Genomic DNA, 58,974 nt, shown 5'->3' on the forward strand with positions numbered 1-58,974 from the left:
AGGGGTAGAGTTCTTCTTTGATGGGTGTTTTTAATTTATTCCCAAAACTAGTTCGACCTATAATATATTGGTCATCCAGTTGAGGTGGAAGTATTTATCTTTTAGCTGAATCATAACTAGTTGGCGGAGAATCAAAATTTAGATATGTTTGGAGGCTCAGGCTAGCGTGAGCAAGTAACATAGGTCTCTCACGGTGAAAACTGAATTATGTCCATCAGATATAAGATTATATTATGTAGTGGTCATGATGTTTTACTGGAAACCTTCTTCAACCGAGTAGAAACAGTGTCCATTTGTTTTTAAAAATTCAATGAACAGTATCTGAAATTAATATCAGATAAATGAGTCACTAAAATATTTTGGTTGCCACGCAGCGACTATGGGCTTTTTTATTCTGTTGGCTTTTTAATGGGCCTGTTCGGTAGCTGAGAGATAAGATTAGAAAGTTGCTACTCGCACCTTCATTAATTGCCTAATAGTTGAAAAATAATTGTGAGATTAAATCACGTTTGACTAGGCGTGTTTAAAACCGAACCAATAAAATAGAAAAACCGTAAACCAGATCAATCCAAATCGAAACCGCAAAAAATGTCACTTGGTTCAGATGTATTAGGATTATTTTTTTTACTCAACCGCATTGTTTAGTTTGGTTTCCGTTTTTGATTTTACCATCGAACCAAACCAAACCGCAATATAAAAAAAAATCAAAATGGAAGCTTTAAGAAAATAACATATTTTTTCTTCTTGTTAAGTTTCAGCTTTTTTTTTGTAAAAAATATATTTTTGCGGTACCTGAACTCTTAGAGAATGAAAAAAAATTTAGACTTTGTAATTTTTACAAAATTTAATTACTTTTTATCCAAGTTTAAATATGGTGTACATAGTTGGGTACATTGTTCGATGAAAATAAAATTGTAAAGTTGGATGAAATTTAAAATATTGCATAAAATATGTTGTGTTTTAGCTTTTTAATTTTATTTTAATGTTGAAAACAAAACAAAAATCGTATAAGTAAAACTGCAGTAACCAATCCAATCCAAATCGCATTTGTTTGATTTGGTTTTGTTTGATTCGGATTTTATTTTAAAAGTCAACCGAACCAAATCAAACCGCACACTTTTTCAGCTTACAGTTTGGGGAATGCAAGAAGCGCTACCAAACCGAGCCTCTAAAAACTACAGTCCTAAAAAAAAAATTATAATACCCATCTCCGTTGAAAGAATCGCAACAATAATTTTTTTCACATAAACCATTTGTTTTCCTCTTTCATACGATGTAGAAGTGACATTCCAAACGACACCGTTAGGTAAATTTCACCTCTCTTTTACTTAATTTTATTAAGCTTAGCTACACAAAAAAAATACGTTTTGATTTTACTGTTGCTTATTTTAAAAATATAATTGAGAACCCTATTTCTATAGGAACGGCCTTGATAAGATATATACATAGAATTGTCTATTTATGTATTTTTTTATAATTAGTAATATTTTTTTATAAAATTGAAACGTAAATGTATTGTCAATTTTTGAACTTTAGTTTTTTATTTTTTAAGAAAAGTCGTTCAAGAAAAGTCGTAAGAAAAAGGTTTTTTGATTTTGTAAATTGATAAAGTAATAATCAACTTTTTTTGGATTCTTTATTTTAAAAAAAACAGTAATTAGCATAACTGCCATGTTAATATGATATAAAATCTGTTGTTAATAGGATATGGTCTCATTAACAAAGGTCCTAAGATGAAGGTTTATATGATTTTGTATATTGCAATTATGAACATTTTTCTTTATTATGTTAATAATGAACCTTTTTTAAAATTTTAAATAAAAAAACAATAGTAACATTGGTAATGTTAATGGGAGATCAAATGAAAAGGATTCACAAGAGAAGAATTTGATGCTAAAATAGTCTGGTTTTATCTAATTAGCTGCACCCATTTATTTCAAAAAAAATACTGAAAAGGCAATTAAAAGTAAAAACACCATGAACATTTATATTTCAACACAACGGAAAAGGATTCGTTTACATTATGCAACGATCAGATCTGGGTGATAATCACGTCCAACAAGAGGCAAACGGCTAAACAAACACATCATAAAACAAGGATAATAAAACTAGTTTTCACAAACAAACAGCTTCAAACACCAAACACATGCTTCACGTAGGCGACAGAGTAGTAAATCAAACACATGATTCAGATCACCAACACAAAGACGAAGGCAGCAAACACGAAACACATTGTTATGAACATGAGCTTTGCCTGCTTAATCAAAGCTTTGATTTCCCCCACATCGACGGCGATCTCTTCCACCCTATCTTCAACAGGCACGATTCTTTCAACGACGGAGTCAATGACCTTGTTACCATCAATGATATCATCAATGACTCCAACGTTTTCAGCACTGTATGAATGATTACAATCACACCCTATTGGATGCGCCCAGTCCATGAAGCCGCACTTTCCATCCTTGCAAGAGTAGAACAGCTTGAGGGGATTGCGGGTAGTGTTTGCTATCTTAACCTCTGCGAACCTATTGCAGTTGCATTTCAACTTCAAGTACTGTAAATTACAGGAACGCGCGTACCCAGAGTAGCATGAGTTTGATGAAGTCATTTTTGCAGAAAAGATTGAGTTTTTGGACGATGAAAATAGACTGTGTGCAAGGTTGGAGTGGTAGAAGGTTTGTCTTATTATATAGAAAGAGAGTAGCAGAAGTGTGTTGTGTAAGTCTCAGTGGATTTAATATTAAAAAAAATTGCAGTAAGATACATTACAAAGTCTTGTTCCTTCCGGACCTTATTTTTCCACAAGATGAAAAATAAAATAAAAAGTTAAAAACTCTTTCAAAAAAAAATTAATAATTAAAAACAATGCTATTTTTAATTAGTTTAACAAAATTTTATATTGTGGCGAACAATTAAATATTGGAGAAAATATAACAGTTGGAAAAAAAAAGTTGGGAAACCATTTTGTTCCTATTTAAATATCTATTTTCTATTTAAAAAAAAAATATCTATTTTCAAAGTTCAATGTAACTATTGGAGAAATTATTTGTTTTTTACCAATAATATTATTAGTTATTTATTTATGGAAATAGAAATATATGAAATTAAATATTAAATGAGTAAGGTTATTATAGTAAAAGTAAATATTATCCCATTAAAAGTAGTAGCATTTAATAATTGTTTTGGTTAACATTAATTTTCAAAACGTGACAATTTGAAAAGGAACAGAGTTATCGGATCAAGATTCATAAGGTTTAATATAAGTATTTTGACTAGGAGAAGTTATCCGATCAAGATTCATAAGGTTTGCCTGAAGTATTTTGATTAGAATAAGTTATCGGATCAAGCTTCATAAGGTTTACCATAAGTATTTTGACTGGGAGAAGTTATCGGATCAAGATTCATAATTGATTGGGAGAAGTTATCGGATCAAGATTCATAATTGATTGGGAGAAGTTATCGGATCAAGATTCATAAGGTTTACCATAAGTATTTTGATTGGGAGAAGTTATCGGATCAAGATTCATAATTGATTGGGAGAAGTTATCGGATCAAGATTCATAATTGATTGGGAGAAGTTATCGGATCAAGATTCATAAGGTTTACCATAAGTATTTTGATTGGGAGAAGTTATCGGATCAAGATTCATAAGGTTTACCATAAGTATTTTGATTGGGAGAAGTTATCGGATCAAGATTCATAAGGTTTACCATAAGTATTTTGATTGGGAGAAGTTATCGGATCAAGATTCATAAGGCTTACCATAAGCATTTTGATTCGGAGAAGTTATCGGATCAAGATTCATAAGGTTTTCCATAAGTATTTTGATGAGAAGAAGTTATCGGATCAAGATTCATAAGGTTTACCATAAGTATTTTGACTGGGAGAAGTTATCGGATCAAGATTCATAATTGATTGGGAGAAGTTATCGGATCAAGATTCATAATTGATTGGGAGAAGTTATCGGATCAAGATTCATAAGGTTTACCATAAGTATTTTGATTGGGAGAAGTTATCGGATCAAGATTCATAAGGTAACCTTATGAAGCTTGATCCGATAACTTATTCTAATCAAAATACTTCAGGCAAACCTTATGAATCTTGATCCGATAACTTCTCCCAATCAAAATACTTATGGTAAACCTTATGAATCTTGATCCGATAACTTCTCCCAATCAAAATACTTATGGTAACCCTTATGAATCTTGATCCGATAAATTTATGAATTATTAAACAATTTGTTGTTGACCTCTTAAGAACATTACTAAAAGTCCCTATGCAAAATATTAACTGAAAATATAATCTCTACGTCCATATTTTTGTTACTCTTTTCTTGAACTGTCGTCATTTAAAAAAATTCATATTTAATTCTTCTCTTGTTTAAAAAATCTATTTTTTGGTAAATGGACATTTTGTAATGTTATAAACAAATTTAGTTTTTACAAGAACTAAAATTACATGTATTTTTCTTTTTATAATGACTAAAAATGTTATTAAAATTAAGTAATAACTTAACTTAGAAGTTCCCAATTTTATAAGGACCTAAAACATATTTAACCCTTTAATTAATGACCAATTAATTTCATGTTAATATTCTTTCAAAATATTACATAAGTTTAACAATAAATTATACTACTAAACTTTCAAAATACCCAATTTTATAGGGTAGCAAATACATGATTAATCCATTTCATAAATTAATTTGTTTTTTTTAAAAGACCATTTAATAAATTAAAATTAGCAAGAAGAAATTATTACCTACAAATTAAAATACGTAGTGATGAGTAGTAGATTTTAACCAAAATATTACTAACTAATGTAACGACCAAGTGACGAGAAGCATTCAACCAACTTGATCACGCTAGCCTGACCCCATTAACATAACAAGGACACGGCATGATCATATAGCCTGCTTTGTAGCCTGGTGACTGAAAACCGATGTGCATATAGTCTTCTCACGTGTACAGAGTAACGCAGTTTCCAAAACAACAATTTTAAATCGAACAATTTTGTGAGTAGTGATACTCTTTTCCCAAATCAAGTAAAAATAGTGTACAGAGTAACGCAGTTTCCAAAACAACAATTTTAAATCGAACAATTTTGTGAGTAGTGAAAATACCTTGCAGAGAAATGATATTTAAACATCCATTTTTGATCATTCTTGTGACAACTTTCTCTCTCATACTTATATTATTTTTTAGTTTATATCTCGATTACTTTGATTTTTGTGCAAATACTTACTTTTCCTTTGAAAATTATAGTTGTACCATAAATTATCAACCAAATAATTGTTCAAACAATACTCATCAAAATAATATTATATAAAAAAAAAAAGTTATTATAATATTACCATTCCTTCTCACCCACACACATGTGACCCATAAAAATGTTAATTTCCTTCTCTATAATAACATGAGAAATAAACAATTTATATTTTAAGGTGTCCAATCCAAATTTGAATTGAGCTTCTCTTTTCCCAAAAATTTGTCCAAAAGTTGGTCGTACACATCTTGTAACCTTAATAGTAATATTTTAGGGGGTACTCCCTCCATCCCGTGATAACTGAGCCATTTGTATAAAAATATTGTCTCAAAAAAGTGACCCATTTCACTTTTCAATACAATAATAATTATTTTTTCCCTTTATAACTCTAATTTATGTTAATTTTATCATTCTCAATTCAATATATTCCACTTTGTATTATGATAGTGGAGAATGCACCAATACCTATCAAAAACACTCAAAACTATTTTTCTCTCTGTTTCATTTATACACTTTTACTTCACACATGTGAAATGAAGAAAAGACTCAGTTAGTTAAAATGGGACGGGGGAAGTATTATTTCATGCTTACAAAACCAAATCAATTGTGTTTAGACACAAACATAAAAAAATAGTCCTTAAACTATCTAATCACTTCTTAATCAATTTCCTCTTTTCTATAACTATTCCTTTCGGTCTCAAAATCTCCTCTTAATTTTTTCATAACCTTTGTTTTATAAAACAATTAAATATTTTATAGATATATTATAAAAAAATTTTGTACCATATATTGTGTCTATTATAATCATTCATTAAAATTAAAAATTATGAAATTCGTTCAAAAATTAAGACACGTAATTATCTTGGCATATTGTGTCTTCATTTAGCATATATCATAAAGATTTAAATGGTAATTGGATAAAAAAATGGAATAATTCAAAATTGATCAAAATGGGTTGCGCTTTTCTCAAGTCTACACCATATATCATCATCACAATACCTAATGAACAGACATGCATTGAATGCAATTGATACAACCACTCAAATCGCCTCCTATCAGTCCCAACACAATCTAAAGACAACAGTACTCGTATTTTTTTAACAATATTATCTCTTTGCAAAATTTTGCATCGATTGGAAAACTACTACACCATATTAGTAGTATAAATAGGGTTGTACATATAAACTGATTTCTCATCACCTTCCTTCATTCATAGCTGATAAGAAAAAAAACTTAAGATGGAATCCCATACCAAGACGCAAAAAGATACAGGGTGAGTTGATTTTCATTGTTTTTGTTTAACAAATCTAGCTAACACTTAACAAAACTACACTTGTCTGAGCTTTTTTACCTTTGTAATCTGATTATTTTTTATACCCATGCATTTTGATGAATAACCAGGTTCAAGTATGATGAGAAAACTGTAGATGGCTATGAACTCGGTGACTTTGTTGACATAACTGCAGAACAAGTACGATTTTGGTTCCATGTTTTGTTCCTTCCTACATTTGTTCATACATTTAATTCCACTGCCATTATATCATCATTTTAACGAAAACTCCATTTTATACTCTTTGTAAACACAGGCTGAGCCTCAACCAACGGAAACTGACAGTGATTCTGCTTCGCTTTCTGATTCGCTTTCTGATTCGCCTTCTGCTTCGTTACCATCTGACAACAATATCCAGGATGTGGTAAACGAACTGAAGGTAATGTGTCTGACAAACTCGATCTAAAGCATAAAGTGTCTCATGCTATTTTTGTACAAAATGAGAAATGTGAACGAATGACAACTAACTTTGTTATTTGTTCCTCCATTTCCATGTAGCGCTTAACTCTCTCTGTTGAAGGGGTTGAAACTTCAAACCAAAGAATGCTAGAGATACTGGTTGGACTGGTAAAACTTGATATTAGGTCCCCTAACCCAACTGCTAGAGATGAGCCAACAAATATGACTACGTGCATGGCATCGAGTCAAAAAAGGAAAACCTTTGACAATCACAATTTTCTTACTGGAATCTCAACTGTCATCTTATCAGATGATGATCAAACTGTTAACACTTCTAAAATCCAGTTTGGTTCAGCTGATGAATTCCATGCCACTAAAATTGCTTCCAAGTCTAAAATGGATAAAGGGAAATCACCTATGGCTCACACCAGCACCAATGCAGAAAAAGATTGGACAAATGACAAGTTAATGCACAGTAACTTTAAGAGATCACCACATGCAAAGGTATTGAAGTACACAATACAACTTTCATGCACTCTTAAATTTTGTCAATATAACTAAAATTTTATTTGATCTTGTAGATACTTCTAAATGATGACGCTGTTGTTGCTAAAAAGCTCTCATTTACACCTTCACCCACTAATATTTCCTTCAAGAGACAGAAAAAGATGTCACCCTCTGATGTTGCTGCTGCAAAGAGTTGCTTAGCATCTCCAGGATCAACCTCCACCATGGCTACAAAGGGAAAGCTTCCTCCAAGACCATTTCGCCCACACATATTCAAGTCTAGCGGAGGAATCCTTCCAAAGGTAGTGATAAATGACTATCAATTTAATATCCCATATTTGAAGAATGTTTAATAACTTTTTTTTTCATGTCGTATATGCCTGTAGTATGTAAAATGCACATTCAGACCAACTGTCGACATGCGTCTGACGGCGGAGGAGGCCATCCTATGTGCATATATATTCCGAGATGACTTCCAATCGTACGTGCTTGTTGAACTATAAATCCTTTTTGATATAGTTACCCACTTAAGTTTATAAGAACATTTTTTTTCCATACATCATTTCCAGGAACATTATTAATCAAATGTTATATGTTATTGTAGGAAAAATGAGCTTGTGTTTTCAATGGGGAACAACGTTTTTATAAGATCAGAATTTCAATGTCTTGTCCCTGGAGGATATGTGGGAAGACAAGTAAGAAGTAGTATAGTTCTAGGGTTTTTGTTTACTTGTAAATAAAATAAAATTTATGCAATATGCAATGAACTTCTATTCTAATATATTTGGTAAAACATATAGATCGTATACATGATGGCTTTGAAAGTTACATGGGCTCAGAAGCATGCATTGACCCAAAACCTGTGGTGTTTACCTCATTCATTTGCGGTAATATGACTATATGTTGTATATCATACTATGTTAGAAGGTTATGATTTTGATTTTGATCATAATGTCTCTTTTTCAAATATATGCAGTCTGATGTGCAATCAGGTTATAGCGCTGAGAAGCTTGTGGTCATATACGGGCATGAGTGGATGCCAGCCTTTAAAAAACTGAAACTGGTATAGATTCAAACTACTGCGTATACTGGATAATATATATCTCTACATCTACATATTGGTTTATTTACAAATTAATCGAGTTGCTAGACACTTATAACCAATGAAATTCTGTTTTGTGCAGATATATGTCCCTATTGTGGATGAGGGAGGGCACTGGTGTTTGATGGTAGTACACATTGTGGAAAGAAAGATCTATCTGCTGGACTCCCATTTGGTTGCAGAGAAGGTTGAGGAAAGACACCGTATGCTAAAACAAATTGTAAGTGCTCATGTAATGTAACATTAGTAACTAATGTGCCATTTTAGGTAGTGCCTTCAGCCTTCTGTAATGCTGTTGTAGTGGTCTGTGAGTAACAGGTTTTTCTGCTATAAGGGCTGTTTTAGGGGTTTTGTTTTGTTGGTTGGTTGTGCGTTGGTTGCCTGCTAGTTACACTACTTTTACAATTGCAGCAATGCCTCTGTTTTATGTTTTCTGTTTTGCCGTTTTTGATGTCACCATATTGCGGTACCTCTCTTATTTGTTGGTGTTAATAATATATGATGTTTCAGAGATAACATAAACTAGTTCATAATGTCAATGAATTATAATTTAAATCATCCTTATCACTACATTGATGTAGGCTGCAGTTCTGTCCCAAATGGTTCTAACAATTTATGATTTTGAAGTGGACTTCTGTTTGTTTCCTGACTTTGAATTCTGGGATATAGAAGAACCAAGGGGTGTTCCCAATTGTGGCCACAGGTATAGATTAAAATAACTATAACCAAGCTTATATAACCCAATCCGTAATTATTGACCGTGTTTTCCATAATTTGAATCACAGCGAAAATGCTGGCCTTTGGGTAGCCGAGTGGATCAATATGCAGAACGCGTTCAATAATCAGATCGTGGGAGTGGTATGCAACTGATTGGCTAATATAATTAAAGTTATAATTTTCTTAATCTAATTGATCATACACTTATTTGAATATAATTGTCATGTCAACAAATAGATGGATGAAAAACAGGTTCGAATGAAGATTGCTATGCGTTTGTTGCTTGGTCCTCATAACGATTACAAGGAGATACTTGCACGGGATGCAAAGAAACACTGGGAGGAAGTTGAAGCTTTGAAGGCTAACGAGATGATTAATTTGGTGGGGGGTGCTGTTTAGTAATCTTATTATGGACTAGTACTTTTTGAAATCAACATATGGACTGTAATGTATGTTGTGTTTTGGGCTAGAACACTTGCATTTTGATGTTGGCCTTATCTCGTTTTGCTTATATTTGTGCTATTGTTGTTTTAACTCCATGGGGGGTGCTGTTAGGGTAATGAAAATTATGCATTTTGGAATCTTAATTATGCTTGATGATCCTATATTGGGTCCTAAACATTTGGTTATGTAATATTCCTACTCCCAGCCAGTATTAATGAAAGTTTTTAGTATTATATGTTCTCTTGCCTAGTACTTCACATTTTTTATCACGATTCATTAACACGTATGCTCACACCACACATATAATATAAATGTCTTGGTTCATAATTGAATAAAAAAAATATGGGCTGTTGTGCTCTTTAATGTGTTGTTGTTTGTGGCTGTTGTGTTAATCACAGGCAATGGGTTATGAACGACCACAAATGTGCAGTGGGGTCATACTTAAATGGTGAAGCATGGAGAGAGTAGGAATAGATTGATGGCTTAAAGGCTTTAATTATGCTGAACATTAATTTGATTCACTTTCATTCGAAAATGCTTTTCAATTTTGATAAACGATTTTGATCAGATTTGAAACACGATTTATATCAGCTTACACAAGAAAAGGTAACCATATAATTAAGTAGTAAAGTTCCAGGTTTTGGACTTGAATTCCTCATTGTGAAAGACAAAAGCAACTTGTACCAAGAGGACTTAATTTAGTATTAAAAGATGAACTGTAAAAGCCACCACCTGAGGGCCACTTCATACGAAACAAATGATCTTCATATTCGGCAATAATAAATGTAAAAAGGTTTTATTTTACTAATGGCTAAATGAATATTCTGGACTGATTAAGAATTTTCTGAACTCAATTAAAATAGGTGCCACCCTGCATGAAAAATTTGATATTTTCTTGTGCCTTTAGCTTCCAAATCCGACACCATTGCCTACCATTATTTAGCTCAAGTAAAATTCGTCTGGATCAACACCTTATAACCTGAACTCGAAATACAGCTGGATCTGAACATTCTTTATGTTTTCTTAATCTATTAGGAAGAATAATTAGGAAGGATAATAGTGGAAATAACCAATAGCTTTAGGGTGCCATTCATTATCAGTATACACGTCTTTGATCATGGGTTCAATGTCATGACAAGAATCAAAATTCACATTATTCTACAGGGGTCTTTGAGCAACCAAGGAGAATACCTTCAGTAAGCATTCCAGTGCCAATTTTGTAATGGTACCCAAACAGTATGATTATCTAATGCTAATCAACTTTCACATCTATGATAATTCAAAATATGGGTGTCAATTGAAAGCAAGCAAGTGTCACACCAATTAAGGTAATACAGGTCCATGATTAATCTACGTTGCACCACCATACAACATTACGACACAGATCTAGAGAGTGTATATCACACAGACAACTTCGTACATCACACATACTAAAATATTCAAATAACATACTACATCACACGCAGAAAACCATCATTGTTTAAACAATTTATTTAAATTTGCTTATAGAGCATTTTCTACTTAAAACCCTATTGAACCCCAAAGCATTTCCATGACAGCAACTCATCTGCAACACATAAATTTTGCAACATAGATTAAAAATTTATCTATAATGCATACACAATCCTTAAAAAGTACATGAAAGAAAATAATCAAACTGCTTACACATTAATCTCTGTAACAAGGTTTCGATAACATGGACGGTACACGTCTCAATCCTGGCTCAGCATGTCCTTCAAAGCGGATAAATAAATTATAAGACAGACAAATAATGAAGACACTAAATTTAAAATACAAATAATCCTGCTGTCTCAAAGAAAAAAATAAGAAGAAAACAATGAATAGAAAAAACAAAAGAGCATAAACACATTTCAACACTTCACACAAAGCAAGTCAACCATCCAAAAATGAAGCAAATGAGAAAAATTAAAGGCAAACAAAAAACTAGGCTAAATAAACAAAACTCACACAATAATGACAGAAAGAAACAAAAAAAAACAACTAATTATACATGTAAATAAAGAAAAAAGTCCAATTCTCATCACAAGGTCTACTAAATCAACAATTATATGATGTGATCAAGACTCACTCAGTCAATAAACGTGCATATGCTACAGATTAACTCAACTTGAAAAATAAACTTTCATATCATTCCGTAGTTCATGCATCATGGTAAAGCATATATAGCAGTGGCTTTCAATTGCTCTATGTATTAATTCATTAATAATTTCTTTGTTTATTCACAAGACCGAAGAGATTAGTGTCTCTTGTTCTTATCAATAAGGAATGAATTCATTTTACATGTTCCCTGGCGTTAACCTACTTACAAGTTAAGAGTGACATTCACAAATATAAACCACACTTACACATATAGGTGGACTTAATGATTAACCATATACGTAAAAATTTGAGTATACACCTAGACAACAAGTAAGAACGAGAAGAATTTCAATCAAAATACCTAAAATCACAAGTATTTTTAATGTTGTAGGGAGTGACAAAGAGTTTACTTGACATTCACTTACATTGTAACCCTCGGTGTTGTACGCATCCTCGTCTTGGAGAATTCCTTCGTCAGTTGACATTGGTGTTTGTGTCTGCCCAACATTGATGCGACTGATGGAAGGACAACAACGTCTATTGTGACCCATGACACCACAAACGCTGCAAGTTTGTGTGCGTCTGCGTCTACCAGGAGTACCACTGGGGTTAGCTCCACAGCCCTTTGTTCTTACACATTGTGGATCCAACACATTCTCAGCATTCTCGTCTGTGCTGTTTTGTGCCACTGGAACTGGTTCACAAATTGCGTTGTTCCTTTTCAAATTAAGCCGATTAATTTCACCGCTCAGATATTCGACAACACGGTTGTACTCATCTTCATCTTCGTAAACCATCTCCGCAACAACTTTACACATTTGGACTATGCCAGAATACCTTGCAGCAATTTGCGAGTCCCAATAGAGAGATCCATTGGCATAACTACCACGGATTGAATCTTTAGCAAACTTGGACCACCTGGGCAAAACCAAACATTTTGGAAGATCATCAAAATCAAGATACAGAAGCACAGCAAGGATATGATCACACGGCAAACCAAGCGATTCCATTCTAAGACACGAGCATTTCAAAATAACTGGTTCTTCACAGAATGTCACATGCCAAACCCTACCATCACCACGGTATTTTGAAACCGTGAAAATAAACCCCATGGACATTTCTTGCCTTTCTGTAACTCTAAGAAGCAGTGATCTTTTCAGCACGGTACGAAACAGTAGAAAGACCGCCTTCGTAAACTGATTAGCAGCAGATTTCTCTAATGACCGTAAACTGGTCTGCATCACAGGAAGACCGTAATTGGATTGGTAATCAAATAAAATTTCCCTGAACCGAAAAAATGTTAAACACCTCTGGAACTGTTGCACAAAATCAGTCATGTTTATCCGAGAATGCACGTATTGTCCCATGTGGCTATGGAGTGCCTCACAACGAGAGGTGGTTCTTATACCAGCAAAGAAACTTCCTCTTATGTAAGCGGTGGCCCACATCTTCTTCTTTTCGTACATCTCATTGATCCAACTGTTGTTTTCCAACCCAAACTTTTGAACCATCTCTGACCACAAATCTTCAAATTTGTTAATCTCAATGTCAGCCAACATGCATTTTTTCAGATAAGACATAAAATCAGGAATCCCAATGTTGGTGGAAGCATTCCTTAACAGATGCCAAGCACACAACCTGTGGTGCGCTGCAGGAAAAACCTTTTTAATGGCATTTTTCATTGCAAGGTCGCCATCTGTTATAACTGACAAAGGAGGTTTGCCGTTCATTGCACTCAAAAATTGTTCCAACAGCCATACATATGTTTCTTCGGTCTCCCGCGTTACTATACCAGTCGCAAAAACAATGGTCTGATTATGATGATTAACACCTGAGAACACAACAAACGGACAGTTGTACTTGTTCTTCCGGTAGGTTGCATCGAAGGCTAAAACATCTCCAAATATTTCATAGTTCATACGACTTTCACCGTCACACCAGAACAACCGCTCAAGCCTCCTATCATCGTCAATACAGCTTTTCACAAACATTAGAGGATCGTCTTTGCAAAGATCTCGAAGATACTTAACTGCGCCACAAGCATCAGAAAACAATGATCTACGTTGCTTGGCAACCTGGTTGTACAAATCTTTTTTAACAAATCCTACCTTATGAAAACCCCCAGAAGCATCTGCCAAAGCCCCATACATTTGGTACGGTCTTATACCAGCTTTTCGACTACGCTCAATTTCAGCTATGTCGGCTACACTCATTTTTCTATACGCTGGCAACATTCCACACAGAGTACCTCCTAACATAACATGATTGTGATCAAATTCAAATACAGTAACATACCAATGCCTCGACAAAATATCCAAGTGGACTCGAAATTTTGCATTACACCCACATCTTGTTTCATTTTTTGGCTCACGCTTTCGGTTTTCCATTGTTAACCCCCTATCCTCCCTGTAACCTTGACATGAACAAACAAAGGTCTGCTGGACGACTTCACCATTTCGATCCCTCACCACTTGCCCCTTACGAACTGAAAATCCTGACGTTCTGGCAAACCAACAGTAAAACATGTAGGCAACATCTAAAGCAACAAATTCATATCTTTCCACATCAGCCACACAAAAGTTTTCCAGGTCAATCTTCATTATATCAACCATATCTTTTATCATAATCGGATTGACTTCATTAGTTTCATCCTCCAAGCCTTCAACTGAATTTGAACTTCCATTGACATCTCCATTGCTTTGTTCGCAATTTGTGTTGTAATTACCTCCACTTTCAGCTTCAAAATCCTGTAAGAAAATTTTCTTTTAGCCACATGCTAAGTTAATTTAAAAAACCATTCAATTTCAAATTTCACATCTACGATAACTTACTCTTGAAATTCTCACACCATCGCGCTCTAACAAAGGATTCACAGCCTCTGAACGTCCGTCCATTTCTCTGAATACCAAATTTTTAAATGAATCAGGTAGCAGAAAGTTAATTAACTTTCCCAAAGTGTGTGTTATACATAAAACCCAAAGTATTTCATAACTTAAATATTATTTAGTCAAATCTTCTTGATTAACTTTCTGCAAATTATATTCACACACAATACTAATAATATTTAGATTATATATTGAGAAGGAATTCAATATATAACAACGAGAGGTATATTTGAATCACACCCAAGTCAATTCAACGGAGAGACATTTTTTGTTTTAGATTATATATTTGAATATAACACTACTCAACCTTCCTCTTTCTCTTCCTGAACAGTGTATTCAAAGGATATCATGATTTACTCAATTCATCATATAGTTTTTAAATATAATCGACTTCTCCGTTGCAACAGAAACATTTATCTTGCTTTTAACAGTGTATTCAAAGGATATCATTTTTCGTCTACAATCCCTCCACCCCTTAACAAAACAACAATCTCGATTTTGCTTTTAACAAAACACAAATAAGATGCACAACAACTAAACAGTTCAGTACCTTGATGTTCGTTATGATCTTCAACTGGGTATCAACCTCCCTCCAGGGTATCAACTGGTTTCGCCTTCTTTAACCTCAGATCCTTCGAACTTGTATGTTTTCGGCTTCTCTTTCTTTCAGATCTACTGTATGCCTCTTTTTATAATTTGTTTGTTTAGTTTTTTGGGAAAATATAGAAATACAAAAAACATATTAAATAAACTATTAAATATTTTTTTAAAAATGAAAATAACCGGTTTCACCCACTATATGCGGTGCAAAAGTCAGTTTCACCGTGAGAGACCTATAACACATGCTCACGCTAGAAGCCGCCATGTTTGGAAGTCATTATTGGTTTGTGATAATGATCAATAAGAGCCAAAGTTCGAATCTTGTTCGATAAGTTTCGAATAGAGTTATTTCGTGAATGTTTCAATGAACATATCTAAGTTGTGAGCGATTATACATTATTTTTTCATGTAGAGGACGATGTTCGAACCTCATACATTCCACTTATCCGTCTTAAATGTGAATTCTATCTATTAAACTACTTGATAAAAAAAAATTACATCGTGAAGGAAACTATTGAAAAAAAATAAGGACAAAACTTATATGCAATTCTACATGTGTTGTTCCTCTCACAAAGTGACAATTTTTTGTTTAGAGAAATGCAATAAAAAAGTGTCATTTAAAAATAAAAAACCACCTCTTGGTGGGAGGAACAACAAAACAACACATGTGAAATTGTATATATAAGACCATTTTAATCGAATCATGAGAATTAAAAAAATTGATAGTAATATTAAATTTGTTTGTGATTAATATTGTTTTTACAATTTTATCGTTTAAGAGAAAACAAGTTAGATTATGTTATCAACCTTCCTCCCTAATTATAAGCACTATTTGAGAAAAAGTTTTGTCCTTAAATAGAAGCCTTTATACACATTAGTGGATGTGTTTATTATTATTTTCTAAACATACCCTTAATTAATTCTACTAACTTGTCTTAAAATATGAAAAAGTTAAATTTTATACACATACAAACAAATGACAATTTAATAATATTCACACACAAAATAGATACATTAATTGCACTAACAACTTTTTTTAAGAAATATTAAAAAGACAAGGAGGACTTATATATAGGAACGAAGTGAGTATTATTATTTATTGTTGATCGAAGAAAATGATATAAAATAAATGGTATATGTTGGTGAAGAAATAATTAATGTATTTGAAAATACCAAAAAAAACTTAAAAAAAAAGGACAAAAACAATTCAAAAAATGGTCTTATAATTAGGGACGTAGCTAGTCTAAGTTTTGTAAAAATAAGTGTTAGAGGTCATGCTTTAAATAAAAGATGTTTTCCCGGACCAAAAGCATTAATGCTATCTTCTTTCAAGGTGTCAAAGGCCTACTATCACATTCTTTATCGTCTTGTCGTTGACTTGGTATAAAGAGTTCTCTCCGGTATGTTTTATCTACATTATCTTTGATGAATTGGGGTAATTTATTTCTATCAAAGAAAAATTCATTTTTCTTCATCTTTATTCTTAAAATCACTTACCATTTTCATCTCAAGAACATCAAACTTCTTCATTTTCTTCATTCAACATGTGATTTTCAACTTCTTCGTTCTAGAATCGAATAATACTTATCATTGGAGATAAATTACCTCCAATTTATCAAGGGATAATGTAGGTCTCACCGTTCTTTCGTCTCTCACCTTTAGAATGCATTAAGAAAGCGTAACAATTAGATTATCCATCAACCAAATGTAGCTAGAGTTACAATGCTGAGTTGACAACAATAAAAAAATTGATTGATTATATATACTTAACAAACTATTAAAGAAACAAAATTGCACATAAACTCTACCAAAAATAAATAAATAATCCTCTTTGTAGAATCGTCAACTCTACCAAAAATAAATAAATAATCCTCTTTGTAGAATCGTCACTACGTTACATTTTGGACAATGATAAAAGAATTTCGCTCCAAATTAGCAGCAAGTGCCCTAAGAAGGGGAGTGAGGAAATTATTATTGTGATATAAGTTACTAAATACAATCTTTCACTCTCTAGTTTGTGTCTCTTTCCTTGATGAAGTGGATAAGATTCCAAAATAAGTAAAATCTTATAATTTGTCTTCATTGAAATGTTTAATTTGTGATATCAAGTTAAATAATTATGTGTCATGAATATTTGTTCTTAACAGTGAGTTGTATGCCAAATTATATGCGTTGTTAGATATTGTGGAGAACCCAAACACTTGTTTTATTTTATTTTTTTGAGTGTGAGTTGAACAATCATTTTGCTTGCAAGTGACACGAGCACGAGTATCATGAACACCCATTTATAGTTTCTATATTTAGTAGTTTTCTGAGTTTGGAAAGTAATCAACTAACCAACCCCAACATAAGAACTATGTTCATCATCACATCCTTGTAGAAACTTTAATATTTAATGCAGATAGTTGTGTGCCTTGTGCAATTCAAAAGCATACTCAAAGCATATTAATTTTTAATTTTTGCCTCTTGATTCATCATGATATAAAAAACATCCAAGTAAAACTTACAAACAATTGATATTATTATCAAGTTTGAAACTAAACATTAAAAATTCTCTAAACATCATCAACATACAAATCTTGTAAGATTGCTTTGAGTTCCATATTGCATACTTACAATTTTTACGAGCATTTTTTGTGAGTAAAATTGTATTGGTAGTTAACTATCATGATTATTTTCCTGAAATAGTGAGCAACTCTCCATAATCCAAGCACACTCTTCCAAGCATGTGCCCAAATCTATTGACTTCTTTCCATGCTCCATGAATTGCAATTAGGCCCAAAATTAGCAAAAATCAGAACAACCACATGACTGAGACACGATCTCCGCCCGCCAGTATCGAGGACTGTGATGCAAACACCAGTGAAATCCTAAATCCAAACAGCCACTTTGATGCAAGCACTAGTCATGGTTATGATTTGTAAAGAATTTGAAAAGAGGAAAATTGACGGAGATGGTCTGAAGAGAGAAGAAAATATTTTCCAAAGTCCCATCGGGATCGAAAATAGTGATGAACAATCTGTTCAGATCAAAGAGTTGGGTCTTCTGCAAGTTGATAACCATGGACATGCCAAAACTTGAGTTTACCTTAAGACCGACAATATGAACCGAACCAACTCGAGTATAGTTCGAAATTTGACTCGGTACAATTATTTCGTTGGACTTGGTTCATGAACCTAATGAGCTGAACTTGAGCTAAGTTAAGTTCGTTAATTAAATGAGTTGAACTTGAGTTATATATAGTTCGACTCATTTAGTTCATGAGTTAGCTCGATTATATATATAATTGATTTTTTATATTTAAATATTTTTTTAGTTAGTTTTAGAGACTTTTTAGTATTTATTATATTAATTCAATATTTTAAAACCTTAAGGCTTAACGTTTCGCTTTCTCTAATTAAAAAGCTTAGTAAGTAGACTAGAAGTCCTAGCTAAACTGGTAAATACCGAAAATGCAAGGTCGGATATTGTGACCAAGATTCGAACCCAGAACCTCACCATTGGTGTGAATTTAATTTCAGTGACTTACCACTTTATCTAAGACAAAAAAAAAAGCCTTGGAAGTAAAAAGTTTAACTTCATTATATTTCTTCATTGCCTTTAATCTTTACTTTCATTTCCAATTTCAAACTTTCCAGCCAAACAAAAAACGTTTGCTCTCCTTTGTTGTAGGATGTCATCCGGCAAGAATTCAACGAACAAGTACCAAGATAACCAAGTCTCCATCAAAAAAGAAAATCATTGCCCTCCTTTTCTCTTAAGATTGTTTCTAATCAATTTTTTGTGTACGTCTCCTTTACTTTTCTTAGTTCATATCTGTTCTTATAGTGTTTCTATATTGATTGTTGAATGACTTAGAGTAAAATTTAGGTGACTTTATTTTTAGACTCTTGGATTTCGATGGTAGTGTAACATAGGAAGAAATGAGTCTTTTGACTTAAAAAAAACTCTTGAGTTATGTGATTCAGACAAATGAACTAAATCTAACTAGTCGAACCGAACTGTTCGTGAACTTTAAACGAGCCGAACTAGAGTTGTAAAAAAAGTTCTTGTCAAACTCGATCCGAGTTTCGAACTAAACCAATTATTATTGAGTCGAGTCAAGTTTACGCGAGTTCGACTCGACTCATTTTCAACCATAGTTTAACCCTAAAATACTGATGTTGAAGAAAATGTAAAATTATATAGTGTGGACAGACTATAATAAGATCAGTGCACATATTTTAACAAATGAATTGGTCCATAGTGCACAAGTTTAATACTAGTCCATGTTAAATGTCACTGCTCTAATATCATGTGAAGAATCATACAAGAGAGAGATTGCATAGCAATGCTCATGAGGTAAAAACTCATAAGAAATTAAATTGATTGATAATAGATAGCGGTTTGTGTACATGATAGTCTTATTTTTAGACTCCAACTACACTAACTAATTGTGCAACTAACTCATAACTACTACTAACCAAATAATCCTAACTAATCTCAACTATCTTAACAAGGTGTGGCTTCCTTGTTTCTTAATTTGTAATATTGTTTTGCTGGTCTCTAGTTTTCAATAAATGAAATATTATTTTAACAAAATATAATCAAACCTTATGCTTCATCGTTCATCCATAACTTTCCAACGCACGAGCTTCCTTATGACGTGACCAAGAAATAAACATCATCTACCTAAGTTAAGAGGGTCCTATTGAAGTCACTGTCACACGCTATGCATTCCCTTAATTTCAAGAACATTGGATCTTTTCATGGTGTTTTGATGCAACTTTGATGTTGTTGAACAAACTAATTTTATGTGCAAGAACAAAAGGTGGTGCATTGGTTAGTGTCTTTAATTTTTCTTGTTTATTATAATAATTTATTATTATAAAAGGGTAGGTTTGATTATCTCAGAAAGACCTTACAAATTGCTCTAGCACAATTTATAAGCACATTTCTTGCTGGAAGCTTGTTCTTTAATGGTTTATCTTATTCTTATAAAGGTATAATACTTTGTTCTCACTAATATTGTAACACCCATACTAGACGTATCTAGAAAGTCTAGCATGTGTATTAGTTTAGTACTGGATACATTAAAAATTTACAACATAAAAACTTTGAATGAATATCGTATACAACAAATGCGTTCGTACAATAAGATTACAACTCAACTTTTCTAAAATATGATAAATGCATCCTTGACCATCCATATCATGCTGCAGCTGGTACGAACGAACACTTGCTGAAACATCTATCCGACTACTAGCTTGCTAAACCATCCTGATATCTGAAACAAATAAGGATTGGGATGAGACATAATGTCTCAGTGAGTTCCACCTAACCCTAGGCTATAGGCAACCACGGGGGAAACCTACGGTCACCACGTGTCTACAATACAACCTGCCGGTTGATTATACGTGTGTGGGGACTAGCTTACTTAGACGGCTGTGCTTGCTAGGGCCGTCATAATATTCTTAACTTGTTATAGGCTTATCTTCTTATACGTGTCATGGCGGTTAAGGGGAAACTAAAACCGCAATGCCAAGAATACACTCTATGTATCGAGGCCTAAGCTTATCATAATCATGACACGATTCTAAATCGGACGTTTAGGGGAAACCTAAGATTGTCACCGACATATCTTTCTTTACTTGCTTCTACTTGCTTAATATGTTGTATCTACAACATATCATCTCTTATCACAAAAGTGATTCTTGCTAACTTACTACTTCTTGACGATCTACGCCAAGTCTCTACTTGTTCTTGACGATCTACGTCAAGGCTCTATGACATAACATATAAATGTATGAACAATATGCATAGTCAGCTTCATTGATTATGTTAGCGTGTAACAAACAATATTATCTGAGTTCATTTTACGGATTAGTCCCGGGTGGAGTAACCCCGGAAGTTAATCCCTTACTACAGGTAAAATGCCTAGCAAGGGCGTACCGGACTCCCTTAGTGACGTGCGGGTCCCTTACGGCTTACCATGTTCCCCTTGGAGAACCTTTTATATCCAACCTTGGATGGAATACAAAAGACACGACACCTTAACTTAGTGAAATGCGGCTTCCTTTCGGCTTGACCATTCCCCTTGGGGAACCCCTTAAATCCAACCTTGGAAGGATTACAAGAGACATAACACTTATTAAAAACTTGGTCTTATGCTTGTATGAAGGTTAAACCTAATCATACTAACTCTTCTACCTCAGATCCTTAGACAATCCCACTAGAGGTAACTATATACTTGCTTAACTTACTTTGTGAATAGATATCTAATCGATTCACATCTTGCCACACTCGTATGGCACTTAACTCTTATGCGAAGATGATACTTATATATCGCACCACACTTATCAAGCATACTTCTAATGTCTAGCCTTCTATTCTATTTCTTGACAAGCTATGTCAAGGCTCTACTTCATTCCCTTCCCGAAAGCTTATCTTGCTACCCGATTCTTTCGTACTATCTCTCGTTTACCATGCTTTACCCTACTTGAAAAATACTTGTTTGATTTATAAGAAAGTCTCCTTTTAAACTTTAACAATTAGGATCTTGGTTTGAGGGGTTTATTTTTCTTAAAAAGACTGCACAAGAAAACCGCTCGCGAAACGCCGAAACGACCTGAGGCGAACAAAACAATGGGTTTCCCCACTGTGTTGCTCGCCTAGGCGAGTGAATTAGTGTGGGAGGCGAGCTCTTACTCGCCATGGCGAGTTGGGGGCGAGCAGGACCCCCAGTTCTGCCCTCTAGCTCGCCTAGCGAGCTATTTGCTCGACGTGGCGAGTTGTGACAGTCCTGCAACCTCAAAATTGATATTTTTGACTTAAAAACCTCAAACCAAGCATCTCCAAGTGCAATATGACCCTTGGATCATTAGAAACCTATAAAACATGAACTTAGCAAGTATTCACAAGTCAAGCAAGCATGGCATACAAATGGGGTAATACTTTCTATGTATAAACTCTAAATAAATATATGTTTTCTTGCAAGCATGAATCACATAATCCCAAGGGTGGGAACTATCTAAGGAACTCACCTAATATGTTTGCATTTGATCCCCAAGTTTACAAGCATCAACATCACTTCACATAACAAAACTCTAACTTGCTTCCTTGCTTCCAAAGTTCCAAGAATCACAATCCACACTTTAGCTCTTCCACCCAACCTCTAATCATCTTCTTTGGTTATGAAGGAACCACTTCTTGCACAACTTCATGCTTCAACTCCCAACTTACCAAAACCCTAACTTCTTGTGATTCTCTTAGTGAAGAGAAAGAGGAATAATAACAATCCAAACCAAACTTCCATGCTCAAGCAACCAAACCTTAGTTTCTTAATCAAGAACCAAACCCTAGTTTATGGAGGAGAGGAGAAGTTGAGAAATCAAACAAAATCTAAGCTTCATTAAGCTTAAGAGACCATGAAGAAACATGGTCTAAAAGCTTACCAAGAAAAGATGAAGATTTAGGAAGGATTGGTGGTGGAGAAGAGAGATGGGGCGTGAGAGAAGAGAAGAGAGAAGGAAGAGAAAGCTTGCCAACTTAGAGAGAGAAAAGGGATAAGAATTGTGAGATATTTTGGTGCCCTACCAAATAAATATCTCTTTTGGTGCGAAATTACCAAATTGCCCTTGCCTTAAGTGTGTTTGACACGGCACTGATACTTTATCCGTAATAAGCTAACATCTCATAATAAATATTTTCCATTACGCTTACTTTCCTTAAACTTTAATCCTCTGGCACGATCGACTGGTAATATTCCGATACTGACAGGCGGGATATTACAAATATATTCATTTATTTTTTTTGTAATTGGCTTTATTACGTGTCATCCATGCGTAGGGTCATCTATTATTTCCTAAATAATTCCAATTTTATTGCATGTTCCCAAAGGGACAACTCACTTTAATATTATCAATATGAAAGTTGATCTTAATTTCTTTTCTGTGTCAACGTAGCTCCAAAGCACACATTTATCAAAGAAGCAACATTTGCTCCGCCAATCTTAACATATGACTATATAGTCATAGGGGGCGGAACACGTGGTTGTCCACTAGCCGCAACACTTTCACAAGGTGCAAAAGTTTTAGTCCTTGAAAGAGGAGGTTCACCATATACAAATCCAGAACAAATCAACATACATAACTTTGTTAATTCCCTTGCTGACACAAGTTCTTCATCATTTTCCCAACAATTCATATCGACTGACGGTGTCCTCAATTCTCGAGCGCGCGTCCTAGGAGGTGGTTCTGTCTTGAATGCTGGATTCTACTCAAGGGCTAGCTAGCTATAGTTACATAAGAGATTATGGTTGGAATGAAACTTTGGCTAAGATTTCATATGAATGGATTGAAAAGAAGGTTTCTTTTGAGCCTCAAATGATGCAATGGCAATCAGCAGTGAGGGATGGTTTACTTGAAGCAGGGGTTTTACCTTACAATGGTTTTACTTTTGATCACTTGTATGGGACTAAGGTTGGAGGGTCAATTTTTGATAAGGAAGGTTATAGACACACTGCAGCTGATTTGTTAGAGTATGCTGATCCAAAGAAAATTTCTGTTTATTTGCATGCGACAGTTCAAAAGATACTATTCAAGGTATGTATTTAAGAATGCCTCATTATTAACTTTTTATATCTACCCTAAATTGTCTTTATAAAATATAGGGGAAATTGCATCGACCTCCCCTGAACTTTCTTTAAATGATACAAACACTCCCGCTATTTTTAAAATAGAAATTAACCTCCCCTTAGTTTTAATTAAATAAATAGAAACATCCCTCTTCTCTTAACACCGTTTGATTTCTCTGTTAAATAGAATAGAAAACTGAAACTTGAAACTCACACTATCTTGAACATTTAAGTGATCTTTCCATTGTTAAAGTCAGTCATCTCTCACACAACACCTTGACAGCACCTTATTAATTCACTGTGGCCAGATTATTGCTTCCAAATTCCCTTGACTCCCCATTTAGTGGACCCATTCTTCTTGTTCTATACACTATCGATCTCCATTTGTGATCCCTCCACTATATCCACGCAACACAATTGTAACCAAAAACATGACTTTAGGTATTGCAATTTCAAAAAATGATAAAGGAAATTGAACAACAAGAAATACCCTATTGTTCACAACGAAAAAGGACGAGGATGATATCAGCCCAGCATATATGGAGAATGAAAGAGTTAACTAAACTAGTTCAGGCCATTGTATGATTCTAAGTTGTGAAAGAGAACAAGGTTTTCTAAGTTGTGATTGTTGGAGGAAATGAAGACTAAATTTAAGAATGTGGAGAATGATAAGTTATGTTAAAAACTAAAATTGATGGAAGTTTGACAGTGCGACATGGTAGGGGAGATCTGTGATGAATAAGAAAATAGGGGGGGTGTTGGTTACATTTAGTCAAACCTAAGGGGAGGTAATTGTATTTTTCCCTAACCTAAAATATACTATATACTTGTAAGATGATGAAGTCTTAACTCTATTAAATGTGGGGCTTGATTTTTTTTTTCTTCGGTTCACCATCTCTTGCCCCACTATGACGCACGCCACTCTTTTTAAACTTTTTTCAGGTCTTATCTCTATTCAATGTGGTACTAGAGTTTTTCTCGATACTCGACAACTTTACTTGAATGCATCAAGTTGATATGTATCTTAGGCCCCATTACTTGATCATATTGTTTTTTTGAATTTGTTTTACAGAAAAAGGGAGGCCACAAGCATATGGAGTGATATTCAAAGATTCATTGGGAATCATACATAGAGCACACATAAGCTCCAAAGTGAAGAATGAAATAATAGTATCAGCTGGTGCTATTGGAAGTCCACAGTTGTTGATGCTAAGTGGCATTGGTCCCGCTAACCATCTTAAGGAACATGGCATTCAAGTGGTTTTGGATCAACCTTTGGTAGGTCAAGGGATGGCAGATAATCCAATGAACATTCTAGTCGTTCCTTCTCCTCTACCCGTCGAAGTTTCTCTGGTTGAAACAGTTGGAGTCACCAAGTTTGGTAGCTTCATTGAAACAGTTAGTGGATTGAGCTTTTGGTCATTCTTGGGCTGCTAGGCTTAGAGGGATTTTTGATTTTGTGTCAAACCAGGTCAGCATGTCTTATTTTTTTAGATGTAACGATCCGTGGTCCGCGGCAATGGGTTGCAGTGTCATTTGATTTAGAGAGAAATTTTCTATCTCTAAATTCAACAATTCTATGAGTCACTTTACGATGTAACGAATGTAGAGGATCCAAAGTCATACACTCACTCCTAATATGATGAAGTTATAAGTTTTTTTAGTCATGAAATGAATCTGAATATGAAATTTTGTTATTATTTGAAGAGTGACCATTCCTCCAGGTTTACACCAGAAGCCATGGAAATTTTTGCAGACACAATTAGATCATTAGCCAATCCAATTCTCAAAGGAGCGGTCATGCTTGAAAAGATATTGGGACCAAGATCCACAGGTCACCTAGAACTCCTAACAACAAACCCTAATGATAATCCATCAGTTACCTTCAATTACTTCAAAGATCCAGAAGATTTGAGAATGTGTGTGGAAGGCATGAAAACAATCATAAATGTGATCAACTCAAAAGCATTCTCAAGATTTCGTTATCACAACATGTCTATCCAGGCTCTAATAGACTTGATGTTGCTTTTACCATTGAATTTAAGACCAAAACATCCTAATGCTGCATTTTCTTTGGAACAATATTGCATTGATACCGTCTTAACAATTTGGCATTATCATGGAGGTTGCCAATATGGTAAAGTTGTTGATCATAATTCATAATTATAAGGTCATTGGTGTGGAAGCTCTTAGAGTTATTGATGGGTCCACTAATTATAAGGTCATTGGTGTGGAAGCTCTTAGAGTTATTGATGGGTCCACTTTTGATCGCACGCCTGGGACTAATCCTCAAGCTACGGTAATGATGCTTGGAAGGTAATTAAGATTCACATCTAACAATATAAACATTATATATGATTTAATAATGACAATAATTTGGGTTACATATATTTGTTTTTACTAGTCTTTTATTAATTTCTTACAGGTACATGGGACAACAAATTTTAAAGAAAAGATTATCCTAGGGGCGTAGTGAAGTGATGAATTGAGTGCATTTTTTCTCTTCGTAGTTTCATATTGGCTACGCTTTCATTTGTTGTATGGTATTATTCTTGAATTCATGGTGCTATTTTTTTTTGTTGACAAAATGCTGCTAATATTATTGTGTCGGGTGTTTTAGCATTTGTGCTTTGCTTTCGTTTAGTAGCATATGTTCTTTTTAATTTTGGAACCAATCGTTCATTCATTATCTCAGGTACTCTTTATAAATCAATTTTCTTTGGGTTCTTGTAAGAAAAATAAAAATAAAAAAGGTTAAAGAAATAAAGATGATAAGCCCTTCAAAAAAGATGGCAGTGAATAGTGTAACGAAACCATAATAATACTATCATATAATTTTAGTAAATAATTAATCAAGAGAAGAAAGAATATTTTATTTCTAAAATTAAAATTTGCATCATTTGATCAAGTATATGAACATTTAATGAATTGATGAGAGACATTGGATCAATGTTGAATTAATGGTTAGGATTTGGTGTCAAATTTAATTTGACACCTTGGTGTCATTTGATCTTATCCCATATATATATATATAGGGTTATGATAGAAGACACCTTTTGTGAAGGTGTCTTTTATCAAGTTACTCTATGAGCATTTGTTAAAAGACACCAACTACTTTTTATGAAGGTGTCTTTTATCAAAGTTATAACTAAAAAAGTGAAAATCACACCTTGAGGTGTGACTTGATAAAAGACACCACACTACTTTTTATGAAGGTGTCTTGTAACATAACCCATATATATATATATATATATATATATATATATATATATATATATATATATATTTGCTTTACCAACGGTGGACGACTAATCCAGCTCGTGCGTAGAGGCATGTGCACTAGCCAAGCGTTGTTCCCCCTAGGAATCGAACCCGGTATTCCCCGGGTACATCCTTGGAAGGAGCTCCTTGCCACTGGAGCCCAAGCAACTTGGTTTCGTAGTTTCATATTTGTTATGTGTAATAGTTTATTAATTGCCAGACAATTTTTGCATAATTTTGTCTGGTTATTATAGTAATAAATCGCATTGTTTGCATTTGTATTATAATTTGGTAATTTCCACAATATTGTTGCAATTTTATATAATAAGACTCTCAAGAGAGATTCTTTATTTACACTCAAAATTTGAACTTAAAAATGAATAACATAATATTTTAACTTAAAAATGACAACATTTGACGGTTACACTTGAAAAATCGAGACATAATAGCAAAAATTTCTAGACATAAAAAAATCTAATTAAATTCACTTTAATTAATTGATTAGTAGGTATAATTTATCTCGTGGGTTGGGCTTCGGCCCTCTTTGTAATAATTTTTTTTGTCTCTCGTGTAGGATTTAAACAATAAATTATAATTAGTGCATGATAATTATGTTTAAATTTTTAAAAGATATTCCAAAACACAGAATTAATGAAAATACATATTTTGATTTTAATTAATAATTAGAATAGAGATTAATAATAATGTAAACACAACTTAGTTAGTAGCCGCAAAGACGATTTTATGTAGAGGTCGAGATTCGAACTTCAGGCTCTCTATTTCTCAATATTTAAAATGCGTGAGCCTAAGCCACTAGGCTACTTGAAAAAAAAAATACACCCTCCAGTCACTAATATAAGCAAAAATTCACTTTTTAGATACATTCAATTAATGATGTATGTGACATATAATAAAGACCACATACATCATTAATTGAATGTATCTAAAAAGTGGATTTTTGCTTATATTAGTGACCGGGGGTGTATAGAGTAATAAATCTATATAATAATATGCAAAATAAGATAATAAGAATATATAATAAACCGGATAAAGTCTTGGTTGGGTACATACTCAACACCTCAATTTTGGGCACATACTCACATAAAACTAACAAAATTAAATAAAAAGTATTTTTTTAAGGAAAAATAAAAAGTATTTAGTCACATCAATTGACATATTATAATAATTTTATTTTCCTTAAGTTTTTCTTGCTTTTGTGTATGTGTCCAAATATTTTTATTTGGGTTTGTGCCCGACTAACTGTACCTCAATACACTGATTGAATAATGAATTGTCTCGGTGTGCCTGTAAAAGTAAATGAAGAGAGATTAATGAAAAATTGAATTTCCCAAGAAAAAAAGAAGAGACTAAAGAAGTTGAATTTAATATTTTTATTTAAAGTTTGTACAAATAAAAAAATATTAAAATTGAAGCTATTTTTGTATAATTAATAAAACTCTCAAGGGAGATTCTTTATTCACACTCAAAATTTGAACTTAAAAATGAATAGCATAATAATTTAACTTAAAAATGACAACTTTGAACTTGAAAATCGAGTCATATTAGCAAAAATTTCTAGACTTAAAAAAAATCTAATTAAATTCATTTTAATTAATTGATTAGTAGATAGAATTTGTCTAGTGTGCTGGGCTTCGGCCCTCTTTGTAATAGAATTTTTTTTGTCGCGTGTATGAATTAAACAATAAATTATAATTAGTGCAAGATAATTTTGTTTAAATTTTTAAAAGATATTCCATAACATAGTATTAATGAAAATACATATTTTGATTTTAATTAATTAAAAGAGAGATTAATAGTTATGTAAGCACTACTTAGCCGCAAAGACGATTTTATGCAGAGGTCGAGATTTGAACTTTAGACTCTCTACTTCTTAATATTTAAAATGCGTGAGCCTAAGCTACTAGGCTACTTGACAAAAAAAATACAGAGTAATAAATTTATATAATAATATGCAAAAAAAAGTAAGAATATATAAAAAAAATTGATAGAATAATGAATTGTCTCGGTATGCATGTAAAAGTAAATGAAGAGAGATTAATGAAAAATTGAATTTCCCAAGAAAAAAAGAATAGACTAAAGAAGTTGAATTTAATATTTTTATTTAAAGTTTGTACAAATAAAAAAAATATTAAAGTTGAAGCTATTTTTGTATACCTAATTTATTTTTTTATAAAATAAATTTATGGCAAGAGGATGATTACCCAGTCGAAGGAAAAGAAAACCTACACTTAATTTATCTGACAATATAATTTTACATTGAGATAAATGAGCAATTTTTTTGAAGTTAATATATATAATATAACTATGATATAGTATTTGATTGTTGAAATGTGTTCAAGCTATCAAACTATTTGTTTGGAAGTTTAGAGGGGAGGACTTCGAGGAGTGAAAAATATAAGAAAAAATTGAAAAACTTTCACCTTTTTTGAAAGAGTGATTTTTTTTAGATAATGATAAATAATGTGTATAATTATTTTATTTTTAATTGTAAGAATATTATTATAACAACATAGGTTGAATATGATGAATTCATATAAACCATCTAAAACCCTCATCCGATTTAATTCTTGAATCCCACCAAATTAAAAGGGTTTTGTATTATGAAGATAAATGAACTCCTCAAAATTTTCCCCTTTCAAACTAATTTATTCCTTTCTCATTTTTTTCTCCCAAACCCTCACATCTCTTCTTCTCCAAACTCACAAACAAAACCTTAGACTATGCCTCAAGTAATAACAAATAACTGAACTTCTTAGTTGTATCTTTCCAATATTGAGAGGTTAAAGCAACCAATTTATTATGCATGTAATAGATTAAGAACAATATGTGCCATCCGTCCTAAACACGTGTTATTTTTTGAAGAATAGATTCCCAATGGAATTTAAGAGTCTTTATTGAATCTTGGCATATTGTTGGATGCAACTTTGATGTCCCTGAACAAAATAATTTTATGTGCAAAAGTGTCTTTAATTTTTGTGTATTATATATTATTATAAATAGAGTAGTTTCAATTACGTGAGAACATTTATCAAATCAAATCAAATTGTTCTAGCTTCTAACAAGTGAAGATAGGTGCCAATGGGTTGGTCCTTGGCCCAATTTATATGGGTAATTCTTGCTGGAAGCTTGTTATTTAATGCCTTATCTTATTCTTATAAAGGTATAATGCTTTGTAGTTTGTTGAATTTGAAGTAGTTTTTTTTTTAAATGTTTTAAAAAATTAGAGTCACTTTATCATCATCAAATTGATTTTTATCAGTATAGAAGTTGATTTCTTCAACCCTTTTAATCAAAGAATTTGAGAATAGAAAATGAGAGGAACAAATTTGTTTTTTCTTTTTTTGGTGGTTACTAGGTAGTTATGTAGCGTCTCTTTGAATCTCTTTTGATGTTATGAGTCATTTTATGTGATCTTTATTTTTTTTTCTTCTGTGTCAATGCAGCACCAATGTACACATTTATCAAAGAAGCCACATTTGCTCCTCCAATCTTAACATATGATTATATAGTAATTGGTGGAGGAACATGTGGTTGTCCACTAGCAGCAACACTTTCCCAAGGTGGAAAAGTTTTAGTCCTTGAAAGAGGAGGTTCACCATATACAAATCCAGAACAGATCAACATACATAACTTTGTTAATACCCTTTTTAATATAAGTCCTTCATCATTTTCACAATTATTCATATCAACCGATGGTGTATACAATATGCGTGCACGTGTCTTAGGTGGCGGTTCTGTCTTGGGTGCTGGATTCTACTCAAGGGCTAGTTATAAGTACATAAGAGAATTTGGTTGGAATGAAACTTTGGCCAGGAGTTCATATGAGTGGGTTGAAAAGAAGATTGTTTATGAGCCTTCAATGCTTCAATGGCAATCAGCATTTAGGGACGGTTTACTTGAAGCAGGGATTTTGCCTTACAACGGTTTTACATTTGATCATGTATATGGGACTAAGGTTGGAGGGACAATTTTTGATAAGGAAGGTCATAAACACACTGCAGCTGATTTGTTAGAGTATGCTGATCCAAAGAGAATTTCTGTTTATTTGCATGCCACAGTTCAAAAGATACTATTCAAGTGGAATGCAGGTATGTATCTAAGAATACATATACCTCATTGTTAGCTTTTTACGTCGGATCCAACACTATTGCCTATTGGTCTTGGTGTGTAACTCAATGAATAGACTCCGATACCATATAGGAAATAGATGAAATTGATTATGACAAGTAGCAAAATTTAATAGTTTTATTGGTTTCTTTACACAACCTTAAACTAACAGTTAAAAAGGAACGAATGTTTGCAACAAAAAAAAAAAAAAAAAAAAGACGAAATGGAGGTATTGATGTTTTTGAACTTTTTATTTTGCACAGAAAAAGGGAGGCCACAAGCTTATGGAGTGATTTTCAAAGATACATTAGGAATCAAACATAGAGCATACATAAGCTCCAAAGTGGATAACGAAATAATAGTATCAGCTGGTGCAATTGGAAGTCCACATTTACTGATGCTGAGTGGCATTGGTCCTGCTAACCATCTTAAGGCGCTTGGAATCGAGGTGGTTATGGATCAGCCTTTTGTTGGTCAACGGATGGCAGATAATCCAAAAACAATGCTTGTTGTTCCTTCTCCTTTACCAGTAGAACTTTCTATGACTGGAACTGTGGGAATCACTAAGTTTGGTAGCTTCATTGAAGCACTCAGTGGATTGAGCTTTGGTCATTCTTTGTCTGACAAGCTTAGAGGAATTTTTGAATTGTTATCAAACCAGGTTAGCATCGCTTATGCTCATTTTTAACTATCTGCATTATGCTTTTATAAATTTGGCTAAGTGTTGTATTAAAATTAAATACTATAATCTAAAATATTAACCAATACACAATGTGTCTTTTTTGAGTCAAACATGTCGCTAAGGTAATGATGAGGCACATAACACATTGCAAATCATGTCAAAGCAGGTCATACAAAAGGTGTCTAGTTTCATATCCATAAATATATTTTTTTACGGCCGTTGTATGGTCTAGGGGGTTGTCGAGTCATTTAATTTATAGAGAAGATTTCCTTTCTCTCTAAATTTAACTATTCTATATGTCGCTCTACCATGCAGCACACCATACCCCTACTCTTAATATCATGAAGTTAGAATCTTACTTTTATATCATGACATGAAACTTAATCTTGAATTTTATTTTCTTTTTGTTTTAAGAGTGGTCTATCCTCCAAGTTTACACCAGAAACTATGGAAAGTTTTGCAGACATAATTAGATCATTAGCCAATCCAATTTTCAAATTCAAATTCAATGGAGGACTCATAGCTGAAAAGGTAATTGGACCAAGATCCACAGGTCACCTGGAACTTGTAACAACTAATCCCAATGATAATCCATCAGTTACCTTCAACTATTTCAAGGATCCAGAAGACTTGAGAATGTGTGTGGAAGGCATGAAAACAATCATAAATGTGTTAAACTCAAATGCATTCTCAAGATTTCGCTATCACAACATGCCTGTTGAAGCTCTAATAGACTTGATGTTGCTTTTACCATTGAATTTGAGACCAAAACATCTTAATGCTGCATTTTCTTTAGAACAATTTTGCATTGATACTGTCACAACAATTTGGCATTATCATGGAGGTTGCCAATATGGTAAAGTTGTTGATCATGATTATAAGGTCATTGGTGTGGAAGCTCTTAGAGTTATTGATGGGTCCGCTTTTAATCGCACGCCGGGTACTAACCCTCAAGCCACGATGATGATGATTGGAAGGTACCATTGACATATATCGATATATATATAAAGTTTTGGTCCCCTAATTTTACTTACTCAGGTAAACTTGAGTGATGAACCAAAAAACTAGATTTTAAAAAGGAAGATTAATTCCGTGAACAAGTAAAAGATATGGGCACCACCAAAACTGCAATTAAGTCTAATAACTATAGTTTGGGATATCATACACATATCTTGTCTTATTAGTCTTTTATTAATTTGATGCAGGTATATGGGACAACAGATTATAAGTAAAAGATTCTCTCAATAGAGGAACTGAAGTGGTCAATTTCAGGGCATATTTTCCATAGCTCCTTATTTGTTATTTCTGCTATATAGTAATGTCTATTTTTTTTTTTTTTTTTACTATTCTGTCTGATTAATAATGTAATAAACTGCACTATTTTCATTTGTATGAACTATGATGATTCTGTAATTTCCAACAGATTAAAACATTTTTAAAGAAACAGAATAGGACTTAAGGATATGCTCTGCACATTCATAAAATGGAATAAGCATCTAACTTTTGCAAACTTGTCCCCATTTTTCACTAAAGCATATGAAGATTGAGAAAGAGAGAATTTATTGGTTTGAAAGAGCATTTTCTAGACTAAGGTACAGATAAGGTATAATTATAAATTATCTATTCATAGAATGACCTTCAAAACCCTTGGTGAAGAATATTCATAGCATAACCCTCAAAGCATATCCTTTTGGTTATTGGTTTATTCCATGTCATGTGCTTAAGGTGAAGTTGTTATAAATGATGATGATCATAGAATGTGTTGTGCAACAGCAAGAGTTCCCAAAAGAAGATGTGGTGAAGAGTAAGCAAATCAGCTATAGGGCTTCTCTTTCTTGGCAGGAAATTATCATGACCATTCCATCATGTGTCTTGCCAAAGGAGAGTTGCCTTGTTGCTGCTTTGGCTTAATATGTATTCATCTTCTGTATGCTATGTTTTTTTTAAAAAAATTTTAGGTGCAGGGATCGAACTCTGAACCTCTTTCCGAGTACGCCTTCAACAAATCAATCCATACCATTGGACTACACCTTAAGAGACCTCTATACGCGATGTTATTCATGTCCATCTGATACTTCCTTCTTCTTCTTCTTCTTCTTCTTTGTAATTTGCATTTTAAAATGTTTGTCAAAGGAAGCAAGTAAATGGGAAAGTATTGAAACTATAGAAGTTTAAACTGTAATACCACAGTTTCATTCCCTTTCTATTTTCAGCTCAAACTAGTATTGAAATGGAAAACAGTTTTTAAAATGTAGTTTTTTTCCCTATTTAGCAAATATATATAAACAATCACAAATTAGTTTGATTCGATAATCAATGTTAATGGCCTAAAATAATTAAAAGTAGGTAATGTAACCTTCTCTGCCATGGCTGCAAATCGGTTTCTAGGCCTTTATTACAATGTTTTGAAGCTAGGCGTACGTGTGCCTTACTAGTTGTAGACAAAACTTCAAAAAATTGCAGAACATTAAAGGGGTCCTATTCTTGCAACAATGGTCAATGGACATATACCCTAATGAATAACAGAAATGCTGAAATGCACGACATTATTTGTCGTCATTTTTGCACGAACAAGTGTATACTTGTTATTTACTTCTTTATCTTAATTTTAATTTGAGACAAAGTGACAAACTTTGCCTCTCCTAGATATATCTTATGAGAAATCACAAAAATACCTGATTGGTGGTGCTTCTCCAAAGTTTACTGTTGTCAGTCTCTTGCCTCACCAATGTCATGTAAAACGGTGGATCATGCATGCTCTTTCTTTGGTAACATGGTTTTTTAATATATATATATATATATCCAAAAGCATCAATAAACGAGCAAAAAGTCCATTACAAAAATAAATTGCATGTTGTTGAACTTGTCGTGTGATTTCGTGTGTTATTTCTCTCGTGCTGCATAGCAGCGCTCCTATGCGTAATTTTGTCTTTTTGCGAAGTTGTATTTAATATTTCAACCATTTATGACTCTTAGCATCAAATATCTCTTATTTTGCGTGTCATATACTAAATGTAATAAATTTTTGATGTGCCAATACGTTTTGTTTTTTATACTCCCTCCGTTCATTTATAACCGTCAATTTTACAGAAATTTTTTGTGAGGAATGCTAACAACACTCTCTTTTGAGCACTCTCTCTAGCACTCACTCTTTTATTGGGTGAAATCAATGTATGACCCACCACTTTATGTGGGTTCCATTTCCAAAGTGTAGGTCCCACATTGATTTCACCCAATAAAAGAGTGAGTGCTAGAGAGGGTGTTCAAAAAAGAGTGTTGCTAGCATTTCTCATTTTTTGTTTCTAATTAACTGTCACTTTCAAAGTTCAATGTAACATTAAATTTTGTTTTTCCTATAATGCCCTTAGTAATTTATTGCAGAGAGGGAAATATATATGAAATATGATATTAAATAATTAAGGATATTATAGGCAAAACATACAGTAAGTTATTGTATCAAAAGTAGTGAAATACATTTAGTGTATTGGTTTGTGTAAAAAGTCAAAATGTGACAATTAAAAAGGAACGGAGGGAGTATATACCAAAGATTACTTACCCATGATGAATATCAAGGCTGAAAACGAGTCGAGCTGAGTTGAAGCTCAGCTCGACCCTATGAAAATTAAATTGGCTCTCTTTTTAAAAAAATAAATCGGCTCAAAACATGACCAATCCAATAGAAAAACCTCAAATCAAATTAACCCAAACTGCAAAAAACTACATTTGATTTGAATGCATTTGGATCATTTTTTACTCAACCGCATGGTATGTTTTGGTTTGCGGTTTTTATTTTACCAACCAAACCAAACCGCGACTAAGAAAAACATTAATCAAACATATATCACCTAGACCAATAATCATAAAAACTCAATGAAAACTTTTACAAACTGACATTTTTTTTTCTTGTTAAGTTTCTTCTTTCTCTTTTATTTCAAAATTTTCAAAAATATACTTATGTGCTACTTGAATTTTTAGAGAATATGATAAAATATTGTCTTTTGCATTTCTTACAAAATAAAGATTACCTTTTGTCCGTATTTTTAATTTGGTATATGTAGTTGGGAACATCGTTGGATAAAATTAAAATTATAATGTTGAATGAAATTTAAAACATTGTTGGAGTTATCTTGGGTTTTAGCTTTTTAAATTGATTTTAATGTTGGAAACAAAAAAATTATTGTCTCAGAAAAAACCGCACCAACCGTTCCAACTCAAACCGCATTAGTTTGATTAATAACACTATACTAATTTCATTTCCAATGTAGAAGATTGCACGCAGCTCTTTATAGATAGCTTTCTCCGTATCCTTAACAAAACAACCGATGTAGCACTTGTGAAATTGCAAGCTTAAAACCTACCAGTTGCTGAATAGAAGTAAGAGTCTGTTGAATGTATGGGTCTGTGTTTACTGTTTATGCTATAGTCTGCTTGTTGTCAACGTTATCACTGTGGGTATTAGACTAAATTAGATTAGGGGTCTTTTAAGTTATTTAATTGTATTAGATTGATCTTTTAAGTTTTTCACTAAGGTCATTTAGGTTATTTAATTGTAACATTTGAAATCCCTCAAATTGTTACTAGTTATTTAGGCTTTAAATGCCAAATAACTTACATTTCTAACATTTGAAATCCCTCAAATTGTTACAGTTAAATAACTTTAAGGATCTAAGTAAAACAATAAAAACTTAAAGGGCTAATTTGTTGCAATTTAATAATTTACCATTTTTTATTCAAAGTGGGAGTTTTTGTGATTATAAATATTGAATTGGTTCGTGGACCAAACGAGTCGAACTATACATAACTCAAGTTCAACTTATTTATTTGACGAGTTTAATTTTCAACTCAATTTCGACTCATTTAGTTCATAAACCAAGTTCAATGAATTAATTACTCGAACTATTTTCGAGTTGGTTCGATTCATTGCCCGTCATATCGGACGCAGTGACTGAGTTCAAACTTCAGCTCCACCATTTGTGATTATATATATCGAATTGGTTTATGAACCAAACGAGTCAAACTATACATAGCTAGAAAAAGTATACAAAATTTTCATTTATCTATACTTTTATATAAAAAAATACTAATATTTTGCGTGATATTTTTCTTTTCGATTTTACCCGTCTATTAAATTGTTTTTTTTCCTTCATTTCATCCTTCTTTACCAATTAAATAACTTCAATTTTTTAAAAAAAAATTGGATAAAATTTTACATTTTTAATATTTTTATCAATAAAAGGCGAAAAGACGGTTATGTTACTGTCTAAATGCTAGTATACTAGTATGGAAACCCGTGGCAAGCACGGGCTAGAATTTCGTCATACTTAAGAGAGAGGATATTGTGATATATCAAATGCAGTTCAAGCTCAATATATACAACAAATAAATGAAAAAACTCATACTTAAGTTTTAATATTTTGGATGAAAATGTGGTATCATTCTCACATGTGTGGTTGAACTTTCTCAAATGTGTCGATTCACACCAGTGGTTGGTCCTTCAGAAGGCCTAACAGTTGTATGATATCTCAATTTAACATTGTGAGAGAGTGCACATGTGTGGTTCTTTGTGGTGGATCACGAACACATATAGTGTGACATTTAACAAAGAGATGTGAATGTAATAAGTGAGTTAAAATTCCATTGTATGTAGGAGTGGATGTTGAACTACATATAAATGATATGACCCATACACCACCTAATGTCTTAAAATTTTGGGTGAAGATGTGATGTCAATCTCAATTGTGTAGTTGTTTTTAGCCTAATATGATTCAATTGTGTAGTTGATATTAGCCTAATATGATTATGCAACCCAATAGTCTCTAACAGAACTCTCAACATTATGATAAATTATTTTGTTAGTTTTTGGATGTCATTCGCTTTCATGCAAAAAAATATTATTAATTTATGTTATTTCAAATTGCTTCACTTTTGTTCTTTGGGAGGATCTGACGATGGGAAAATGTAAATGTGTTCTACTGAGTTGACAAAATACATGTTTATTTTAGGCTTAATAGCAGTTTTCGCCCCCTAACTTTCACGAAGTTGCGATTTTGGCCCTCTAAGAAAAAAAACTACAAAATTGCCCCCTAAGTTTTGCAACTGTAGCAGTTTTGGCCACCCAAGGCCAAAAAAAATAAAAAATAATAACACGTGGCACATCACTTAGGGTGGCACGTCAGCGTAGACCGAGTCAAAATTGGCATTGGGGGCCAAAACCGGTACAAGTGCAAAACTTAGGGGGCGGTTTTGTAGTTTTTTTTCTTAGGGGGCCAAAATCACAACTTTGGAAAAGTTAGTGGGTTAAAACTGTTATTAAGCCTTTATGTTGCGTTTTTTCTTTAATAAGTATACTATTTTGGTAGCATAAATACCAATAATCTTCAACTCCTTCAACAAATCTGTAAAATTACCAACAACTCACTATTTCCTATACTCTCGCGAATGAAACTAACGTTCCTTAATTTTTTTTCCTTATCATTTCTCTTTCATGTTCTAATTTCTTTTTATTGTTCTTTCTTTTTTTTTTTTTTTTTTAATTTACTTACTATCTTTTCATGAAATAAATGAACAATCCCTCAATAAAAAAAATTAACAAAAACATTTCTCTATGAAACCGCTACCAACTCACCTTTTTTTACCAAGTTGTGCCTCGGTTTGACTTAATTTGGATGTAATAGTAGATGTTCAGAAATGTATGAATGATATGATCAATATAACTCAAGCATAATTATTCAATAATCTTTAACTCCTTCAACAAACTCATAAAATTACCGGTAACTTACTATCTTCACTCATCGTTTCTTTCGTCTTCTTTCTTTTTTGTAATTTACTTTCTCTTCCCTCGTCATTTATTTCCCTCATGAAAGAAAAGAGCAAAACATCCTTTGTAACTTACTATATTCCCTCATCATTTCTTTCGTCTTCTTACTTTTTTACAATGTTGTACTGACACCTTATTCAGCTATTTCACCATATCATAGACACAAAGAGTCTCACATTTAAGGGAGAGATATTAATTTTTCATGTGTGAGTTAAACTTTTATATTAGATGCAAGACTAGATATTGAGAAACATGTAAGTAAGATGACCAATATACCTAATATCTTAAGTTTTTTGATGAAGATGTGTTGTCAATATCATTTTTTAGGGTTTCTTTTAACCAAATATAATGATCCAACCCATTGCAGACTCCCTTATAACTCTGAACTTTATGATGAACTGGTTTGTTAGTTTTTTGATTCCATTTGCTTAATTTTTTTTTTAATAAATATAAAAATTATTTCAAATCAAAAATCAAAAATTAGAATAATTTAAAAAGTGAAAATAAAATTACATTCATAATATACATATTGATGCATCCATGAGAACCATATCTAGATAGAACGGATGTGTGTCACAGATGACATCATGAACGAACCAAGCATGAATGATTCGAACAACTTTGCTTCATGATTCTATGACCGAATCGATCTCAGAGAAGTTATCGGATCTTGGTGTAATGACATTTTTTTGGAGTTTGACAACATTCTTTGGAAGAAATATGCATGTGAAGTAAGAAAAATGTTTATTATATAAAGAGTAAAGAAAAATAATTTACGTGTTCATTCATGGAAAAAAAAAATTACGTGTTCAATAATGTACAAAATAGGAAATTATGTGATGATGTTTGTAATAACTTAGAATATGATGCAAATATACAAAATCATGCCATTTGATTGACTTATTATATAAAAATGACACATCTTACATTGGAATTAGTTTAAATAATAAAAGGTGATGATTTATTAAAATTTGATTGGTTAACCTAATATGTATGTAGATAAATTCTTACGTGAACTTTCACCTAACACGTCATTCTTACAGCCAACCAATTAAGGCGGCTGACGATGGATGTTTGTGCAGGGTGTCAATCTAGTTGGGATGTTGTGGATTCATCTTCATGTCCTCCCTACCTCTTTGCTTATAAAAAATAAATAATTATGTATGATTTTTTTCCGTAAATTAAAACAATAGTTAAAATGATTTTACTCACATTTCTTTTTAGCTACATGATTTGAAATCAACCACGTGATATTGTTTTCCTCTCAATATCAGACTCAAATATTAGCTATACGTTTTTTTTAAATACTCGTAATCTCTATTTTAAAACATACGTTTTTTTTAGCTATACGTTTTTTATGACACGAAGAAATAATTAATACTCTTTAGAAATTTAAGATGACATGTGTACTCTTGAAATATGGAAAGACTTTTGTTAATAGAAAGATTCTTGAAATAAATTAAACAATAAAAAATAAGAAATAAATAAATAAAATAAAAGAGAATGAGGTTGAAAGCAACGATTTTTGTTATGGAAGAAAGAGGTAGATGAAAATAATGAAAATCAAATTGTCTATATATAGGAAAGAATATGTCATGTGATTGGTTGATGAAAAATAAATGAGTCATATGATTTATTTTAATTGGCTAATAGAAAATGAATGAGTAAAAATCTATTTTGATTGGTTGATGAAAAAACATTAAATGAGATAGAGAATATGAAGACGCCACGTGTAATATTGCTTATAGATGTATGCTTTTGTATTATATAAAGATAAAGATATCCTTTAAAAAAATGCTAGTATATATAGTTGCACTTGCTTATGATGCTAATGCTTGTAAGGATAATGGTACACAATTTTCATACTACTTCAGTCTCGAACATAAGCAAAAATGGTTTGAATAAAAGTTAACATATTTAACCTAAAATAAATTTGAATCAAATACATAAAAAAATTTGACTAATTTTTGCTTATAATTGAGACTAGAGCGAGTATTAAGTTTCACAAGCATCAAAGAGAAAGTTCAACATATCATCATACATATAAGGATGAGAATAGGACATTACATGATACACCCTCCGATCACAAATATAAGAAAAAATTCATTTTTTAGGTTCATTCAATAAATGATGTATGTGGACTATTAAATAGACCACATACATCATTTATTGAATGAACCTAAAAATAAATTTTTGTTTATATTTGTGACCGGAGGGTGTAATTGATAGGGCTCTACTGCCTAGTCTATGATAGACTCTAGTCTGGCTAAATTGTTTTTAGACTGAGAAGGCTAATGGTTCTTTTTAAAAGTTTATTTAACTAAAAATGTCGCATTACATGTCACAAAAAGGTCTTTTAGATTTACGAGATCGATTTACTTAAGTAATATAACTAAAATTTTGTTACTTTTTATTATCATATTCGATTTTTAACATTGAATAAACTATAAAGTTTTAACTTTACTTCTTCGAAAAAAAAATTGTTCACTTTATCTGTAATTTAAGCTTATTAATGTACATTAAATTTTTGTGCATATTAAAATATATGACTGATTATAATTTTGGTCTCTTTATTTTAACTCATTCATAAAATTGATCCTTTATTTAAAAAAAAAAACAGTTTTGGTCCCATCTGAAGAAAAAAGTTGACTAAAAAAATAATGATGTAACACATTTTAAATGTTGCCTCATACAATTTGATGATGTAGAATGATCAATAGTTGTAAAATTACAAGAAAACCAAAAATTTATCTTTTAGCTTCAAAAAATATCCATTTTTATATATCAATCGATGATATGTATAGTTAATCCACATGGATGATCCTCCAATGTCATATTGTATGTCACGTTATTTAAAATGTATCACATTCTTGTTCTTAAGTCAAAAAATTGAGGGAGAGATCAAAACTTGGAGATTTTAAAATTGGGTGGGGGGGGGGGTTGAATTATGTAATTATGCCTAAAATGTATTATTATAAACTATAATTGAAATATGATATTACATGTCCGATTTCTAAAATTTATTAAAAAAAATGTCAAATTCTTTAAAATGTCATATTAAATATTAAAATGGAGTTTAATCTCATTTTTGTTCTTTTTTAGGGATTAATCTCATTAGTCATTAACCCGTTATTTTATTTAAGCATATTACTCATTTAAATACGTTCATATGAAATTGCTTTTAAGTAGGTTTACAAATCATACCATACTTTCAAAAATGACAAACTCAGACCTAAAACTAAGTCTATTACAAGCTACAAATCAAGATTTTTGACTTGCAAAAGTTAGTTCGGCTTGCCATATTTCACTCCTAATTTCCTGCACACTATGAAAAAAACAAAGATATTTTTTTTATCCCCTAAACTAAGACAACTTTTATATTTTCCAAAATATTACCATTTTTCTTTTATTAAGTGTGTGTGGTTGCTTGTACAAAAATATCATTAATAAATAGTTATTAATATTATTTTGAGAAAAATATTTTCATCTATGAATTTTACTATATTTTGAATTTTTTATTGAATTTTGACTATGTTTCATATTAGTTTTTAGAAACTAATTAAACCAACAAAAATCAAGAGATTGAACTAAAACGATTAATACAAATCATTTATGACTACTCAAATTTAAATCATGATTAGAACAATTCTTACTCATATTTTCCTCATCTCCATTCCTACCGAACATTGAATTAGTATAGTCTCATTTCATTTCCATAGGAATCAATCAACGGTTAAGACAAAGAAAAAAAAATTAACGAATTTTTCAAAGTAACTATACCCTTTGTGAAAAGGATAAAAGAGATGGGGAAATAACATTTACTTTACATGAGAGGTGGAAATAGGCTAGGCCGAGCTAGGCTTTGCAAGGTCTGAGTCTGGTCTGCCAAATTTTTTGAAGGCCTAAGCCTAGCCTGCGGCCTGTCATAGGCTTACTTTTTATTCGTGAGCATGACCTTCTGATAACCTGATACGACCTATTAGCCTGTCTAAAAGCCTATTTCATATGAACATATTTAAATAAGCAATGTGGACTTTAAATAGACTAGCGAACTAATATATCAATTAAATTAAACTCTCATTTGATAATTAACATGAGCTTTTAGGGAAGTTGACTATATAGTGTATCATATTTCAATTCTAGTTTATAATAATACATTTTTTTTTGACAAAAACAGTTTATAATAATACATTTCAATATGCAAAAAATTAATGTAAACTAATAAGCTTAAATTACTAAAAAAATTAACAAATTTTTATTTTAATTCAAAGTACAAAATATAATATAATAATAAATAATATTATTCATATTTACTTAAATAGGCCGACCTAATAGGCCTAAAAGGCTTTTTGAATGGCATGTGGCCTGACCTTTAAAGCTAAATAGGCTTCTAAAAAAGCTTAGGCCTTCTCTATTTAATAAAAAAGTCTGTCCTGACCTAGCCTATCGTAGGCTAAGTTATAGGCCCATGTTCCCATCCCTTGATGAGAACATGTTGTTGACAGAACTTACGACCTTGGCAGTGGTCACTCAACACTTTACATGTAATGGAGCATCTCTTGATTCTAGCTGTTTCCATTTCCTTCCTCCTCTACAGTTGACAACTTTAAAAATCTTGAAAGAATATGGACTGAGTGGAGAAATCTTTTTCAAGCTAGATATTGTGATACCATCATGAATTCACGACCTTCAAGAATGATCAAATAGTCCATTCAATTCCTTTAACCTTAGTATAGTATATCCGAAGCATAACCCCTGAGTTTATACCATTTTTTATGCGTTTAACCCTAGTATGGTGCCTATATATAAAGTTTTGGAGTGTGAACCTAATAAAATCAAACCAAACACATTTTATGGAAGAAGCCATGATGAGTAAGATTGCTAATATAGTAAGCAAATCATTCAAAGGGCGTATCTCCTTTGGCAGGTATAATTAATGGTGGCTGCTAGTTTATTTTACATCTATATTAAAATTTTATGTTTATCAAATAAAAAATAAAAAAACTATCACGGTAAACAACTTGCCAAAGGAGAGCTGCTCTTTGAGTGTTTAGCTTAGACATTGTCTCGTCCTGCCAATTCAATCATCCAAAAGTCTATCAACTTTCCAAAGAAAGGTAAATGTATCCAAAAGTCTATATAATTATTTTATTTTGTAACATTTAAATTTTTGCCATTTAAAATCAAAATTGTGTTTATAGCATTTCTCTTGTGTTATTTAAACATCAAAATACAAATATCATATGCGACACCATATATATTTATTTTATCTTTCTTATTTTTTTTTATCTATTACAACTTTACAAGCATTTTAAAAATAGCTATATGCAAATCAAAGAACATTGTATTTGACATCAAAATTTGGATGTAAAGTATCATTTAAGAGCAAATGAAATAAAATTGTCTTCATTGTGTGGAATCTGTTCTGGACTAGATCTAACATATTATGCAGCCCAAGAATCACCAGATCAATACGAAGCAATACTACCTAGAGTCGAGTTGAGAGCTGAGATTCACAACCAGCCAACGACGTTGACGAAGAGATTACCCCATGAAGTATGCAGATTTTTGCTTTTCAATATCGCGTTGAGTACAACATTATGGAGTTTGTGGAAAAACATGAATTTAAAATTATGGGATGAGGTGGAATATGAGAATGTTGCAACCATACATCAATGTGCACTTTTGGCAACCAATGACAATAGACAAAGTTGTAAAAGAAGGCGGCGGAGGGTGCTCAAACACAGCTAGCCGGGAGCCATTAGAGGAAACCACATCTTGATATGTTGAAATGTAACGTTGACATGACTTTCATGAACAACAAGGTGGAATAAGCATGTATAGATCATGATGGACGGTTTCTAAAGGTCAAAACAAATTACTTACTCTCAGCGGCGAAGCTAGCGATAATTCTATGAGGTGGCCACATATAATTTTTTTTTTAAACTAATCTAATGCCCTGCAAAAAAATTCACAATAACTATTACTTGTTCTTAATAAAATATACACTTGATTCAACAAGAATGGATTATACCAAAAAATGCGGCAATAAACTATTTTGTACCAAAAAAGCCACATTAGAATAGCGGATTGTACCAAAAAAGCTACAACAAAAGAAATAAAGACTAATAGTAGCTATTTATGAAAATTGAACTCGACGGCCCTTCAAAGACTCAAATTCATCCATAATTGCAGCTGAGCTAAACTGACTTGCAATGTCCTTTTCAATGTAGATAACCAAGCTATTGAAAGAAAATCATCACTCATTTTGTTTCTTTGTTTTGTCTTGAGATTTTTCATTGATGAGAAAGCAAAACTAACTATAGAAACATAGTAACCATAAAAACTAACTAAATTTTAGCGGTTTGTGTTGCTATCGCTAAATTCCAAAGCAAAACATAAAAAATTGATTTCAAACTAAATGAGATTATTGTGAAATGTGAATTGAGATCATACCTGGTAACCTGGGTGAATTGAGAATCTAATTAATGTTGCTTGTTGTTAACCTGTTGCTTTTAGGTCACCATGGCACCGCACGGATTGTTTGTTTGTCTCTCTCGTGTGTACTGTGTAATTGTGTTGCGTGGGGATCCCGTGTTGTGTGTTGTGTTGTAATCTGAAGAGTTAAAAAACCACTTTACCTTGTTTTTTTATTAATAATAATTGTGTGGTGGGATGTGGGTATGAGCTCACTTTTGTATTATTTTACTGTTAGATAAACTATAAAGATTATTATTATTTATCTCTTTTGGGTGTTAATCTTCCGGTTCCTATAAGACACGATTAAATAATTTCAAGTTCCACCGGAAGTTAAATAAAGATAGAAAAAAAATTAGTTCACTTAAAATAAAACTTGGGGTAGCTAAATATATATTATTAGAGGCAGCTAAATATAAAAATATACCTACTCACTCAAAAAAATATTTTTTTTTTGGGGTAGCAAGGGCTACCCCTCCCTTATACTACCATTCGCCCCTGCTTACTCTCCTTTGTTACCGGTAAAGGATGGTGATGCTCTTGACCATTAAAATTTGATTAGTGTGAACTAGTAATTGTGGTTTGATAATGTTATTTTCAAGCTTGATGCAAAAGTAGTAGTAGATAATTTTTTTTGGTCAAGTAGATAGTAGTAGATAGTTTTAACAAACCCCTGCCTGAATTATCTGGCTTATGATTTATTATTTGAGATATATTATTATTATTATTTTTGTCTGAACTCGATGGTCAAGAGATGTTTCAAGAGGTCGCTCATTTTAATATTATTTTTATCTAAATACACTTAACCGTAAAATTCAATAGAATTCAGCGTTAGTGCTTATATGATTGAACTTCACAGTTCACGCTGCTAACTGACTTAAAAAACACATAATTCCATTTTTTATTTTGATTATTTAAAAAAACAAACTAAAATAGTTCAGCCGATTTAACAATTATAAATCTTTATTAATGATGAAATCTTTTAGACTAATAATAAAAATAAAACAAATATTTAAATATTTCAATGATTATTAATCAATTGGTTCTACAAACAAATTAAACAAAAATAACGTTAATTTGATTTGAGAAAATTATAAATCAATTTATTAGTTGGCGTATTTATATAAGTTATCGTAAAAAAAAGTTATGCAATTTGAGCTCTACTATCACTATTTTGTGGGTTATATAGTTTTATCAGTTATTATAGCATACCTTGTAAACTACTTATATTTGCATTAGCGAAGATGTAAAGTTTGTGAGTGAATAAAAGGCAATGGTGAAGGTGAGAAAAACACAAGAAGGGGGGGTTGAATTGTGTTTTGAAAAATTCTTCGTTTCTTCTAAAAACTGAACACACTGATCAGAAGCTAAGTGAGACAGCTTCTGAAGTGATAATCAGAATCTAAATGCAGCGGAATAAAACAGAGAGAGAGAAGAAGAACGACACAAAGCAATTATACTGGTTCCTTCCACAATCCGGAAGTAGTCCAGTCCCCCTTGCACTTCCAAGGAGATTTCACTAAGAGTAATATCTGATTACAATTGCTCAAGCACACAAGCAAGAGACTTCCTTTGCTCAAGAACACAATCAAGAGACTTCCTGCTCAAGCACAACTGCAAGAGACTTCCTAACTAAACAAAATTACACAGAAAATTGTTTAAGGTTGAACACTTGATATACAATCAGAGGTGCTCACAATACAAATCAGATACAGACTCAATGGACTTAAGAATTTCTAAGATATGACTTTGAGACACAGAAATTCTAAGTGAATGCAGAACAATTTCAGCAGAGGTTTGGCACTTGTAAAAATATTGAGAGTCTGTCGTTCAGCATTACCAAATCTCTAGGTCTTCACTCCTTTATATAGAGGTGTGAAAGAGACGTTGTGAAATTGCCAGGACACCAAAGAGTCGTTGTGAAATTCATCCTGCATTAACTCAGAAAATTCCTTGCAAAGAGATGCATTAGTAGAACCAAATATTATATCATCAACATATATTTGCACAACAAGAATATCTTTCCCAAGGGTCCTTCTGAAGAGTGTTGTATCAACCTGTCCTCTTTTAAAATCATTCTTGATTAAGAAATTACTTAGTCTATCATACCAAGCTCTGGGAGTTTGTTTCAAGCCATATAGTGATTTCTTCAGTTTAAAAACATGGTCAGGATATTTAATATCCTCAAATCCAGGAGGTTGCTTGACATACACTTCTTCTTCTATGACACCATTGAGAAATGCACTCTTGACATCCATTTGATATAATATTATGTCATGATTAACTGCATAGGAAAGAAGTAACCTGATTGCTTCCAATCTTGCAACTGGAGCAAACGTTTCATTGTAATCAATGCCTTCTTGCTGACTATACCCTTGTGCAACAAGTCTGGCTTTGTTTCTTGTTACTTCACCTTGCTCATTCAGCTTGTTTCTGAATACCCATTTTGTTCCAATAATGTTCTTGTGCTGAGGTTTGGGTACCAGATCCCACACATCATTTCTTTGAAATTGATTCAACTCTTCTTACATAGCTAAGATCCATCCATCATCTGAAAGTGCTTCATCAACTGTTGTAGGTTCAATCATTGAGATTAGTCCAATCATTGACTCTACTTGTCTGAAATATGATCTTGTTCTTCTTGGACTATCTTTGTTTCCAATGATTAGCTCCTCAGGATGTGAAGACTTGTGTTTGAATGTGTTTCTGGAAGGATCTGCTTGATGTGAGCCATCTTGTGCTTCATCAGAAGCAGTTTCATCTTGCGCTTCTGATGTGGGTTCAGCTTCTGGACTATCTTCAGATTCAGCTATTTGATCAGGTTCTGGAGTAACTTCAGGAACCTGTATCTCTGCAAAACTTTCATCTTGCTTTGAAGTTTTATCTTCAAGCTCCTTTTCATCAAATTTAACGTGCATAGATTCTTCAACACAGAGTGTTTCTGAATTATACACTCTGTATGCCTTTGACCTTTCAGAGTAACCTAAGAAGATTCCTCTTTGGGCCTTGGCATCAAATTTCTTTAGGTAGAGCTTGTTGTTCAGAATGTAACATGTATATCCAAATTGATGAAAGTAAGAGATATTGGATTTTCTTCCTTTAAAGAGTTCATATGCTGTTTTCTCCAAAATAGATCTAATATAGATCCTGTTTTGAACATAACATGTTGTATTCACTGCTTCTGCCCAAAAATGTTTAGCCAAATTGTTTTCATGGATCATGGTTCTGGCCATTTCTTGTAAAGTTCTATTCTTTCTCTCTACAACCCCATTTTGTTGTGGAGTTCTAGGAGAAGAGAATTCATGGATGATTCCATGTTTTTCACAAAAAGCTTCAAATGGCTCATTTTCAAATTCTCCACCATGATCACTTCTGATTTTCAAAATCTTTGACTCTTTTTCAGTTTGAATTTGTGTGCAGAAGTTATTGAATACCTCATATGCATGATCCTTACTTTTCAGGAATTTCACCCAAGTCCATCTGCTGTAATCATCAACAATGACTAATCCATATTTACTTCCATATAAGGATGCAGTACTCACTGGTCCAAATAAATCAATATGGAGTAATTCTAAAGGTCTTGAAGTTGAAACAATGTCTTTGGTTTTAAAAGATGATTTCACAATTTTCCCTCTCTGACATGCACCACAGAGTGCATCTGAATGATAGTCAATGTCTGGTAGCCCTTTCACAAGTTGTAACTAACTAAGCTTAGAGATTAACCTCCAGTTATCATGTCCCAACCTTCTGTGCCACATCCATTTCTTATCATTCACTGATAGTAGGCAAATCACCTTCTGATCAGCCAGTTCAGAAAAATTGATTTTATAGACATTGTCAACTCTCTTTCCCTTGAACACAATGGATTTGTCTTCCTTGTTGATTACTGTACAGTTGGGTTTTTCAAAAAGCACATCATAACCATTATCACAAAATTGACTAATGCTCAAAAGGTTATGTTCAAGACCATCTACCAACCATACATTATTAATTGAGGTAGAGGAATTACCAATAGTTCCTGTACCTATGATCTTGCCTGACTGGTTGCCTCCAAACTTCACATTTCCTCCCTCTTTCATTGTTAGGCTGAGGAACATGGACTTGTCTCCTGTCATGTGTCTCGAGCAACCGCTGTCTAGGTACTATGATCTTTGCTTTGGCACTGCTCTTAGACATACCTGCATCATTGACATTTTTAGATTTAGGTACCCATTGTCCTATGGGTCCTGGAAGGTTAGTACTTAAGGCTTTACTCTTCACTTCTTGTACCTTGTGCTGTGAGTTGGGTTGCTTCTGATTAATCATCACCTTAGGTTTTGGTACTACAGAAGCAGTAACTGTCTTCTTCTGAAACTTAGACTTCAGAGCCTCAGATTTTGGTTTCACCAGACTCTGAGGAATAGGTTCTGATCTTTTCAGGATCCTAACCTTTGAAGTCTTGGAATCAGATTTGATCATAGCCTTTGACTTAGAGTTCTTTGGCTTTGAAGTAATCTTAGCCTTAGAACTAGAAGCTTCAGGTTCTGATTGAACAACAGTTTCCAACTCAGCCCCTTCTGGTACAAAGAAGGTTTTCAGACCTTCCTTGATGCATTCACAACAAGATTTTAGATTGGTTTTCTCAAGTTTTACTTCTGGAAAACCAATTCCTTTGTCATTGTTCTTGTAAATGTTATAAATCATAGAAGCCACTCTGCTTCTGTCAATGCCAGATATAATAAAATCTTCAAGAGCAATTTCATGATTACTTAAAGATTTTTCATTACACTTTTCTTGTAGCTTCTGACATAAGAATCTGAGCTGATCTTCATACGTTTTACACATGAAGTCAAAGCCCCTAAGTCCTTGTTCAGAAGCTTTCAGATCCAATAGAGTTGATTTTTGCTGTTTTACCAAATCAGCATATTTTTCTTTTAAATCCTTCAACTCATTGGTTCTTACTTCAAAATGTGTAAGAAGTTATTTAAGTGACTCAACAAGTTCATCTCTGGGAATTTTGGAATATACCTCGTTTTCATCTTCTGAGTCTGAATCTGATCCAGCTTCTGAAGTTGCTGTTGCTACCAACCCAACAGCTACCTTTGCATCTTCATCAGCTTCCTCTTTATCAGATCCAGATTCACTTCCCAAATCATCCCAGGTTGCCATTAAACTCTGCTTAATCTGCTTCTTGAATTTGCTTGGTTTGAATGTAGACCTCTTTGACTCTTCCTTTGACTTTTCTCTTTGAAGATCAGGGCATTCAGCAATGAAGTGTCCAGGCTTCTTACAGTTGAAGCATCCCTTCTGATCTTCTTTCCTTGAGCTTCTGGAGTTACCCCTTCTGGCAAGAAACTTTTTGTTCTTCTTGGCCAGATACTGAAGTATGTTTGAGAGCATGGTCATTTCAGCAGCATCTGGTTCAGAATCTGAACTTGATTGTTCTTCCTCTTCAGATTCAACCACTTTGAGAGCTTTTGATGACTTGCCTTTGGATGGAAGAGCTATTGATTTACTCTTCTTAGTAGACTCATGTTCATTAAGACTTAACTCATGAACTTTGAGAGAACTAACAAGATCTTCGACACTTAAAGTGTTTAAATCTTTAGCTTCCTCAATGGCAGTCACCTTTGGTCTCCATCTGGCAGGTAAGCTTCTGAGTATCTTGCTTACATGATCAGAAGCAACATAGCTCTTCTTCAGAATCTGTAGCCCAGAGACTAAGGTTTGAAACCTTGAGTACATCTCCTCAATAGTTTCATCATCCTTCATCTTGAATAACTCGTACTGATGTACAAGCATGAGAGCTTTAGCTTCTTTGACCTTCTTGCTGCCTTCGTAGTTTGAACAGAGAGAAGCAAACATAGCTTTGGCAGTGGACTTGTCACTCATCTTCATGTACTCTACTTTGGGTATGGCAGTGACAATAGCTCCTCTTATAATATGATGCTTCTTGTAGAGTTTCTTCAACTCAGGAGTATGTTTCTTTCTATCCACAGCAGCTCCTTCTTCATCGAGGACTAAATCACCAACACCATCTTCCAGAATATCCCATAATTCTTCATCTAGGCTCATGATGTAACTGTAAAAGTTGGTCTTCCACCAAGAAAATTCTTCAGCATCTCCATTGAATTTTGGAATCTTTCCAACACTGGATTTCTTACTATCACTATAATCATGTGAGACATTTTTATAGCTAGTATCACCAGAACCAGGAGGAGGAGTAGTCATGTTTTTCTCAGATCTTTGACTGTTGCACGGTTAAGTGTTTCACAACAAACCAAGGCTCTAGATACCAATTGAAGGTGAGAAAAACACAAGAAGGGGGGGTTGAATTGTGTTTTAAAAAATTCTTCGTTTCTCCTAAAAACTGAACACACTGATCAGAAGCTAAGTGAGACAGCTTCTGAAGTGATAATCAGAATCTAAATGCAGCGGAATAAAACAGAGAGAGAAGAAGAAGAACGACACAAAGCAATTATACTGGTTCCTTCCACAATCCGGAAGTAGTCCGGTCCCCCTTGCACTTCCAAGGAGATTTCACTAAGAGTAATATCTGATTACAATTGCTCAAGCACACAAGCAAGAGACTTCCTTTGCTCAAGAACACAATCAAGAGACTTCCTGCTCAAGCACAACTGCAAGAGACTTCCTAACTAAACAAAATTACACAGAAAATTGTTTAAGGTTGAACACTTGATATACAATCAGAGGTGCTCACAATACAAATCAGATATAGACTCAATGGACTTAAGAATTTCTAAGATATGACTTTGAGACACAGAAATTCTAAGTGAATGCAGAACAATTTCAGCAGAGGTTTGGCACTTGTAAAAATATTGAGAGTCTGTCGTTCAGCATTACCAAATCTCTAGGTCTTCACTCCTTTATATAGAGGTGTGAAAGAGACGTTGTGAAATTGCCAGCACACCAAAGAGTCGTTGTTGAAGCTTGATCTTTCACCTTTGATCTTTTGCCTGATTAGGTTGTTGTCCTAAGAAGAACTAATTTGAAATCCATTCCTTATCCAAAGGAACATCTATGCAGGCGAAGCCGTATTCTGGAGCTGTTTTCTTGTCTTGTAGCGTGGACACAAAACAGAGTAGTGGAGAACGTGGTTGTACAATTCGTACAAATGTCAACGCTTTCGTCCAAATTGCAAGCACATGCCTTCAAACACCTTTGAAATGACCGTTGCAAAATTCCACTAATCCTTTGTTGTGTTTTCGAATCCAATAGACAGCTTTTGCAGTGATAATTCTTCAATTCTTGAATCTTTGCAAATCCAGTTGATATTCAGCTTCTGGTGAAATGGCTTCTGATGAGGCAGCTTCTGATGATGCAGCTTCTGATGATACAGCTTCTGATGATATGACTTCTGGACCTCTTGTCTTCAGGAGCACTATTCTTCAGGAGCACTATTCTTACTTCAGAAGCGACTTAACTTCAGGAGCGCTTTTTCTCTTCAGTAGCAAGTTGCCTTCAGGAGCGTCCAAGCTTCAAATTTTATTGTTTCATTTGCTCTTTATTTGCTCATTCAGAACCAATGATGATGTAACTTTTTTAATTATGGTATTGTACACTCGAACAAATATTAGCTAGTCCAATTTACAATTTTTAATGTCTTGTTATCATCAAAATTCTTTAAGGTTCATTGTTAAACACATTTTGTTCCAACAAATGGTATATACTCCACAACTACAAGTAAGATCGTAAATAAGCATTTCTCAATAAAAGATTGCTCTTAGGCATTTAACAATTGCTTACATACACCTACGGAAGTACGATGAAGTGTTTTTAGATGCATGTGAACAATTGATAGGTGACTAAAGAGTAATCTCCTTATCAATCATGCAATGGCTCACACTTAGGAATATCGCTTCCAAACCACTAATAGTAGACGTCATTCTCAGAAGTTGCAACCCTTGAGGCCGAAAAAGAAAGTGACAAGCAATTTTGTGAAGCAAAGGCCGATGTTCAGCGTCCAACACCTTCAACAACCACTTCGGCCAAAAGTCTTAGGTTCGGAGAATCACTAGATATCAGCATACAATGAAATATATACTCCCTTCACACTATTAATCGTGTATACAAGACATCAATTAGATATATGAAATCATCAACCTCGAGCTAATTAGGAATTTTCACTTAGTATACACTCAATATTCAATTCAAACGTTTCAATTGAGATAGTATAGTTCATGACACACACACAACATTCTTATCGAAACCAAGACATATGCATAATAGGCAAAGAGTGACATAATAGTTTGTAAGAGGTTTGGACTAAGGAAAAACAAGATAAATCATCAAACACTTTAAAATAAGTCAAAACAACATTTTTGGGACATAATAGCTAGATGAAGTCAAGAAACTCTATATAATTTACTTCTTTTTTTTTTTTTTTACAAAAATACATTTTTTTTAAACGACATCCGTTGATATTTGCAAATGCTTCAAAACACGTTAAGTATCCATCTAACATATATCCACGTGAATATGGGATGGTCAATGATATCATTTTTATTCAATCGGACGAGTAGCGAATGACTACTAATAAACTATATGCCTACTGTTGCCATTGACTCCAACTAAAAAAATATACCCATTGTCGTCCCCTCCCTACACATATATTACAAGATTTTTAAATAACTTTTTTATTGTTGGTACGTATTTTTGAGGGTGGGTTGTTTACTCTATACTAGACTAGAAGGAAAGGCAGCCCCTGATTACGCAACCAATCTTGCATAGTTGCATGCTCTTTTTTCCTCAGTTACTCACGAAACACTCCAAACTTTCTTTGCGCTGTTTCCTGCAATTTTGCTTTTTCTTTTTCGTTAATTGCATTTCACTTTAGTATCAGTCAAATTCACTTTCTTCTTTTTTGAACAAGAGGCTTTTCTCATCATAAGCATGCCTCGCATTTATATTGGTAGCTGAGCCCACTCTTTTCAATTTCACACCTTAACACACGAATAAGCATTGAACAAATCATATAATGCAATGTTTCATGCTACTATATTGGAAACTATTTTAATATTATGGGCAGGTGAGCTCATTCAATATGTTCAACTTGAAAGGGAAAAAAAATCATTGATTTAAGCAATGATACACGAACCATATAATCATGAAACCTTTTTATTTTTTATTTTGGACTTGTGTTTCTCAACCCTTAAACATTAAGCAAACATTGTCCACAAGTACTTGGAAAAATTCTAGTAAAGAGGCTTTTCTTTTGGAGTTCATCGATAATGCTGGCTTTAATAGCGACTATTCTGTCCTCCACTTACTATTGCTTTCGAGTATCTGCCTCAGTGGCTCCACCTTTTGAAACCTATAATTCTACACACATAAATGTGTTTTTATCTTCACTTCAGTGCTAGTAATTTACTCATATCAAATGATTTTTCTATTTAGTAGTAGTATTTATCTAGGACAATGATTCTTGAGACTTTATCTGACACTAATAAGCCTCTAATCCTAGCACATCTTATTCGAGAGCCGTGTACATTACACTCAACTTATGAAAAAAAAACTCATGTTTTCTGTAAATTTGTAAACAAGAATAAATGCTTTAAATAAAAAAAATACAAGCTGGCTAGATAATGAGAGGAGCCAGAAGAAGTTAGCTAGAAAATCTTGTTAGCAAGACCCAACAAATGTAATTAGGTGCAACAATAAATGCTTTTGCTCCTTTTTTTCTTCTTCTTTTATAACGCGCAACACAATAATCACACCTAGTTGGATTGGCATGTGGGACACATTCCAAAACGACAAACAGACTATGAAAGACACAGTCCAAAAAATAACTATGAAAGACACAGTCCAAATTGTGTTGCCTGACCTCGTCAACATGTTCATACAATTCAGTATCAGCCACTCACATCCAGACACAAAAACTATACTAATTTAGAGAGACTTAAAACATATATTTTTTTTATCTCAGCAAATATATCACTCTTTTATAAAAATAATTACTTGGTTTTAATCCTTATAAATATAGCAAAATACTAAAAGATGCACTTAAGGCACTTATTAAAAAAAGTTAACGTAGTTACATTGAAAAGTGATGAATTCAACTTTTTAAAAATTGAAGGATTATTCTTTAAAATGCAAAATTTCTAATTTTCTCACGAGTTAGCTCAAATAGTCCATATAATCCTAGCCCTCACATTTATTCTGATGTACCGTCATGTATTTGGCAATTGTTAGTTAATGATGCAATCAATTTCTTCTTTAAAAAATGAATTTACGACTTTTCGTAGCAAGATCCATGAGGAGAGCATGTTTTATTTTTGAACTCGTTGTTTTAGTCTTTGAAACATTTATTTATGTTGTAATATAAAGACTAAAATGAATATTACACGTAATTACAATGACTAATTTCGAACCGAACATATTATACCATAACTAAAACAAAATAATAATGTCCAAAAACTTTTTTTTTAATCGGGTATGCTATGTGTACAACTTTAGAGACTAATCCCTCGAGTCCAAGAAATTTCTTTTAAGTCATTTATTTATAAATAAACCTAGTGCGACATGGATATCTTGTAATATTCTGTATGTAAGTTTCTCAAAGAGAAAGTATCAATAAATCCAATAGAACAAAACAGTCAAACTTACATATAAAAACCAGAATTGTCTTTGAGTGTAAACAAAACAACAAAAACAGAAAAATGCAGACAACACTTAACCAAAAACCGGTCTCTCAAGGTTGCTGTCCAACCTTATTGTTCATCAAATCATCACAACAATCTCACAACAATTCCACAACCAAACCCAGAAACAGTTCTTCACAATGCCGCCAAACCTTTGCATCAACATCATCCTCAATTTTTCCAAACACCAAATTCACAAACCATGAATCTCTTCCATCACTTCATGAATCATTCACTGAATTCATCAAAGTGTATCCACAATTCTCTGAGACTGAGAAAATTGATAGTTTAAGAACCAAAGAATATTACCATCTTTCTTTCTTAAACCAATCTTGTCTTGATTATATCGGTATTGGTCTTTTTTCCTATTATCAACGTCAACAACATGATGCTTCAAAGACTCAGTTTTCTTCTCCTTCAACTTCAACACCATTTCAATCTCCACAACAATATTCTGATATACCCTTCTTTAGTATTTCCTACAAAACTGGAAATTTGAAGACTTTATTGCTTCATGGAGGGAAAGAGTCAGAATTTGAGTCTGCAATGAGGAAAAGGATAATGAAGTTTCTTAACATTTCTGAAAATGATTATTTCATGGTTTTCACAGCAAATAGAACATCAGCTTTCAAACTTGTAGCAGATTCATATCCATTTCAATCTTGTAAGAAGCTTCTGACAGTTTATGACTATGAGAGTGAAGCAGTGGAAGCAATGATTAGTACTTCAGAAAAAAGAGGAGCTAAATCTATGTCAGCTGAATTCTCATGGCCAAGGCTTAGAATTCAATCAACCAAATTGAAGAAGATGATTGTTAATGATAATAGTAAGAAGAAGATAAAGAAGAAAAATGGTCTTTTTGTATTTCCACTTCATTCAAGGGTAACAGGAGCAAGATATCCTTATCTTTGGATGAGAACAGCACAAGAGAATGGTTGGCATGTTATGATTGATGCTTGTGCATTAGGACCAAAAGACATGGACAGTTTTGGTCTCTCTCTATTTCAACCAGATTTTCTCATTTGTTCATTCTACAAAGTTTTTGGAGAAAATCCATCTGGTTTTGGTTGCCTTTTTGTCAAGAAATCTTCTATTTCCATTCTTGAATCCTCCACTTGTGCAGGAATTGTCAACCTTGTACCAGAAAGTACGCAATTTAATCTATCAGAAGATTATTCTTCAGGTAATAATCAAGTAGGAACTGGTCAAAAATCACCATCTATTTTACAAGAGCAGGAATTATCTGCTATGAGTTCTTTCTCTGGAAGGATGCAAACTCCACAATTTGTAAAAGTTGAAGCAGATCCAAAAGTTCCACAAGGTTCTGAAACTATGGAGGCAAAAAGGGTAGTTGAGAACAATCAAGTTAAGAATATGCAAGATAGTAAAAATGAGAGCTTTAACATTGAATGCAGGTGTTTGGATCAAGTGGACTCTTTAGGCTTGACACTGATAACCAACAGAGGAAGGTACCTTATAAATTGGCTTGTAAACTCATTGCTGAAGCTAAAACACCCTAATGATGAAGGGGTTCCCTTAGTCAAGATTTATGGTCCAAAGATAAGATTTGATAGAGGTCCTGCTTTAGCTTTCAATGTTTATGATTGGAAAGGTGAAAAAGTTGAGCCTGTTTTAGTACAGAAACTTGCTGATAGAAACAATATATCTCTTAGCTATGGATTTCTGCATCATATTTGGTTTGCAGATAAGTACTCAGAAGAGAAGGGAAGAGTCCTACAAACAAAAGAAGGAAGAGGAGAGAAAGTAATGGTGAATAAAAAGAAAGATAGAGATGATTTGGGAGTGACAGTGGTTACTGCTGCATTAAGCTTCTTGGCTAATTTTGAAGATGTGTATAAACTATGGACTTTTGTTGCTAGGTTCCTTGATGCAGATTTTGTGGAGAAGGAGAGGTGGAGGTACACTGCTCTTAATCAGAAAACAATTGAAGTTTAATTGTATGTAAATTTGATTTATTCTTCTTGATCTTTGGATTATAGAAAACTGAAAAATGTGTGAACTTGAATGAAGATTTTGTGTTGATTCTCCAAGGGAATTAATCAAATTATTCGCTCGTTTATCCGACAAGTTCGCAAATTATTAGACATTAAGTTATCAGTTCAATATAATTTACTTTTACTAGTTTCATGTCTCTTATCCTTGCATGCTTCACAGATTGAATATGCAATCTATTTCAAGAAGAAAGAAATCAGTAAACCCTTCTTAATTTTTTGTTCAATCTTGTTTGAAGTCTTGCATTTATGTCCTTAATAATCAAACACGTCCAAGGACGAAATGCAGGCGATTAATTAAGAAGATAACCTCAAGACTATTTCAATATTTGAATGCAAACAAATAAGAACTCCCAAATTTAAATAAGGTAAAAGCTTTATATCGTGAAGAGTATATAATCTTGAATAACATCACAACAGCATACTTGAATTGTAGCCAAAGTCTCTACTTTTTAATCAAATCACCATATACTGTGTCAAAGAAACACCAAACACTGATAATTTATTTGCGACATATTAGTGAAACTGGTTCGCTATGAATAGCAATCCTCATTGAATAAATCAATTTCCCAAAATCCCCAAATACTCATATAAGTTGACAATTGTTACAACGCTGAAATTGATAAGATTTGAATTCCGACTCCTTCACTTAGACCATTTACAATGTTGTTGAAAGCAAGGTTCAACATGTGGTGGAGCTGCAATGGTGTGTTGAGAGATGATGTGGAGGAAAGAGATGTTGAATGCATTGAACATGTTGAACCTGTCAGACCGAGGGCCACGCGACGCAAATCTGTTGGCCAAAACTGGGTGTGGGACACGCGCAGACAGCAATGGATAAATGTGTGACACGTGGCTGATTCTGATTGGCTGTCCGAATTTTTCTCAACTTAATAATTTGAACTCAATTATTTCATTGTAAATTTTTATTTTAAAATTTTTTTTTTACCAAAATTCATGATTTTTTTGTCTATAAATAGAGACTTGGTTCATTTGA

The 58,974-nt window shown here is 33.0% G+C and overlaps 4 protein-coding genes, 1 long non-coding RNA gene and 1 pseudogene across 6 annotated transcripts; 4 read left to right on the plus strand and 2 right to left on the minus strand.

The window, feature by feature from the left end:
• Positions 1–6,500: 6,500 nt before the first annotated feature.
• Positions 6,501–9,960, plus strand: LOC146958492 (uncharacterized). Its single transcript, XM_085752211.1, has 13 exons — positions 6,501–6,535; positions 6,664–6,733; positions 6,849–6,971; positions 7,091–7,495; positions 7,573–7,800; positions 7,885–7,979; positions 8,103–8,193; positions 8,299–8,385; positions 8,475–8,561; positions 8,683–8,820; positions 9,182–9,303; positions 9,386–9,458; positions 9,555–9,960. The coding sequence occupies exons 1-13, from the start codon at positions 6,501–6,503 to the stop codon at positions 9,714–9,716; spliced, it is 1,716 nt and encodes a 571-aa protein (XP_085608337.1). The 3' UTR covers positions 9,717–9,960.
• Positions 9,961–11,038: 1,078 nt separating this feature from the next.
• LOC146958493 (protein FAR1-RELATED SEQUENCE 5-like) lies at positions 11,039–15,609 on the minus strand. The gene is made up of 5 exons (XM_085740000.1): positions 15,297–15,609; positions 14,693–14,759; positions 12,287–14,608; positions 11,427–11,494; positions 11,039–11,328 (listed from the first exon to the last, which is right to left on the minus strand). Exons 2-4 carry the CDS (start codon positions 14,753–14,755, stop codon positions 11,474–11,476), a joined length of 2,406 nt encoding a protein of 801 aa, XP_085596126.1. The 5' UTR covers positions 14,756–14,759; positions 15,297–15,609; the 3' UTR covers positions 11,039–11,328; positions 11,427–11,473.
• Positions 15,610–19,676: 4,067 nt separating this feature from the next.
• Positions 19,677–26,582, plus strand: LOC146958494 (protein HOTHEAD-like; annotated as a pseudogene). Its single transcript, XR_015031150.1, has 7 exons — positions 19,677–19,687; positions 20,225–20,328; positions 23,290–23,928; positions 25,029–25,431; positions 25,668–26,113; positions 26,172–26,276; positions 26,386–26,582. The product of XR_015031150.1 is annotated as a protein HOTHEAD-like (transcript).
• LOC146958495 (uncharacterized) lies at positions 20,419–22,872 on the minus strand. The gene is made up of 2 exons (XR_015024651.1): positions 22,369–22,872; positions 20,419–20,612 (listed from the first exon to the last, which is right to left on the minus strand). It is a non-coding gene; the product is annotated as an uncharacterized LOC146958495 (long non-coding RNA).
• A 3,567-nt stretch (positions 26,583–30,149) lies between the features above and the next one.
• LOC146958496 (protein HOTHEAD-like) lies at positions 30,150–34,285 on the plus strand. The gene is made up of 5 exons (XM_085740001.1): positions 30,150–30,402; positions 30,686–31,330; positions 31,613–32,010; positions 32,446–33,008; positions 33,237–34,285. Exons 1-5 carry the CDS (start codon positions 30,321–30,323, stop codon positions 33,277–33,279), a joined length of 1,731 nt encoding a protein of 576 aa, XP_085596127.1. The 5' UTR covers positions 30,150–30,320; the 3' UTR covers positions 33,280–34,285.
• Positions 34,286–55,963: 21,678 nt separating this feature from the next.
• Positions 55,964–58,105, plus strand: LOC146958497 (Pyridoxal phosphate (PLP)-dependent transferases superfamily protein). Its single transcript, XM_085740012.1, has one exon. The coding sequence runs from the start codon at positions 55,984–55,986 to the stop codon at positions 57,919–57,921; it is 1,938 nt and encodes a 645-aa protein (XP_085596138.1). The 5' UTR covers positions 55,964–55,983; the 3' UTR covers positions 57,922–58,105.
• Positions 58,106–58,974: the final 869 nt, after the last annotated feature.

The sequence above is a fragment of the Medicago sativa genome, chromosome 1 (assembly GCF_051527215.1).
Source record: "Medicago sativa cultivar Bolivia chromosome 1, Bolivia_mono, whole genome shotgun sequence".
NCBI classification, from domain to species: domain Eukaryota; kingdom Viridiplantae; phylum Streptophyta; class Magnoliopsida; order Fabales; family Fabaceae; genus Medicago; species Medicago sativa.

Excerpts from the sequence above, each read along its gene's own strand:
- LOC146958492 (XM_085752211.1), top strand. The coding sequence starts at position 6,501 with ATGGAATCCCATACCAAGACGCAAAAAGATACAGG. Across the intron at positions 7,801-7,884 it reads GCGGAGGAATCCTTCCAAAG|TATGTAAAATGCACATTCAG; the intron begins GTAGTGATAAAT and ends ATATGCCTGTAG. Across the intron at positions 8,194-8,298 it reads GAGGATATGTGGGAAGACAA|ATCGTATACATGATGGCTTT; the intron begins GTAAGAAGTAGT and ends TAAAACATATAG.
- LOC146958493 (XM_085740000.1), bottom strand. The coding sequence starts at position 14,755 with ATGGACGGACGTTCAGAGGCTGTGAATCCTTTGTTAGAGCGCGATGGT. Across the intron at positions 14,609-14,692 it reads ATGGTGTGAGAATTTCAAGA|GATTTTGAAGCTGAAAGTGG; the intron begins GTAAGTTATCGT and ends ATTTTCTTACAG. Across the intron at positions 11,495-12,286 it reads ACAACACCGAGGGTTACAAT|GACATGCTGAGCCAGGATTG; the intron begins GTAAGTGAATGT and ends TCCGCTTTGAAG.
- LOC146958496 (XM_085740001.1), top strand. The coding sequence starts at position 30,321 with ATGGGTTGGTCCTTGGCCCAATTTATATGGGTAATTCTTGCTGGAAGC. Across the intron at positions 30,403-30,685 it reads CTTATCTTATTCTTATAAAG|CACCAATGTACACATTTATC; the intron begins GTATAATGCTTT and ends GTGTCAATGCAG. Across the intron at positions 33,009-33,236 it reads ACGATGATGATGATTGGAAG|GTATATGGGACAACAGATTA; the intron begins GTACCATTGACA and ends AATTTGATGCAG.
- LOC146958497 (XM_085740012.1), top strand. The coding sequence starts at position 55,984 with ATGCAGACAACACTTAACCAAAAACCGGTCTCTCAAGGTTGCTGTCCA.